The sequence below is a fragment of the Engystomops pustulosus genome, chromosome 2 (assembly GCF_040894005.1).
Source record: "Engystomops pustulosus chromosome 2, aEngPut4.maternal, whole genome shotgun sequence".
Lineage (NCBI taxonomy): Eukaryota > Metazoa > Chordata > Amphibia > Anura > Leptodactylidae > Engystomops > Engystomops pustulosus.
Window position 1 is genome coordinate 183,092,077 of NC_092412.1, and position 71,908 is coordinate 183,163,984.

The 71,908-nt window shown below is 41.9% G+C and overlaps 3 protein-coding genes across 6 annotated transcripts in view; all 3 read left to right on the forward strand.

Moving 5' to 3' along the window:
* The first annotated feature begins 2,008 nt into the window (after positions 1–2,008).
* PM20D1 (peptidase M20 domain containing 1) lies at positions 2,009–33,971 on the forward strand. Its single transcript, XM_072137486.1, has 13 exons — positions 2,009–2,309; positions 3,462–3,548; positions 5,214–5,446; positions 7,869–7,955; positions 8,258–8,391; positions 9,840–9,959; positions 12,459–12,534; positions 13,454–13,515; positions 16,836–16,914; positions 23,557–23,628; positions 25,671–25,836; positions 26,062–26,161; positions 33,471–33,971. The coding sequence occupies exons 1-13, from the start codon at positions 2,111–2,113 to the stop codon at positions 33,598–33,600; spliced, it is 1,545 nt and encodes a 514-aa protein (XP_071993587.1). The 5' UTR covers positions 2,009–2,110; the 3' UTR covers positions 33,601–33,971.
* Positions 20,320–23,413, forward strand: LOC140118973 (uncharacterized). Of its 3 annotated transcripts, XM_072137485.1 has the most exons (3): positions 20,320–22,348; positions 22,615–22,730; positions 22,809–22,949. In XM_072137485.1, exons 1-2 carry the CDS (start codon positions 20,325–20,327, stop codon positions 22,700–22,702), a joined length of 2,112 nt encoding a protein of 703 aa, XP_071993586.1. In that variant the 5' UTR covers positions 20,320–20,324; the 3' UTR covers positions 22,703–22,730; positions 22,809–22,949. The 3 variants fall into 3 exon arrangements, with proteins under 3 accessions (XP_071993586.1, XP_071993584.1, XP_071993585.1); XM_072137483.1 differs by having other exon boundaries at positions 20,320–22,730; positions 22,809–23,413; XM_072137484.1 differs by having other exon boundaries at positions 22,615–22,821.
* A 19,538-nt stretch (positions 33,972–53,509) lies between the features above and the next one.
* SLC41A1 (solute carrier family 41 member 1) overlaps positions 53,510–71,908 on the forward strand; it is a 24,729-nt gene continuing 6,330 nt past the window's right edge. Inside the window, exons 1-8 of one of the 2 annotated variants that reach the window (XM_072137487.1) lie at positions 53,510–53,600; positions 56,808–57,594; positions 65,637–65,744; positions 68,133–68,204; positions 70,234–70,378; positions 70,548–70,694; positions 71,221–71,368; positions 71,630–71,709. In XM_072137487.1, the coding sequence (XP_071993588.1) occupies positions 57,232–57,594; positions 65,637–65,744; positions 68,133–68,204; positions 70,234–70,378; positions 70,548–70,694; positions 71,221–71,368; positions 71,630–71,709 (1,063 nt within the window). In that variant the 5' untranslated portion in view covers positions 53,510–53,600; positions 56,808–57,231. Of the gene's footprint in view, positions 53,639–56,807; positions 57,595–65,636; positions 65,745–68,132; positions 68,205–70,233; positions 70,379–70,547; positions 70,695–71,220; positions 71,369–71,629; positions 71,710–71,908 lie in introns of both variants that reach the window. The other variant, XM_072137488.1, reaches the window with a different exon arrangement.

The window sequence follows — 71,908 nt, forward strand, 5'->3', positions numbered from 1 at the left end:
TTCTAGCCAAGTATGAAAGCACACTGCTATGCAAGATGAGATGACGCTGAGTTATGAAAAAATAAACGTAAAATAAAAAGTAAATGGCAGACTGTGCCTAATTGAAATCAAAACCCTAATAAATTTTCCCACTTTGGTGTTTGAGGTGGATATGTGTGTCACTAAGAGCTAAACACAACGGTAGCAAGTCCCCCTGCTAATTCCTCACAATATGGTACTAGCTGCAAATAAAAAAAAAAAAAGTATAATGTTATTGTAGCCCTAAGAAGGGCTTTTGGGTTCTTGTTGAATCACTCCTGCCTAACAGTAAGCTAATAGAACACCCTAACGCTTTCCCTGACCAGCAGCAGCTCTCTCCCTAGCGGCATCCAGACAGAGAATGATCCGAGCAGCGCGGGCAGCGGCTAGTCTATCCCAGGGTCACCTGATCTGGCCAGCCAACCACTGCTATCGACGTGTAAGGGTACCATGTCATGCTGGGTGGAGTGCAGAGTCTCCTAGCTTGTGATTGGCTCTGTTTCTGGCCACCAAAAAGCAAAACGGCGGGAGCTGCCATTTTCTCGAGCGGGCGAAGTATTCGTCCGAGCAACGAGCAGTTTCGAGTACGCTAATGCTCGAACGAGCATCAAGCTCGGACGAGTATGTTCGCTCATCTCTAGTGGTAGCACCTCTCCAATCACACTCCAGTTTACAACACAGCCACATAATTGGAAAACATCTTACACCCACTTAACTATTGCCTGTTCAGGCAGAATCTACAGCTGTGATCTCCCTGCATTATCCCCTGGGTGAGTTGATCAGACTCACTAGATGGATCCTGACAGGTTGTGGGCCTTATTATTCACAACCACTCCCTTTCCTACACGTTGGCAGGGGTGTTGCATAGACTGGCAGATGGAGGCATATTTGTTGTGTTCGTCTGACCAATATACATTGCATCCAGCGAAAAAGGCAGGCTACGTCTTTCCATCCCTCCTGCTGTGTGACGTATAGGGGCCTATTGTGAACCTAATGTGAACCCTGCCTAAATTGTCTCAATGAAAATGACAGCTCATCCTGCAAAACTGGACCCTTACATAGCTCCATATTCAGAAGCATCAAAAGTTTGAATTTGGCAATGCAAACAAATGTCTGTGGTTGTCCTGAGACTAGTAAGTAGAAGCTGATGGCCCCCAGTGCAAAGTCTGTGCCAGGCTCCATAATGTATGGTTTATAGCAGTGATGGCGAACCTTTTAGCGGCCAAGTGCCCAAACTGCAACCCAAAACCCCCATATTTATTGTGAGGTGCCGACCAAAAATTAAAGCAGTAACTTATTGTTCCCTGTTCTTCAACTTTCAATCATATTGGCCTCCTGAGGACAAGATGGATTTGCATTATTTTAGCTTCTTTCCAGTGTCCCTCTGTAGATCTGTAGGGGCCAGCAGAAGGTCCTCCAAAGATAATTAGATCCTGTCTACACCTTCTCCCTCTTCCTACAGTCCCAAGTAGTGAAATACTGTAAGTATCACTTTAATATATGACTGAAAGCAGAATCTTTTAAGTTGCTTGGAACCGCAGGAAGAATTTTTGAGTCCTGTCTGGTGTGCTGGGCCGATGGCCGGGTGCCCACAGAAAGGGCTCCGAGTGCCGCCTCTGGCACCCGTGCCATAGGTTCGCCACCACTGGTTTATAGTAATAGGGCCCAGGTGCGATCGCAACCTCTGCACCCCCTCCAGTTATGCCCCTGCCTGAGACAAAGAATGAAAGGCATATTATTGTCCAGCTTTCCGTAGAATACTAAAAAGCGTCACTTTAAAATTCTGCCTCAGATAATAAGAATGAAAAATAGTAAGGCTAAAAAAGTGTCTGATCCTTAAAGGGTTAAGACTGAACAAGATTATTTGATACAACCAATCAGATCCCAGCTGTTATCTCCCACAACACAGGACTGTTCAGCGCTGATTTCTCATTGGCTTTGATTGAGCCCCCTGTGGAAGCTTCCATCTACACGTCTAGCCATTTATGTCATGATTGTGCACAGGCAGCACACCCGTCACGTGCTGCGCAGGTCTCCCTCTCCCCGGCATGCTTTGCAGTCAGTGTGCAGTGAAGCTGGCTGACTGCTCGGGATGTCCAGAGCCCGCTGCTGGAGAGGGGCAGGGGGAGCCTTCCTCGGGCTGCTGCTCTGCGGAGTGGGCATACTAGTGGCGGCCCTTCTGCTGAGGACATTCACACTGCCCAGCAACCGAGTCATATGGCAGGGGCCGGCGGTGGCAGAGGTCGTGTTTACATCTGAGGAGAGGCAGCTGCTGAAAAGAGCATTAGTGGGTGAGTGCCCGGGCTACACCACACATAGTGTCCTGTGCACCCCACATGTGTGGTATGTGTGCAGGGCGCGTGAGAAGGCCAGGTGATAGCACTGCACCCCAGAGTGGTGCTCCTGTCCCTGTAGCTCACTGCCCCCCCCCCCTCCCCCTCTTCTTCCACACTGAGGGGCAGGGCAGCCCGGGGTCAGGCAGATAGGAGGCTGCAGCACCTGTGCACCAGGTCAGGTACCATGTGTAGCAGTGTCTGACAGCAGCTATAGTATCATCGCTGGGATTGATAGATTAACCCTTGACCTGCTGTTAATAAGTATTTTGCGACTTTTGATACCACTATCACAAACAACCCCCATGGTATAAGTTACTGCCTACAGATAGGACAAAATCAACACTATAAAGAATCTGATGGCAGCAGAACTCCAAAGACAGACATAGACCTGTCACAAGGAGCCGCCTAATGATAAACTCCCCCATAGACTATCGTGAAAAATATAAACCAAACTCTGTGGCGGTTTAAATAAACCATAGACCCTGGGCTGTTCAACAAACTTGGGCTCCCCCATGCCACCCTGGCACACAACCTATCTATAGACAATGTCACCTTTCTGTATCAGCAGGTTTACTTCTAGATAACTTAAAGGAAACCTACCACTTGAAGTGGAAGGTTTCCGATGGCAATACCGAGCACCAGCTCAGGGTGAGCTGGTGCCGGAGCTTATTTTCGTTAGTGTTTTAAACCGCGGTATCGCGGTTTAAAACACTTTTTAAACTTTATAGCCGGCGCAGGCAGGTACGCGCTCGGCGCATACCATGCGCGCGACCACATAGGAAGTGAAGGAGAGCCGCCCGCATGGTAAGCGCCGGGCGCGTACCTGCATGCGCCGGCTATAATAATATTGATGACCTGTCCAGGAGCTTCATGTAGTCAATGTTGCAAATCATGACTCCTCAGACGTGTCCCCACTGTGTCACGTGAGCATGACTCCCTCCTGAACTGCAACAAATTGTGTGATTTGCCATAATGTCTGTATTCCCCTGGCAGGTTCTCTTAAATGTGGTCTGTGCCATTCATTATAAGGCCTGTAGTAAGATATCATATGTGCTTAAATAGATACGTGTGCCAACTTATGTATCTAATCTGCTTATTTCATATCAGGTGCCGTTCGCATTCCAACTGTTTCCGTCTCTGAAGAGGAGCAGAATTATACAGCTCTGGCTGAGTTTGGAGAATACATTAGAAAAGGTATATGTCTGCCATCCGGAGTTCCCACTTTATTAAAGAGGACCTGTCACCCAATTTATCGGCACTAGGAGCTGCTTACTAAAGTAAGCAGCTCCTAGTACTCGATCAAACGCCCCAGTGTTAGAGTGATAGCGTTACCAGAAACCTCCGGTAACGCTATCAAACACTGCGGCGGGGTAGGATGTAATTGTCGGACAGCTCGCAAAGCTGTCTGACATATTCATGAGTGGGCGGGGTTGGGCGTGGCTAGGGGCGGTCCAGGGAAGAGGCAGCGCCTCGGACCGCCCCCTCATGATTACACTGTACCCCGCCACAGTTTTAGATAGCGTTACCGAAGGTTTCCGGTAACGCTATCACTATAACACTGCGGCGTTTGATCAAGCACTAGGAGCTGCTTACTTTAGTAAGCAGCTCCCAGTGCTGAAAATTTAGGTGACAGGTCCTCTTTAAATATTTTGTGGAATGTGGAATTGAAACGTAAAGAATATTAGAAAATGCTTGAGCTTTATGTGTACAATATTCACTAAAGTGTCCACTGGGACCAACAGGTTGGTGAAAATGGTGATCAACAAGTTGTCCTAGGGCAGTGATGGCGAACCTTTTAGAGACTGAGTGCCCAAACTTCAACAAAGACCCGCTTATTTATCGCAAAGTGCCAACACAGAAATTTAATTTGTGATTTATACTCCCTTCTCTGTCACAGTTTTCATTGATACCAGCCCCTGAACACCCAATAAAGCAGAAAATAGTCCCAGGTAGAGCTGTCACTTTAAAATAGCTCTGTGCACAGCAAGTCCTGGGCTGTCTGGGACTGCAGGAAGATACCTGGAGTCCTCTCTGGTGATGGCCTGAGTGCCCACAGAAAGGGCTCCGAGTGCCACCTCTGGCACCAGTGCCATAGGTTAGCCATCACTGTCCTAGGGGATTGGAGTGCAGTGTATTGGTAGACAACAGGCGAGGTTAGTAGGTGTATGTGACCCTTGTTCTCATGGTCTGGATACCGGTGTTCTGGATAATTGTCTTTGATGGAACGTGTATACTTGCAAATTCCAATAAATCTGCATTTTTTTAGGGTTCTTTTCTAACTTCGAAAGTGGTGGCTATTTTTATCTGTTTATGTGGTCAGTCCTCTGTGACCCTACCAAACCATAATGTGGAGCAAAATGCTTCAGCACCTTTTAATATTAACTTACACAAAGTGGATACAGTGGAAACACCATAGTAAAATCTTACAAGTAGCTCCATCTCTATGGCAAAACCACCCCTGGTTAAGTATTACATTGTGGCTCTGGGGCACGTTATCATCAACTGTGGGCTACTTTATGTGCAGATATATTACAATAAACATAGATTGGGCAGATTTGTAGTCCATAGTATATACATGAGGGGGTTATAATATATTTCTGAAAATTATGTGACTTGTATTCTTCAGTATTGGCAGTTTCTATGCAGGCTCTCATTTCTCCATGAGCTATGGGGTGGAGGCTTAGCTGTGGTGACTCAGCTCTTGCTCACTCCACTCTTGTCCTGAAAGTTTGTGTGTAAGGTATGGGAGCCAAGTAAGCACTTTTCTCTGTTGAATAAATTTAAGTTACTTTGTATACAAATAAATACATTTTATGTAAAAATTTTGTGACCATTTTAACTTTTTCTTTTCTAAATTAGTTTTCCCCAGAGTGTTCTCCTCGAGCATTATTAAACATGAAGTGGTGGCAGAATTCAGCCACCTTTTCACAGTCCAAGGCGCAGACCAAAGTTTAAAGCCCTACATGATCCTTGCGCACCTGGATGTTGTACCAGCCCCTCCTGAAGGTTGGGACGTCCCACCTTTCTCTGGAGAAGAACGTGATGGTTATATATATGGAAGAGGAACCCTAGATGACAAAAGTTGTGTGATTGTGAGTCTCAAAACACTTTCAAATGGTTTGTACTTCTTCTCTAATGACACTTAAAATATGGTCCTTCCTCAGAATGAAAACATCCATCTTGACCTTGTCTCAAATTTGCAGAATCTTGGAATAATTACTGACTTTGTTTATCCAGAGACAGTAATGCCACTATAGAGAATATATTCTTCTTCATCATGTTATCTGTCATATAAGTTAGCACAGTAATCATGATATCTTCAAGAATATTTCAAAGGTCACTTTTAATCATCAGAACAAAAAATGTTATAGCATCGACCTATAACCTCAGGATATAACTAATTAACAGAAGGTGTTCTGTCAGCGTGTTTGTAGACACTGACAAACTGTATTCAAAAATGATTCCGACCCTTTCTCCCTCTTAAACCAATAACATGAGGGATAGGGTACTGAACCACCACCTTCAAAAATCTATATCTTTTTACATGCACAGAGCTGTAACAAATTGTACTTCTTGGTGTAAATATTTAATGTTGCATTGGAAAAAATTCCAAATGCAGTAAAATTGATGAATAAAAGCATGTGCCCCATTTTCTTGTGGGCTCTGTTTTTATGGCTTTCACTATACCTTTATTCTTTGGGTCACAATTGCAGGGATACCAAATTTATACAGTTTTGATTTTCTTACAATACATTTGTACAAAAAAAAAAAAAAAACCCATCGTGTTCTAACACCAATACAAGCGGTCTCCTACTTAAAGGAAACCTACCATTTCAAATGGTAGGTTTAAGCTGTAAACACCGAGCACCAGCTCAGGGTGAGCTGGTGCCGGTGCTTAGTTTCGTTAGTGTTAAAACCGCGGTATCGCGGTTTTAACACTTTTTAAACTTTATAGCATAAACTGCTTCGGCGCTGCGTGCACACGATCGTGCGCGCGCCTACATAGGAAATGCCGCAGGTGATGCGCGCGCACGGTCGCGCGCAGCGCCAAAGCGGCTTCTGTTATAAAGTTTAAAAAGTGTTAAAACCGCGATACCGCGGTTTTAACACTAACGAAAGTAAGCACCGGCACCAGCTCACCCTGAGCTGGTGCTCGGTGTTTACAGCTTACACCTACCATTTGAAATGGTAGGTTTCCTTTAAGGACACCCAACTTACAGACGGACCTCTCTGCCCACTATGACCTCTGCTGATGTTCTCTGGTTGCTTTACTTTTAGTCCAAGGCTGCATTGATAAGCTGTAAGGTGTCTGTAATGAAGTTTTATTGTTAATCCTTCCCGTTAAATTGAAAAATTGAAAATCCAATTGACAATGGGACAAAAAAAATTGTCTGGAGCTACAATTATAAAATACACAGTTCCTATTTACATACAAATTCAACTTAAGAACGAACCTATCTTGTACGTAACCTGGGGACTTTCTGTAACAGTAATTTTTTGCAGGATGTGCTGATGTTTTCATTGCTACCATTTTGGGGATTGTATGACCTTGTGTGATCAATTTTTATAAATGGCAAAAAAGTTTGGGGATTCACCACCGGGAGTAATCATCATTTTTATATTTTGGAAGCAGTGATAGCTAACATGGTTATGAATCTTTTTGTATGAGTTTTAGCAGAGGGGGAGTGATTTTATAGGTTTTTATTTATATATTTTTTTTTTTTACTTTTTCGCCCTCCATAAGTACTTGTACCATAGCCAATCTGGTAGCTTCTACAATATACTGCATAACTACTGTATTGCAGTACAGGCGGTCCCCTACTTAAGAACACTCGACTTACATACGACCCATAGTTACAAACGGACCTCTGGATATTGGTAATTTATTTTACTTTAGTCCTAAGCTACAATAAACAGCTATAACAGTTATCACAGGTGTCTGTAATGAAGCTTTAGTGTTAATCCTGGTTCTTATGACAACCCAACATTTTTAAAATCCAATTGTCACAGAGACCAAAAAAGTTCTGGCTGGGATTACAATGATAAAATATACAGTTCCGACTTACATACAAACTCAACTTAAGAACAAACCTACAGACCCTATCTTGTATGTAACCCAGGGACTGCCTGTATATGGGGATTTGCTACTCATCTCTGTCTGGCGATTAAAGATGGTTAGAGATCAGGCTGAATTACAAGTCTTGGAGTTTAGGTGAATACAAGATGGCAGCTTTGCTGGCTGCATTTAAATGGTTAACACCTCCTGATCACATGCGTTTACTCCTAAACACAAATGATCAGGTAAAAGCACTACATGCTTTGCATGTGGACAATGCAAAACACTTGGTGCTCATTCCTGATCACTTGGCTACAGGTTTAAAGGGTCTGTGAATGGGAATTTCTCCTATGTGTTGCATGTTAATTGTGTTTCAGAACTAAATTCAAATTAACTAATGTTAACTACGTGTTTAGAAAACACGAATTCTTAGCTTGTATCTCTGTTCTCTTCTCCAGGGAGTTCTGCAAGCCCTTGAATTAATGCTAAAAAGAGGCTACAAACCCAAACGATCTTTCTATATTGGACTAGGACATGATGAAGAGGTAAATGGCAGAAAACTTTTGGCAGAATCTATTTTGAAAGTATTTTACAGAAAATGTATGGGACTCTTACCACCCTGTTCAAATGATTTGTAATATTTTCCCTATGGCTGTGTATGACATATTCTTTAAGGCTTATGGAAATGTATGGTCACCTGCTAAAATGGGGACTTCATTTTCCTATTTCATTCATTGATTGATGGGTTCATTATGCCACTAATATTAGACCCTCTGGGGATTTTATGGGATAAGAAACATTTGATTTTTTTTTTTTTTTCTCCTTTTGACATTTTTATGGTTTTTAGGTGTCCGGACACAATGGAGCCATGAAAATTGTGGAGAGGCTGCAGTCTCGTGGAGTGAAGTTGTTGTTTGTGTTAGATGAAGGGTTGGCAGTCCTAGATGGGGTAATTCAAGGAGTAAAGAGGCCCGTGGCACTGTAAGTTATTACACAAATCCACAATCCTTTTCTTTTCTAACGCTTGTTCACACGCTGTCATTTGATGTGGATTGTGACTAACATGTCCTATATGTTCAGTTGAATCTACATGTTACTTTATATTTACCCTCAAGGGGACAAATTGAAGTAAATGCAGGTGGATTTTGGCACACTATGACCTCTGCTCTGTGGATGCTGTTAACTTACAGTACTTTAGCTCAGGCTGCAATGATACATAGGCCCCAGCTCAATGTCACTGTGTAGTGTGACTGAGAGTGTCAGGTCCCACAGCATTGCAGCAATTTGGGCAAAATTGCATACAGTAGCCACCTGCTGAGCACTTCACTGGTATGCCTGTTCCCTAAAATATTCCCTTGCTTATTAGCCCAAACAGCCCGCATATGGTTATTTTATATAAGCCCCCCACACACCCAATGGGTTTATTAGATACAGGCTCTTTCATCCCCATGGATTCCTTATGTACAGACTTATATGGGCCCCTTCAGAGGCTATGAGTCCTGCCCAGGTATGCCCAGTGCTGGCGCTGGTCCTCCATGGAATATGTTCCAACTGTAGGAACAAACCTACCGGACCTATCTGCTTTGAAACCCATGGACTGCCTGTATTTGCACACACATAATGTTTACTGTTCAGGACTTTGACATAAAATTTATAAAAGCTCGAAGAAGTCCAAACTTGTAGCCCATTACCTAGCAAACGGTGGATAATAATGTAGCTCTTTACAATGTAGTTTGAACTGCAACATGTGAATGCTCCCTATGCATTTTAAACTGTATCTCCACTGCATGTAAAGGCTCTTTCACATTGGTGTATTTTTCATATCTGTGATTTTTCACTGAAGCCTTTCTGTCAGGCTTTGCATATTCTTTTTCGTGCAAACTGTTTGCACATGTATTTAAGAAATGGCTTCCCTATTGCTGAGGTTACAAATTTCTGCACTGAAAGGAGCGTTCCGGTGCACAGTCCGCAGTATTTTATGCCACATGCAAAGTCAGACATATGTGTGTCCTATGTTAAAGGTGGATCAAAAAATGTTGATGCACTTTGTGCAGGGGGTGTCAGATTCGTGAAGGGTCGCCACAAATCATGAACCTGGCGCACCCTGCAGACTTCATAGGCAAACTGCACCAAGAGCAGTTTTGCACTACTATTGATAAATGTGGGCCATACAGATTTGTTTTCTCTTCCTGGCTTCAGTGATTTTGTTTTTTTTAACTTAACCAACCTTTGCAGTATGCCTTTTCACACAAAAGTTTTTGTCCACTGATCCAATGTTGTTCCTGTTTTCCTCTGGTTTATTGGCATCATTGATTAGATTGCACCAATGGGTAACATATACAATATGATGAACTTTCTCTGGAAGCAGGGAAATGGATATCCTTTAATGGCTTGAGAAAGGTGGATAAAGAGGAGTCCTTTTTTTACAGGATTGGAACCACGGAGAAAGGATCTATTACTTTGAACTTGACTGTAAACCAACCTCCTGGGCATTCATCAATGCCTCCTGAAGAGACTAGCATAGGAATCCTGTCAGCAGCTGTGTCCAGGTAATGACCAATTCAGCTACATGGTTGCAGTGTTTGCATGGCTGTAATCACCGATCCTGTCCTATTTTTAGTTTTTTTTGTGTCTAGTGCCTTCCTATTGAAGTCTATGGGTCTTAAGTTTTTGCGGAATGCATTCAGGTTTACACATTTTTGCAGACTGTTTTTGTGTTATTAAAATCCTCATATGGCCAAGTTAAAGGAAACCTACCATTTGATTTGATGCATTATGTAGCAAACATGGGATTGCTGTAGCTACACTGATGCAGGATCATATCTTGGTTAATCCCTGAGCTGAGTGGTTTTGCTGAAAAAACTATTATAACATTCAGGACCTTGGGAAAGCTGGGTCAGGCTGGCTGCCTAGATAGACGCATTAGACACGGAGCTTGTAATTACAAATTGAGGTTAGTCTAGACATGACTAATCAACCTGAGCTGGATCACTCAAACACAGCAGCTGGGGGATGGTGCAGCAATTGATTATTCTGCATTCAGGCACAACCCAGGGATTACATCACCCTCTCCTGCGGTGAATAACTGACATGCTAGGACAAGCGCTGAACCATCCACAGTAGCTAGACAGCTTTATTATCATAATGTTATATATGTTTTATCAGCAAAACCTCTCGGCACAGGGATTAACCAAGCTATGATCCTGCAACAGTGTAGCTACAGCATTCTCAAGGTATGTTTGCTTCATAATGCATCAAATCAAATGGTAGGTATATCCGCCGCAGAGCTATGAAGGTTCTATGAAGAGGGCTCACGCATATTGCAGCAAAGACCCATCGCTAACACCCGCAGTCGCTGCTTGCACCGATCGCGGGTGTTAACCTCTTCTTTGACACCGTATTGCGGTATATGTTAGGAACGATCTGACCATCCTTTTTTTTTTTCACAATTTCTTAGACCATCTAGGGTACATTAATACCCTAGATCAGTGATGGCGAACCTTTTAGAGCCTCAGTGCCCAAACAGCAATGTAAGCAGTAATGTATTTCTCCTTGTTCATTGACAATTTTCAATCTTTCAGCCTCCCAAGGACACCAATGCAGTTGAAAGGAGGAGGGCAAATTCATCCATCATTGAAGGAAGATTCTGCAGGCAGATTCTTTGAGTTCTGTCTGGTGAACTTCTTTCTGGGGTGATGGCCTGGGTGCCCACAGAAAGGGCTCAGAGTGCCGCCAATGGCACCAGTGCCATAGGTTCGAAATTGTGAAAACAAAAAAAAAAAAGTTTAAAAAATGTCAAAAAATTTATAAAATATTAAAATTCAAATCACCCCCCTTTCCCTAGAATTGATATAAAATATAATAAACAGTTAAAATCACAAACACATTAGGTATCGCCGCGTCCCGAAATGCGTATAAAAATATAAAACCGGCGGTGACCTCCGAGACGGGAAATGGTGTCCAAATGTCCAAAATGCGACTTTTACACCTTTTTACATGACTTAAAAAATGTAATGAAAATTGATTAAAATGTTGCATAGTCCTCAAAATGGTAGCAATGAAAACGTCGGCTCATTTTGCAAAAAATGACCCCTCACACAGCTCCGTATTGTTTGAAGTATGAAAAAGTTATTAGCGTCAGCAGATGGCAAAAATGTTTTCCCTTTTTCATACACATTCATTTAATTTTTAAAAATGAATTAAAACGCAATAAAACCTGTATAAATTTGGCATCACCGCGATCGCACCAAACCAAAGAATAAAGTAGAGGTTTTATTTGGAGCGCAGAGTGAAAAGTCGTAAAAAAACTGAGCCCACAAGAATGTATTTTTCAATTTTCCCACATTTGGAATTTTTTTCCTGCTTCCAAGTACACGGCATGTTATAATACATAACGTAACGGGAAAGTAAAATTTGTTACACACAAAATAAGCCCTCACACAGAAAAATTAAAAAGTTATGGATTTTTGAAGGTGCAGAGCAAGAAATGAGCGGAAAAAAAAACTGCTTCCTTAAGGGGTTAAATTATATCATTGGCTTCTTGCCTTTATTTAAGTCAACATCCCATTTTTGTGGATCCAGGAAAACCGATGACATAGACTGTTTTTGTGAACGAGGAAGGAGCAAACAAGCTAAAAATGTGTGGAAAACACCATGTAAAAATGGACCTACAACAGTGTTTGCAGACAAAGGAAAAAAAGAGGCTCCCATTGTCCTGAGCCAGTGGAGCTGCTTCCCTTCTGTGCGCTCCTGTGTGCCAATTCTGTTGTTTACAGCCATATTCAGGAGAAATTGCCAAATTGAGCATTGAATTTTCGTTTTTAAGCCATTGTGAATGGGAAATTTTTAGGACTAAGTTAATGCATTATTTTTATAAATGACGTTTTTTCCATCTGGATGCCTGGGAGACCTTTTCCCCCAATAGAGGCTACCGTCGGTTTTGTTTTACCTCTTTGGATCAATGCTGTAGTATTATATGTTGGACTTGATGGAGCTAATCTAATCTACTATACTAATGTAACTGATAATGTTGTTATGTTGTTGAATAGGTTGGAGAGAAATCCTTTGCCAAATATGTTTGGTGTAGGTCCTGAGGCTTCAATGTTTGAGCAGCTGGCAGGGGAGGTAAGAATTATGATTACCTTATGGTACCTAAAAAGGGTCTCGCTCATGTCACTGCTGGAAAAAACACCTTGGCTTGGAGGTGGACTCTAGGCCATAAAAATGTAGTCTGCTATGGACTCTAGGCCATAAAAATGTAGTCTGCTATACCCCTCCTGCAGTGCTAATCAGTTTTAGCTTATTGTCTGAAGGCTTTGCTGGACTTTCTTGATTGTATTTTCTTCCATTTAGATGGCAAAACAGAGACATCTGGGGAGTGGTGTAGTAGGGCTGTAGTTACGCCTTCCATAACTGGATGATATCTTGTCGAAGGCTATATCTCTAATTCAGAACAAGGCCAGCATTTGTATTGTCAAATCCAGAAGTACCACTCCATGTCCTGCATTTGCCTCTTAAACCTAGTGTCCTTCATAGGATGGCATCTAACATGGGTTCTGGCTTTCTCAGGAGAGGCTCCCGTATCTCCCTCCTTTGGAGGACTCTTGATCTCTGGAAGAAGCAGTGCTCCCAATCAGCATTCACTTGTGTCTTGCATTTTGGACTTCCTTCATGGGAGGTTGTCTGATCACTATTCTGTCACACAATGTGACCCCAGTTGTTCACTCTCCAGTCCAGTCCATAGTTTTAATTTTAGATGTGAAAAAGGTTAGTGAACAGCTGAGACCATGTAGAACCAGGAGAGGGATCCCTTTTTCCAGAGTTGTTTGAGCTAGTAACAGGTTGCCCCATAAATTGCTTGAGTGCACATGTCTCATGCTTGTGTGATCAGATATGAGGGTCCTTTCTTGTAGTTTGGGGTTTTCCACCTCCTCTCCATGCTACCAAGTAACACCGAAGTTCTTAAATAGACCCTTCTCTATGTGACTGATGTGTGTACACTGTTTTATAGTCATTCTGCCATTAATGTCATTCTGTTTTATAGTTTGCTTTCCCTCTTAATGTCATGATGGCAAACCTGTGGCTCTTCTCTCCAATCATCAGTAGGTAAGAAACCTCATTCATTTCTTTTCTTCTTTTTTTTTTTTTAAATGCATGTATCATAAAACTTTTTTTTTTTAATCGGATAATTATTATTAACCGCCAAACCATTTTCAATTTTCATAACAGTAAATGATAACACACATCTCATTAAACGTGGCTGAATGAAGCATCATTCACAAATGCAGTGTACAAACCTTACAAAAAAGACAGAACAAGATACAACCCGGGGTAAGGGAAGCATTCGTGCGGCAAGAATTGACCTCTGACCACTTGACCAAATGATGGAGTACATTCAGCCTAAAACATTTTACATTACCTTATACATTGCATCCTGAATAAAGCCCCAGACGGGAGACCTGTCATCCAGCTTCTTCCTGAGTACCCCCTTTATTTGTATACCACCTGCACCAATCTTTTATAGTTGTTCAATCTGCTATGCAGTTCTCTGATGGTGTGGACATTAGGATGAATCCCCCCTGTGATGCAATGAGTTTGCGTGCTTGATATAAAATGTGTGCAACAGTGAGCGTCATTGGACCTTCCCATAGAGCCCTAGCTTAACACGTACCCAAAATATATGTATTAAGTCAAAGTCATCTACCCTGCAGGGCAATTCCCTGTATCCCACGCACCTATTGTTTTCAGGATGGGGGATTTGTAATATTGATAGATAATCTCAGCTATGTACCCTAAATGGGATAGCCAACTAGACATTTTAACTAATATGAGCCCCCCAGAATATCCAAGTAGCCCCAATAATAAAAAGGTCCAGTTCATTTATTATAGTTACACACCTTTAGCTCACCACCCTGGGCTGTATACTTTTGTTTTCTTTCACTTGTCACTTCACAGCTCACTGCTGTGCATCACTCCAAGATGGCTGACCCCATTCTACTAAAATATTTTATCTCCCACAATCCCCCGGGTCAGCACAGCTTCTTCAGAGGAAGGTGCAGCCACAACCCTACAGCAGGGAACAAGGAGCTGGCTGCACATGGACTGGAGAGCAGAGAAAGTATACAGGTCATTTCTTTGGAAACTGTAAGGCTGCATTCACACTACCGCAAGGGGGATGTATATACGGCAATATACGTCCCCCATAGACGGCAATGGGCGCGCGGCACCCTACGGGAGCGTGTGGCACCGTACCGCTCCATACCCCATGAAAAAATAGGACATGTCCTATTTTTTCATGGCATACGGCGCCGTGCGCCATGTATCCCTATGGAGAGGGGCGGGGTGAGCAGCGCTCTCCCCCTCCTCTTCTCCCCGCACGCTGCCGTGTGCCCGCCGTGTTACGGTACGGCGGGCACCGGTCGTGTGAATCCAGCCTAAGTGTAGCAGGAGCTGCCAGTGCACAGGGATGACTTTTATTTTATGAAAAGGGGGCAGAAGATTTAATAACACTGAATGAGGGAAGTGATAAGTGTGGAGAGATAAGTGAGGTCAATCTTTGTCACCGGAGAACCCCTTTAGTATCATCTTTAAATTGTGTAAAGCAAGCGTGCCGTAATTGAAGATCTTGATGAATGGAGCGGCTGCTGCAACTGTTCTGGTCTACGTTTAGAACCCCTTCTGCTATCTGTACGCCTGCTTCTCCATGCTTTTTAAGTTCAGGAAAAGTAGTGTTCTACCTCAGTGGTGTGTATTTAGTCCATCCCGAAAAAAACGCCCTCTGAAAGCTGAAGGTTCAGAAAAAGCCTTCAAAGATTTATTGAGTTAGATCTCTCTGCATAAACCCAGTTTGGAACATCCAATGGAAGGAGGGAAATAAGTCGGTATGGTTTAGCTGGATCCTTTCTAGGTTTTGGAATCACAGCTATACCCGCCTCTAATATGGAGTTGAGAAGTCGCCCGGAGTCGTGAGCTGTCTGAGAAGTAGAATATCACACTGCATAGTGGCCAAATGAAGATAACAACTATGCCTCCATTACTATTTTTCTATATATATGCTATGTGTATACGTCGGGTGCTTTTCTGCTGTATACACTTGGTGTATATGCAACACCCTCGCCGATGCAATGGCGAGTGGGTGCTTGCGAATAAGCCCCATAACAATGTCACCACATCACAAAGGGAAATTGCAGTGGTTAATCCTGCCTGGCAAGGCAGAAGTTAAATCTGTATATGATGTAAAAGTCCAGTATCCAATGATATGTGTTACCTCCTGTCTCTGTGAACTGAGAGGTAATTGGAGGAGCAGCCACCACCTGACCAAAGGGAGGTAATAAAACCCCCTGGCCAGGAATGTTCTAGGGCTCTTAGAGAGAAGTCTCTCTCAGGAGAGAGAGGAGAGCGGTCTCTCCCAGAAGGGAGAAGAGACCGGTCCTAGTCAGGCCCTCTGGGTCTGCAGGACGCAAGCAGAGAGTAGTTAGCTGAGCAGTAGCTCAGAGTCTCTAGCATACCAGACCAGTGCAGGAAGAGCCTAGCCCCTGCCTGAAGTGGAAGATAAGACTAGAGTTAGTGTAGTGAGGAAAGGGGTGTCATCCTACCTTCAAGGGTGATACCTGAAGAGATCCAGGACTGAGCTGAAGCATCCTCTAGGACACAGCTGCCTCCCAGCCTGCCCTATACATCCAGGCTGGTGAAATACATCCTGTGGCTCCCTCCAAATACCTCTCCAGTACTCCACCATCTTGTTAAAGGCACGTTTGCTGCGGTTCCTGCGGTTCAAATAAAGAACTGTAAGTTGTTTTCTTCAACTTCTGTCTCCGTCTGGTCCCTGCTAATACGGCTGCCTTCATCACCGGCACCCTGTCCAGCACTCCAGAGACTCACACTCGGGACATTAAGGGGTTGCCCCAGGGAGATCCGCTATAGCAGCCTCTCCCTCATCATTTCTTGCCAACACCACCCTGCTGGAGACCTGCCAGGCTGTAGGACAGCCCTCCGGTTACCCCGTACCAAGCACCGTGACAATAGCGTGCTTAGGCCGCAACCGCCAGCCACTCCGGTACCGCGGGCCCCGGCTGTCTCCAGGCCTCACCTCAAAGGCTAGGCCCCGGTGGGGGATGTTGCATATACAAAACAAAAAAAAAACGTGAACCCAGCCTTAGGAAGGAGACCATAGACGAGAAGATTACCAGTCGTGGATCAATGAGTACATGTCCTCGGTTTATCTGTGGTAGATTTCCTTTAAGTATAAATTCCAGGTCTATAAAGTCTCACAAAGGCTATAGGTAAGGAGACCTGGGCACTTTTTTGAAAGTAGGGACTTCACGTGTATCATATAATTCCTCAAAAGAAGATCCTTTTCTGTAAATGTATGCATCATATACTGTATTTGTATTAATGTAGTATATACAATTTGGCATATTTTCTAGAGTGCTGGAGCGAACCCCATCAAGCAATGCTATAGTGCGGACAACAACTGCAATAACCATCTTTAATGCTGGAGTAAAGGTAGTGCGCTGTGTAATGTTCCTAACACATATGCATACAGACTGTTTTATCAGAAATGCAATTAGATTCTGTTAATAGGAAAACTTGTGTCACTTAGTTGTTGTAAGCTCATTCATGTTATAGTGACCTCTGTTGTGGCAGGTAGTGCTTGGGCAACAGGGATATTGTTAGGAAGCAGAAATGTTAATTTTACGGTCCCTATTTTTATTACTGTATATACTCTAGTATAAGCCGACCCAAGTATAAGCCGAGGCCCCTAATTTTACCACAAAAACCTGGTAAAACCTATATTTTTTTTAATCAAGTATAAGCCGAGTTTAGGTTTTCAGCACATTTTTTTTTGGTGCTGAAAAACTAGGATTATACTCGAGTCCATATGCCAGAATTATGGATGAACTGTATAAACCCACATGATTTGGTGCACAGAAAATTCGGCATAAATTTTCAGCTTTTATTTTAATATTCTACAAAATACAAGATGTTTCAGGGATGTTTCAGAAATGTTTTGCAAAATATGTTTTGTAGTGAAGGGCATTAAAATAAAGTCCTTTTTTCAGAAGATTCTGTGTACTAAATGTTTCTATTATTCTAATTTCTCAGGCACAACTCTTTCTACACAATTCTCCAAACTCAGTAGCCTCACTATTGATCATAGCATAATTATTTCCCAACATCTAAAGGACATCTACCACTAGGCGGTGTCCCCTCTGGCAGGCTCTGCTCTTCTTTTAGCTTCTTATGCCCTGGTTTTCTGGTTTGTACAAAAAACAATGTAAATTATGCAAATGAGCATGTAGGGCTCCAGGGTCCATATGTGTTATTAGTCTGGAGCCCCTCGGGCTAATTTGCATAATTTGGAAAGCCTTTTTTAATTAAAAACAAGGGCATAGGAAGCTTAAAGAAGAGTGGATCCTGCCAGAGGGGGCACACAGCAGACTCTGGGGGCTCCCTGCTTTTTCTGGGGGGGGAGGAGGGGAGGGAAATCAGATTGTTGTTATGGCTTCCCAGAGGTCTGGACTGCCCAACGTCACTACCAGTTAACCTCACAGTTGTCAGCACATGCGCCACCTAAATATGTTAAGGCATTAAATAAAACTGTCAGACTTTGAGGGGGGAAATGTATCGGGAAGGCGCTTATTAACCAAGTTGTTAAACTGGATGAATAAATGATAGGCATACAACTGGTGTCACTCTTTTTTTTTTGCTCCTTGTACAGCAGTTTTGAAAACATTTTATTTCATAGGACACATTCTCTAATCTTTTGTTTCCAATACGTCCCCCATGACGGCCCACTTGGAGGATGCCCCTTGACCTCTGTAGGGACAGGAAGCAGAGAGGTTAAAAGCCTCCCACCCGCATCCTCCCGCCAGTGTCTTCCTGTCCCTACAGGGGATAGGTCAGAGAGGCTCCTCTCCTCCTAAGGGGGGGGGGGGACGCATGTTCTCTTTTTAGAGAAAAAACTTACCGGGGTTACGCCGGCCTATTGCAGGTCGTAGTTCCCCTCCGGATCGGGTCCGCGGCCGGGTCTTCCCTCCCTGGTCCCTCGATGATCCGGACAGCGGCCTCTCCAGCAGCCGAATGGGGCCTACGCGAGGCCGCGCGGAAAGCTCCGTTCCCAAGAGTTCTTTGCGGCCGATGACGACTTCCGGCCGCGACCGGAAGTGACGTCAGACGCGCCTCGGAGCGAACGAGCGCAGCAGAGCCACCAGCTAGGGGGATGGGCTCCCCGTTAAGGTATAAAAATGGAGCTCTATCAGAGAAATGGTGTCTGTTTGGAGCATATAGCGTTTGGTGGCCTGGCCGTCCCAGACATCTTTTTGACATGGCTGATGAGGCAGACTTGGGCCTACTCCACCCTCCTGGTTACGTAAGTGGTGCTGTATGGCATGTTCTAGTAGTGTATCATATTAGAACTCCAAGTTAGTTACTCCTTACCTTTCTCCCTTAGGATAAGGATCAAGGGACTAAGGGGAAAGGAAAAGAGGACAGATCTGAAAAATCTGAAAAAGCTAGCAAACCTGCTAAGAGCAGAAGTACTGCTAAGAAATGCAATATGTGTTTTCGCACTATGCCCGAGGCTTACCAGAAGCCCATTTGTAAAACCTGTATAGAAGAGTTTATGCGAGAGGAAAAAACTTCATTTATGGATGAACTAAAATCGTTTATTGAGGAGAAAGTAGTGGCTTCAGTGGCTTCGGCAACACAGAAGGAACCCCCTCCAAAAAAACCAAGATTAGCGGACATCTCCTCCTCTGAGGAGGAAAATTATGATTCTGAAGTCCCTTCCTACTCCTTGGGGGACACAGAAGAAATCGATTCCCAGGATGTAGGTCAAAAGACTGACCCACGTCATCTCTTTCAGTTGGATGAGTTAGATAATCTACTGAAGGCCATTCGCGAAACTCTAGACATCGAAGAGGAAGTCCCCTGCACATCTAGAGAGGACGAATTGTTTGGAGGACTGAGAGCCAAAAAACAACGCGTTTTCCCAGTTAACGATACCCTTTTGGGGTTAATTACAGAAGAATGGAAGGACCCAGAGAAGAAGATCACAACTTCCAAGGGGTTTAGACGACGTCTAGTCTTTGATCAGGAAGTCTCCAAAGTTTGGGACTCTGTTCCTAAAATGGATGTGCAGGTGACAAAGGTTGTCAAGAAAACAGACTTGCCGTTTGAAGACTCGGCGCAACTCAAAGACCCTATGGACCGAAAGGCAGATGCCCTTCTTAAAAAGGCCTGGGAAACATCCATGACAAGCCTAAAGTCAAATCTATCGGCTACCTCAGTTGCCAGAACCCTCTTCTTCTGGTTAAACCAATTGGAATCCCACATCAAAGAAGGCACCCCTAGAGCTTCTCTGTTAGGAAGTATTCCTCTTCTTAAATCTGCCACTGCCTTTCTAGCTGATGCTTCAGCTGAAGGCGTCCGTTTTGCGGCCAAAGAAGGGGCTCTAACAAATGCCACAAGGAGAGCCTTGTGGTTAAAACAATGGGGCGGTGACATTCGTTCTAAAACGAAGCTATGCAGCATCCCGTTTACTGGAGATTTCGTCTTCGGTCCAGAGTTGGACGCCATATTAGAAAGAGCCTCTGATAAGAAGAAGGGGTTTCCGGAGAACAAAGCACCTTCCAAGAAACCTTCATTTCGTCCCTTCAGGAACACCAAGGAGACCTTTCGGGGCAAAGGTAAACAGGGTCGCTGGAGTTACCCTAAAGGCGGCAGAGGTCGGGGGTTTCTATTCTCAAATTCCCCTGACAACTCCGGAGGGAAGAGACAATGACGCCAGAGTGGGGGGGCGTCTTCTAGGGTTTGTCAACCAATGGTCTTGTATTACCTCAAACCCTTGGGTCCTGAATATTATCAACTCGGGATACAGGATAGAATTCACTACCCCCCCACCATCAAGATTTATGCCTCCCTTATTATCTACCTCTTCCTCTACCCATTCTCTCATCTGGCAGGAAGTCTCATCTCTCATTCTCGCAGGAGTGATCTCCCGGGTCCCTCAAGATCAAGAAAAGACGGGCTTCTATTCTCCCCTCTTCCTGGTCAAAAAACCAAACGGGTCAAACCGGATGATAATAAACTTAAAGGCCTTGAACAAGTTCATCACTTACAGACGTTTCCACATGGAATCGGTAAGATCTGCGACCCAAATCATTTACACAGGTTACTGCATGTGCACAATAGATCTGCAAGACGCCTATTATCACGTCCCAATTCACCCATCATCTCAAAAATTCTTAAGATTTTCTGTCCTCTCTCCAGAGGGTTCTGTCCTACACTTTCAGTTTCGGGCTCTCCCCTTTTGGGATTTCATCAGCTCCAAGAGTGTTTACAAAGATCATGGTGGAGGTGGTTGCTTTTCTGAGACTTCAGCGAGTATCTATCGTCCCTTATTTAGACGACCTGCTGATTGTGGGAAAAGACAGTCCAGATCTCATTATAGCAAGAGATCTTACGATACACAAGCTTTCAGAGTTGGGATGGTTAATAAACACCCCAAAGTCAGATCTTTCTCCCTCCACCCTCAAGAAATTCCTTGGTGTAATGTTAGATTCCACTCATCTGATGTCCTTTCTTCCTCAGGGAAAAGCGGAAGATCTGAGACAACACGTTCGCTCCTTCAGAATGAAGATTTCTATATCAATCCGAGGAGCCATGAAGATCTTGGGACTCCTTACAGCCTGTCTCCCATCAGTGGCCTGGAGTCAAAATCATTCTCGCATCCTACAGAATTGGATTCTGAGCAGTTGGGATCGAAGACCCTCAGGTTTGGACAAGAAGGTCATCATCCCATCCTCAGTAAAAAGAAGTTTACAGTGGTGGTTACAGAGGAAGAACCTGGAGAACGGGGTCCACTGGCATTGTCTTCTGCGTCTCACAATTGCAACCGACGCAAGCAGTGTGGGCTGGGGAGCGGTCTTCCCTTCCCATTACGCCCAAGGTCTATGGACGCCTTCCCAATCCCGGAAGCCATCAAACTATCGAGAGCTACGGGCCATCTGGGAAGCCCTAAGGCAAAATACACCTCTCCTGAAAAACAACCATGTACACATTTTATCAGACAACACCACAGCGGTGTCTTACTTAAGAAGACAGGGGGGGACAAGATCGACGACTCTTTCCACCTTAACACATACGATCTTCTCCTGGGCAGAGGAGAACGTGCTCTCCCTCTCCGCAACTCACCTGAGAGGAGTTCTAAACAAAGAGGCAGACTACCTCAGCAGGGAACAGATTTCTCCCAACGAATGGAGCATCAATCCAGAGGTCTTCATCCATTTGACAAGTCTGTGGGGAATTCCTCAAATCGATCTCTTCGCCACAAAGAAGAATACGGTATGCCATCGATACTACACTCTGGAGGCAGGAGCACCGAAGGATCGACTGGATGCTTTCAGCCACCGATGGGTCGAACCTCTTTCCTATGCCTTTCCCCCTATTCCCTTAGTGGCAAGGGTCCTCAGAAAAATCCTTACGGACCAGGCAAGGGTGATACTGATCTGTCCAAATTGGCCAAAGAAGAACTGGTATCCTCTGTTGACATCCCTGACCCAGCAGCAACCAGTGATACTACCCTCACGGAGAGACCTGTTACACCAGGGACCGATTCTACATCCCGACCCGGGACGGCTTCAGCTAACAGCTTGGATCCTGAGTCCGAATTCCTGACATCGCGGGGACTTTCAATGGCTGTAGTAACAACTCTTAAGGCAAGTAGGAAGAAGGTTACGTTCGCAATTTATCATAAAATTTGGAAAAAATTTGTAACATTTTGTGGAGATAATCCTCCATCTCAATCTAACCCCAATATCTTACAGATTTTGGACTTTCTACAGAAAGGCCTGGAACAGGGCCTTTCTACTAGCACCTTAAAGGTCCAGGTCTCGGCCCTTGGCGCCTTCTGCGATCGTCCACTGGCGGAGCACAGGTGGGTCAAAAGGTTTATCCTAGCCTCCTCCAGAATCAGACCCCAGATTCTCAGGAGAGTTCCTACATGGGACCTAAAACTGGTTCTAGACGCACTTTCCAGACCACCATTTGAACCTCTGGATAGCGCCAACATAAAGAACTTAACGTTAAAAACTACCCTTCTTGTTGCTGTCACTACAGCTAGAAGATTGGGTGAAATTCAGGCTATTTCAATCAAAGAGCCTTATATGCGAGTTCTGTCTGATCGTATAATTCTTACTTTAGATCCAGGCTTCATTCCCAAGGTGACATCCAGATTTCACAGAGCTCAAGAAATCACACTACCATCTTTTTGCGAAAATCCCTCCACTAGTAGGGAAGCTTCGTGGCACCTTCTAGACGTAAGAAGAATTGTACTAGCTTATATAAAAGCTACGGAGTCCTGGCGTTTAGACAATAACTTGTTTATTCAATTCCAGGGAAAAAACAAAGGGAGAAAGGCCTCAAAGACATCAATAGCAAGATGGCTAAAGTTAGCTATCTCCACCTGTTATACGCAACAAGGGAAGGAGACCCCAACGGACCTAAAAGCCCATTCCACCAGGGCTATGTCCACTTCCTGGGCTGAAAAAAGAGGTGCATCATTAGAGCAGATTTGCAAGGCCGCTACCTGGGCCTCATCATCCACCTTCATAAAACACTACAGACTGGATTTGCCTTGTTCTCAAGATCTTTCCTTTGGCAGGAAAGTTCTACAAGCTGTCATCCCACCCTAAAAATTTCTACTTATCTGGTAGATCTCCAAGTGGGCCGTCATGGGGGACGTATTGGAAATATAGAATTAGACTCACCGGTAATTCACTTTCCATCTAGTCCTCCATGACGGCCTATATATATTCCCTCCCTGACTTATTCTGTATGTATGTGAATGTTTAACATACAAAATAAAATTTTGTTGTACCTTCCACCGGTGTAGTTATTTGGTAGACACTGGCGGGAGGATGCGGGTGGGAGGCTTTTAACCTCTCTGCTTCCTGTCCCTACAGAGGTCAAGGGGCATCCTCCAAGTGGGCCGTCATGGAGGACTAGATGGAAAGTGAATTACCGGTGAGTCTAATTCTATATTTTTTGGGGTTTTATTTTTATTGATTTGTAAGTCTCTTATTTATGGAACCCACATATATGTTTCATCCAATTAATAGCCCATGTATATGTGTATTTATTCAGTCCAATGTGATCCCTCGCATGGCAAGAGCTACGGTCAACTTCCGTATTCACCCAGGTCAAACCGTTACTGAGGTAAGAAACTTCTCCGTTTTCTGTATACGTGAATATAGAGGAATGTCCATTCACACAGCAACATAGTAAATAAGGTTGAAAAGGAGTCCATCCTATAATACTAACATTTTTGATTTTGAGAAAACAAAAAAAAAAAACACTTGCATGAAGAAGAAACCAATTGCCTCAAATTTCTTTTCAAAATCACATATGGCAGTATGAGTAAATCTCTGGATCAATACCTCATCTTTAATCTAGAACTTACATTTTTGCTGCATATTTTGGTGAATATGCACATGTGAGATATGTATGAACCCCTCAGATCCTGTTTTAAGAAAGTACATTTATGTATATAAGTAGTCTGGATTTTTACATATTTTTAAGTAATTTTTTCATTTTATTACTGTTGCTGTAAAGTTTCAGGAAGGTTTTTTTTATTTTTTTTATTACATAAACAGTTATTTTTGCATTGTAGGCTGTGCTTTCTGAAAAAAAATTACTTTGACAGAAAAGGAGCTTTTGACTTTGTGAATTGTATATTTTTGAATACATTTGTGGCTTGCAGCTTTTGTTTTAGGATCTTTGGAAATGTAAATACCAATGTTTTAATATGGTCTTTTTCAAGAAGGATGTCATAGAATTATCCTGGAAAGTAAAGACAAATTTTCTTGTTTCTTTTCTAAGATGCTTAGATAATATTCATACAGTCCTGTATAAATGCTTTCTTGTGTGCATCTTCCTATCTCAACTCCCTTGTACCTGTACTTGTGGCAGGGGCGTAGCGCCTTATATATGCAGCTCTGCCATAACTGCCCAAAATAGAAATACCATTTTAACATAACAATATAAATGAGAGTAATCTTGGACAAAGCTTAAAGAGGTATTTCCACTAAGGCAATATTCTTTAAATATGCTCAGGATAACTTGCTGTTGTTAACAAAAATACAGAATTTCACAGATAATTCCAACCTGTCTCTATCTGTACTGGTGTGTACAATTTTGGTTGCCTGCGGATCCGACCCTAAATCGGAAGTCTAGGGTTTGGAAGGACATACTATTCTCCTGTCTGACACTGTAACGAGGTCCTCTCTGTCTCCAGCCCCCATACTTGCATTCCAAGACATGCTCACACATACACAGACTTCCTGCCAGCAAGCAGCGTGAGGAGAGTACATGTGCTGTGAGAGCTACAGGCAGATAAGGTCTTTATGCGGGGGGGGGGGGGGAGGGGGTAGCTCTTATAGCAGAGCCGACAGTGTATGTTATAGCAGAGCTGAGAATGTCATGTGTTACATGCATCTCATGGATCTCATCATCTCTCATCTGTCTCATCTCTTTTTCTGTGTCAGATACTAGTGAATGTTCAGAAGCTAAATGAAAGTGTAGATAAACCTGTACCCTAATAATATAAGCACATTGGCAACACACAGCATCTCGCAGCACTAAAGGGATCATTATGAGTCCCTGTCCACACTTTTACACTGACCAGCATAGGAAGTGATAGCAGCTAAAACAGTAAAAAAAAACTCACTAGGGAATGGAAATTTGAGAATTTTCTTTCATGGGCAAACCCCTTCCAGTGTGATGATATTGTGATAAGAAAACTGTAAAGTATAAAATCTTGCTTAACTTTGCTCTTAATAAAAATAAGCAATTCTCTAATTGCTGATAGCAGGGGTTTTACCCTGTCCCTCCTAGGTTACACTCCATTTGTCATGCTTTCTGGTAACCATGGTAAACCACACAGGACGGCTGGAAAAGAGAGGAAACTTATCACATACTTCAGGTCAGCCAATTACAAAAATGCTGGCCTCAGTGCCCTTAACTAATGTCCCAACCAGAAATTGCCGCCCACTTCAGGAGAAGCTGAATATGATTTTATAAGAAGGGATGATGGATATAGAAGGCTATATTTCAGGATAGGAAGAAACCAGGAGCATGATACAGGTATCGTTAGAATTGTTATCAAAATCTCTGTCCAGCTATGCCAAAACAATTTGTTTTGTAACTTTAAAGTTGCGCTTTAAGTTTGGTAATCCATCAGCCATTTTTTAATTTTTCAGGTGTTGGACATAGTGCGGAACACCATAAGTGATGAAAGAGTGGAAATTTCAGTTCTCAACTCATTTGATCCTCTCCCTATAAGCCCCTTTGATGAATCCAACTTTGGTTACCAGACTCTACAGCGAACAATTCATTCTGTCTTCTCCGCAGCCCCTGTTGCCCCAGGTATAAATGTGTTTGTAATATATTATGCAGAAATGTCCTGAAAAAGTCTCAGCCTATCAAAAAAAGGTTTAATAAAGAATAAAAATAGAACAGTTATCGAATATACTGCAGAAAAAAAAAGTTGTGACGTGACCAAAAAATTCAAATATTTGACTAGAATACAATGTGTCATGCATTGTACTCAAAATGGTGCAGAACAAATCTTTACCTAATTTATTTTATTAGGGGTCTGCATTGGAAATACTGACAGCCGTCATTTTGTCAACCTGACTGACAGCATCTACCGTTTTAGTCCTTTCAAAATGAAATCTGAAGATCTGAGCAGGTAGGAAATAATTGTAATTGTTCTATAATATGTTCACTTTGCAAGCTGAATACTTAACATTTGTAATCGTATCACACATATAAACAAAATGATGCAGGGGTTGTTTAACCCCTTATCACCGACACTAGTTTTCAGCTCAATGACCAGACTCGATTTTTCAAATCTGACATGTCTCACGATAATTGGTTATAACTTCGGAGCGCTTTAAAATATCCTGGTGATTTTGAGAATGTTTTCTCGTGACACATTGTACTTCATGTTAGTTATAAAATTTAAGTGATAAGTTTTGCGTTTCGTTCTGAAAAAAAGTGAAAATTTGGCAAAAGTTTGTAAAAATTCTTCATTTTCCAAGTTTGAAATGTTCTGGTTTACAGACAGGAAGTAAAACTACCCAAAAAGTTTGATAATTAACATTTACAGAATATCTGCTTTATGTTGGGATGATATTTTATGCTTCCGGTCACTTTTCTAGGATGTTATGAGTTGCAGAACTTTAGGTGCCATTTTTCTTATTTTCATGAAAATTGCCAAAACTCACATTTTGAGGGAAAACTCAGCTTCCAAGTGACTTTGAGAGGCCTAAATAATAGTAAAACCCCATAAATTACCCCACTATAGAAACTTCACCCCTCAACGTATGTAAAACAACTTCTATTAAGTCCATTAACCCTTTAAGTGTTTCACATGGGTTAAAAAATATGGACCTGCGATTTAGAAACTAGAATTTTTTTGGAAATACATTCATTTAGGCCAAAACTGACATTTTCAGAATAAATTAAATGATGAAAGGCGCCATTCACAGCAGATTTGTATTGTCACATTGTACGACCTATAAATTTTTTTTTTTTTTGGTAATGCGATCATATGAGGGCTTATTTTTTATGGGACGAGATACAATGTATAAATAATTTATTTTGGGAGTCTAAAGCTAATTCATGAGATTTTATTAACTATTTCAAGGGGGACACAAACAAAATCATCAATTTTTATCTTGGCTTGTTAGCATTTTTTTTCCCCCCGCTCACTGTAACGTAAAAATAATATTTTATCTTTATTCTCTGGTTCACTACGATTGCGGTGTTACCTCATTTATATAGTTTTTCTTATTTTTGCTCAATTTTCCTGAGCAAAACCAATATTGGAGAAAATCGCATTGTTTTTACTATTGACAACTTTTCAGGGCCATAACTTCTGTATTTTTCTGTTGTCAGATCTGGTTGAGGGCTTATTTTTTGCGAAAACAGTTGTTCTTTTCAGTCCTATCATATTAGGTAACGTAACTTTTTTTGAACATTTTTTGTGATGGTGTTTGATGAAAAATTGTATATTATGGGAAGTTTTTCGAGTTTTTTTTTTTACGTAGTTCACCGAGCGGGTTCAATATTGATTTAGATTTATTGTACAGATTTAATACGGACGCGGTGATACCAAATATGTATGTTTTTGTGTTTTATTTACTTTATTTGCATTTTATGTGTTACAGGGGAGATTATGGGACTTTTATTTTATTTATTTAATTATATTATAAAAAGATTTAATTTTTTTTTTTTTTTTTTACTTTTTTACATTTTCTACTTCTTGGCTTGAATAAGCGATCATCCGATCGCTTATTCAAGCCTTTACACTGCAATACACTTGTATTGCAGTGTATAGTGAAAGTAACTGAGCATGCTGCGCATGCTCAGTTACTTACAGCCGGGTCCTGCCAGGAAGGCAGGACCCGGTGAGAAGAGGAGCCGACAGCCCCGGGTCACTCGTCGGAACCCGGGGCAGCGGCAGGAGGGATCGGATCCCCCGGTAAGCACACCGGGGGGGTCCGATCCACGGGGGACACACTTGCACGCCGCGGTCATGCTTGACCGCGGCGTGCAAGGGGTTAAACACCCGGGATCAGAGTTTTTCCGATCCCAGGTGTTAGTGCCGGGTCTGGGCTGTGATATCACAGCCCGACACCGGCACCAGCGAGACCCGGTGTCCCGAAAACTACTTCTGATGCGCCGCCGTAGAAAGGCGTCGCATCAGAAGAAGTACCCTTAATGACCGCCGTAAAAACCCGATAGGGCGGTCATTAAGGGGTTAAGCATTGGAGATATCTAAAAGCCATGGACACTTTTAACACGGTAAATAATAATTATACAAACATAATTTACAAAAATAAACATACAAACCTTGCCATAAAATCGTTTTATGCGTTTTCCTTTCTACTAGTGTTCCCAAACCTTTTTGTATTTGGGGATGGGCTGCCAATTTTTTTTTTTTTTTTTTAATACCATGAACCGGCCTGGGTAACCCTCTTACTATGGTCCCTGGAAAATAAAATTGTGTGCCCCATAAATAGTCAGTATTTAATCCCAAAACACATTATGTGCCATTTACTGCAGCCCCAGCATTAAAATACCACTTTTCTTGCAGCTGCCCTTTTTTATGTATTCCCCTTTTTTATATTTAAATAAGAAGACTGCTACAGAAAAGAGGATATTTTAATACCCCTTTTAAAATACCTATAATGTCCCCTTGTCTTTGGGCTTTTCATCATAAAAAAATATATAGTTATCATATCATATCATATATACGCAAGTATAAGCTGCCCTAAGTGTAAACAGAGGTACCGTATATACTCGTGTATAAGCTGAGTATTTGAGCACAAAAAATGCTTATACACGAGTCAATTTTTTTTAAAAATAAACGTAATACTCACCCTCCGGTGTCCCCGATGTTCGTCGCGGCTCCCCATGTCTCCTCTTCTATCTTCTCTATCCGGCAGAGTCGCGTCCATGCGACCTGCCGGCCGTCGCACACCATGATGCAACGCTGTCGCCGCAGATAGTGGCGACAGTGTCGCATGGTAGTGTGCGGCGGCCGGCAGATCGCATGGACGCGGCTCTGCTGGCTAGAGAAGATAGAAGGAGCTGCGACGGGGATCGGGAGCCGTTTATTTATTTTTTTCTGTTTGGCAAACTGCGGGGGGCTGGCTGGCTGTATACCACTTGGGGGCGGGCTGGCTGTATACTACATTCTCGGCTTATGCTTGAGTCAATAGGTTTTCTCAGTTTTCTGTGGTAAAATTAGGGGTCTCGGCTTATACTCGGGCCGGCTTATACTTGAATATATACGATACCTAATTTTACCACAAAACTGGGAAAACTTGGCCTGGAGTATAGGCACAAGTTATGAAATGCAGATGCTACCTTTTAATAGTGACCACCCTTCACTAATAACATGTCCACGCAGCGGGGGCCCCCCCCCCCTCACTAATAACATGTCCACGCAGCGGGGCCCTCCCCCCCCTCACTAATAACATGTCCACGCAGCGGGGCCCTCCCCCCCTCACTAATAACATGTCCACGCAGCGGGGCCCTCCACCCCCCAACACTAATAACATGTCCACGCAGCGGGGTCCTCCCCCCCTCAACACTAATAACATGTCCACGCAGCGGGGCCCTCCCCCCCTCAACACTAATAACATGTCCACGCAGCGGGGCCCTCCCCCCCTCAACACTAATAACATGTCCACGCAGCGGGGCCCTCCCCCCCCTCAACACTAATAACATGTCCACGCAGCGGGGCCCTCCCCCCCCTCAACACTAATAACATGTCCACGCAGCGGGGCCCTCCCCCCCCTCAACACTAATAACATGTCCACGCAGCGGGGCCCTCCCCCCCTCAACACTAATAACATGTCCACGCAGCGGGGCCCTCCCCCCCCTCAACACTAATAACATGTCCACGCAGCGGGGCCCTCCCCCCCCTCAACACTAATAACATGTCCACGCAGCGGGGCCCTCCCCCCCCTCAACACTAATAACATGTCCACGCAGCGGGGCCCTCCCCCCCTCAACACTAATAACATGTCCACGCAGAGGGGCCCTCCCCCCCTCAACACTAATAACATGTCCACGCAGAGGGGCCCTCCCCCCCTCAACACTAATAACATGTCCACGCAGCGGGGCCCTCCCCCCCTCAACACTAATAACATGTCCACGCAGCGGGGCCCTCCCCCCCTCAACACTAATAACATGTCCACGCAGCGGGGCCCTCCCCCCCTCAACACTAATAACATGTCCACGCAGCGGGGCCCTCCCCCCCTCAATAACAGGGGACGTGCCCCCCTCCACCCCCACAAAAAAAAAGCAACAAAAGAATTCACTCACCACCAGCTCTTCATCCCGCGGCTCCGACTTAATCTCTCTTTAGATTCACGGAAGTGTGGGCAGAGGCACGTCTATGCTCTATGTCCGCATAGATCTGCCTCTGCTCGCTCTGTCTGGATTCTGCGATGAAAAGAAGCAGGAGCCGTGGATGAAGAGGCGTGCCGGAGGCGAGTATCCGGTTTTGGAATACCACTGCTTTATACAATACCAAATTTGCAAGCTTCTTCTAGTTTGAGATTTTCCTCATGCCTTTATCCACTTACCTCCACTACTCTGCCTAATCTCCTGATTACCAGGAACAGTCTGTATTAGGCTTCATGCACACAATTGTGTGTTCAGTGTGGGCGCAAACAGCGGAAAGTGATAACCGTGGCCATGTCCAATGGTAATAAGCAACCACGCCACAGACCAGGTCAGAAATAGGACTTACTCACAGTGTGGTGAGACACCGTGCATTCACCATGCCTCACTGCACAGTGACACTATATGCATTTTTGCATTGGGACTTCTGGATGTGGATATAAAACAAAGACAAACTGCTCTGTTTATAACCCCTTAACGACGCAGCCATTTTACAGCTTAAGGCTCAGCCCCATTTTTTTGTATTCTGACATATCATAAACATCTTTTAGGAAGATTGTTAACCCCTTGATCTTCATAGTAATTAAATCAAAATGGAGGTGAAATTTACAATGGTCAAATTTTGTCAATTATACGTTCATTTAGCCCTAAAATTTACACATTTCCAAAAGATAAAAAGAGAAAACTCATCTTGCATTTTGTTATGCAATTTCTCCCGAGTACAGAGACCCCCCACATGTGGACGTTACTTGTTTTATGGGCACACAGCGGGGTGCAGAAGGGAAGGACAGCCCTGCAGCTGCCAGGATTTCAGTTTCCTCATTGGCCCCTTTTGTAGGCTATAAAATTTTTGCTTTTTCGTTATTGGGGCCAAGTGATTTTTTTTTTTTTGCAGAATGAGATGCTTTTTCCAGTGTTACCATTTTTGGGTTGGTATCCCCTATTGTTGAAAATTTATGAACTTTTTTTTTGAGGGCAGGAATAGAAAAGCATCAATTCTGTACTGGATTTTTATTTTTTTTGGTGTTCACCGTACAGCCTAATAATCATATTATCTTTATTCTGTGGGTCGATACGATTACGGGGATACCATACTTGAATATTTTTTCTTAAGTTTTACTAAATTTGTCAAATATAAGCCTAATGTGGGTAAAATCTATTAATTTTGCATTGCAGTCTTCCAAGTGGCATAACATTTTTTTACATTTTTTGGCTATGGTCACATCATTCTGGAGTACAAATGTTTTTTTGATCACTTTTTATTGCATTTTTTTTTGTGGGATTGAATAGGTAAAAAACATAATTTTTTAAGTGTTTTTTTACTTTATAATGTTGAATTCAACACATTTAATTTGAAAAATATTAATGCTTAATTATAACTTTACAGTATGCAATATATGGACTTGATGACATTTCAATGTGTGAAGTACAGATGAACATTGAAGAATTTTGAACAAACTTGTATAATCTAAAGTTGGATCATAGTGTTTATCTGTTTTGGAGCAAAGAGGGGAAAGGAGAAACAGGTTAAAACTGTGTGAATGAGAAAGGAATGTGGGGGAGTAGAAAGAGTTTAGGTTAGTTTTGAAGGGAGAGAAGTTTTCTCATTCTTGTATAGTGCAGTAGGAGGGAGAGCGCATAAAGTCCAACCAAGGGCCCCATGTTACAGTGTGGCTTTCCTTTGTGCGGTGAGATGATCGTGACTACAAATGTTCAGCCTTCGCAGATGACGTTCTTGTATACCTTACAAATCCAGGCACATCTCTACCCCCGCTCATGACAGTTCTAGAAACATTTGATCACTTCAGCAACCACAAAGTAAATGTATCCAAAAGTGTGGTGATGAGCCTGGGCCATCGAGACGCAGAGATACGTGACTTGCGTTTGCTATACCCCTTCTCCTGGCAGCAGAAGGCTATTACTTACTTAGGGATCCAAATCCCTTCTGACCTTAAATCCACATATGCCCTGAATCTTGACACATTCCTGCAACCCGCAAAAGAGACTTAACGAACTGGTCATCTAAACAAATTTCCTGGGTAGGTAGTTAATTGTATCAAAATGACTCTACTACCAGGTTGTTATACCTGTTTCAAACGATCCCCCTGGCCCTTCCCAAAATGTTCTTCCAGAAACTATCGAGCCTCCTAAACAAATTTATCTGGTCCTCCACTCCCCCCAGGATATCTAAACCAACACTGATTTTGAGAAAGTTGCAAGGGGGTCTGGGACTCGCAGAGTGTAAAAAAACATAATTTTTGGCAGGCTTTTAAGAAGAGTTCTTTTTTTTTTTTTTTTTTTTTTTTGGAACGGTGTTCATCTTGCGGGTTCAATAATTGTTTACTTTTATTTTACGGTTTTTAAGGACATGGTGATACTATATATATGGGGTTTGTGTAATGATTTAGACATTATGGGCATTTTCATTGGTTTATTATTTTATTTTTTATTAACTTTTTTTTTTTTTTTTACTTTTTTGCTATTTCCGCCATGGGATATGAACAAGCAATCATCTGATTTCTTGTTCATAATAATACTCTGCAATACTGATGTATTGCAGGGCATTACAGTGTCAGCCTATGCACATGCATAGGCTGACACTGTGCCTTTAAGATAACGTCACAGGGGTTAAACACCCGCGATCGGAGCCCACTCTGACCGCAGGTGTTACACTGAGTTGTCGGCCATTAGTTACAGCCGGCACCCCATGTATCCGAATACCGATTCGGCTCCGATCTTGAGCTGAACCCGCATCAGCTCTGCGTCCAATATATCGGATGCTGAGCGCTAAGTCCCTGCGCTCAGCGTCTGATATATCGGACGCAGAGCGGGAAGGGGTTAATGGATCTGCTATGGACACTCCTGTGGGAATAAGCTCTAAGATTTTAGACCTAATGGCCAAAGTGGAAATCAAAAGATCTATACATTCCTTTAAAAAAATATATGATTTTAAAAAAATTTATACAGTACTTGAAATGAAAAGTACTAAACTTTTGGTGACTCTCTCAAGTGTAAGTGAATGTAACTAATTCTTTAGTGTGCATTAGTATAACTATGACTTGCTATTTGTCTTTCAGGATCCATGGGCTAAATGAGCGTATTTCTTTGGAGGGCTTAGAACGTCTTACCCAGTTCTACTGTCAATTGCTCCAGAATGCTGACTCTGAGAAAGTTCCTGTTGCACATCGAGCCACCCATGAACTATAATAAAGGGTTTAATGGACATCTACTACCAGGATGGAGGACTGTAAACCAATCACACTGACATATTGATGTGTGTCACCTATGGCAGGACCTGCTCTTCTGTTATTACAAAAAAGGCTTTTACGATTATGCAAGTGAGCTCATTTGCATAATTTTAAAGCCCTTTTTTTTCAAGGACATAGCTTAAAGAAGAGCAGAGGGAGCGCACACCAGTATGTCAGTGTTCTTGGTTTTACATTCCTTCATCCTGGAGGTAGATGTTTTTTTTAAGTTTTATTTGCTTGATTAAATGAATTTTAAAACTTGAATATTTAAAGGGGTTGTCCATTAAAGATGGTAACAAATATAACTTTTGTTCCCAATGCTTCACAGTATGAGCACGTTTTTTCTGATTGCCTAAGAAGCCCTATGTGCACACATTACGGATGAAAAAAACTTTAAATCTGCATCAAATATTTGTTATTTTTGTGTGGATTTGTCTTATTGCATATTTTGCTTCCTTTTTACAGCTCATTTGAGTTCATTTCAAGCAAAAATCTGCTTGAAATCAACATGACGGTGATTTGATGCAGAAGTTCACAAGCCCATAGACTTCAATGCAAACAAACACACACCAAAGCCGCAGAAAAACAATTCCTCACCTAAATTACTTTTTCCAAATCCCATTCACTTTAATGTTGTTGTAAATTGGCACCTAATCTGTAACATGTGCATATAGGCTTAGAAGGTTAGCAACAATTCCAGGCCTGGAATCACAGGCAGGGGTTAAGCATTAACTGCTTTGAGAATATACTGTGTATTTCTTGCTGCCAAAATAAGAAATAATTTATATGAAAATTCATAATCTGTGTTTTTATAATATTTGTGATAAATACCAAGAATTACTTTATTTTAATGTATAAAGGCAGCTACTAAGATTATTTATAATAATACATTACTTCATCTGCATTGTGCTTGTAAGAGGAAGAGAAAAACAGATTTTTCAATAGGTGTATAAATGCATTAGTTGTTATCGATTATTGTGCTTTCAGGAATCTTTTTTTTTTTTTTTTTTTTCGTTTGTATAAAAAACTGAAACCTTATAGACAGCTTTATGCAGTTAACAGACTTATTACATACCTCCCAACTGTGCCAGATCCAGCGGTACAGTCCCAGATTATGGGCTCTTTTCTGGGAGGCTGCAGGTATATCCAGGGACATGAACTTTATAGTTGAATACAGTAATGCATACTGTGTGAAGTGGGGGCTGGCAGGCATGATAATATGAAGTCATCCCGCCTACCACCTTAAGCAGCAACAAGGAGAGGGTGTAAGGGGCCACAATATGATGGGGAGCTGCTGCAGGGCCACAATATGAGGGGGAGCTGCTGCAGGGCCACAATATGAGGGGGAGCTGCTGCAGGGCCACAATATGAGGGGGAGCTGCTGCAGGGCCACAATATGAGGGGGAGCTGCTGCAGGGCCACAATATGAGGGGGAGCTGCTGCAGGGCCACAATATGAGGGGGAGCTGCTGCAGGGCCACAATATGAGGGGGAGCTGCTGCAGGGCCACAATATGAGGGGGAGCTGCTGCAGGGCCACAATATGAGGGGGAGCTGCTGCAGGGCCACAATATGAGGGGGAGCTGCTGCAGGGCCACAATATGAGGGGGAGCTGCTGCAGGGCCACAATATGAGGGGGAGCTGCTGCAGGGCCACAATATGAGGGGCCCCCAATATTGAGGGGCATAATATAAGAGGGAGCTGCTGAGAGAGTACAATATCAGTGGGCCATGGTGTGAGGGGGAGGAGGGGGCAACAGTGTAATACAAAGCTGGTGGGGGCAATGAGAGGGTAAGATGGGCAACACTTAGAGGGAATTATACTGTGAGGGAGTGGAGTGAGGGGCAGAGCAAGTTGTGGTTTTGGGTAAAAAAAAATTCTCCCTCCCTCTTTCTCCAATAAAAAGGTTGAGAGGTATGCTTATATTTTTTTTTTTTTTTTTACTTTTCTCTTCTGATGGCAAAGCATAAATAAAAGCACAAGGCAGATGTGACCTTGGCCTTACCTGGTAAACTATCTTAACATTTATTTGCACTTAAGTTCTGGCCATTTTTAACATTGCATTTGTAATGCAATGCATATGTTTGGTTAAAGCTTTTCAAATGGTTTTGTGAATTTTTTTTTTTTTTTTTTTATATTTTTTTAATCTGAAAGAGAAATCTATTTAATTAAAAAAAACTAATGTCTTTACCTATTGTGTTTTCTTTGTTTCTTTAGTAATTGGCCTGTTTTTGTACAAGCACTTTTTGTTATTTTTACAGCTTCAACTTTTAAAAATTTTCAGTCATCCTTCCTTCCCTTTCCTCCTGCCCCTGCTTTTACCTTACCCTACCACAGGATTCTGTTTTATATTGTAAAATTCTAATAAATATAGCATGCCCGTCCAGCAGGGTACCAGCCTGATTAGCAGCCGGAGACCGGCTGTAACACACAGCCTGGCCCTGCAGTGCATTTTGACCTCTTAACTCTTGCAATCAAGCACAATGGTGGCAGGTAAGCGGCCAGACAGCGGGAAGAGCCTTCCCTTTTTTTTGCATGCAGCAGGGTGTTGAGGTTTGCCATGGCAATTGGAAGCCTGAACAAGACCTTTGTGACTGCCATGTACAGTGGCCTATTAGGCCCAGCCGAATGATGGGTCTAATAGATAAACTGTCAGTGAAACACTAACCAAGTCCGTAGCAAAAAAGATATTACATTACTCTTCCAGTACAGTTCATTGCATTAAAAAAGAAAAAAAAAACATTTAAAATTGCAATTTAAGTGCTTCTTTATCTATCAAAAAAACGGATTCAATCCCGCAATAAAAAAAACTCTTGTAATGCTTTTAACCTTTATAAAGCTTTTATATATATATATATGGTGATATATATCAAATAATAAGTTTTCATCAAAAAGGTTTTTTTTTTTGTTTTTTTTTTTTGTCAATTCACACACAAATTTTAAGAGAAAGTGATTTGAAGGTCATACAGTCCCAAAAAGTTAACATTTTTTAAAATCTTTCAAAACCTATATAAATTTGGTATCCTCAAATCACACAACAAAATTGTGCGAATGTATTTATTTGCCAATTTTAAAACACTTGGTATTTTTTCCAGTGCACAGCACTAAATGCTGTCGCCTAGGAAATATAATTTGTTACACAGAAAATAAGCGCTCATACAGCTCTGTACAGAGAAAAAGAAAAAAGTTAGGAATTTTTAAAGATTGAGTGAAAAACAGAAATGTCACTGTTTTTATGATAAAAAGTTATACAATTTTCCAATATACTTTCTGTATCAATACCTAATGGTTTTCTAGATCTCTGCTTGCTGTCCTGCACCAGAAAGCTTCTATGTTTACTAACCATGTACAGGAATCTGACCATGGTCACACAGGTGCACCTGTGTGACCATGGTCACATTTCTATCCACAGGAAGTAAACAAAGCGGCTTTCTACAGAATGACAGCAAACACATCTCTAGAAAACTGTGAGGAGTTGATAGTATATTAGAAAATTGTATAACATTTCATCATAAAAACAATAGACTTTTTCCATTTAAAATTAATTTGAAAATTAATGTTATCAGTAGAAAGAGGTTAACATCTTCCCGCCACAGCCCATTTTAGTTTTTGCGTTTTCATTTTTCACTCCCCACATTCAAAAACCTATAACTTTTTTTTTTATTATTTTTCCATGTACAGAGGTGTGTGATGGCTTGTTTTCTGCATAACAAATTGCACTTCATTACATTAATATTCCATGCCGTGTACTGGAAAGCGGGAAAAAAATCCAAATGCAGTGAAATTGGTGAAAGAACACATTAGCGCTGTTTTCTTGTGGGGTCGCATTTTACAGATTTCGGTGTACTCCCCAAATGACATGTCTATATTCTTTGGGTCGCTACGATTGCAGGGATACCAAATTTGTATAGGTTTTATAATATTTTCATACATTTGCAAAAATTAAAACCTCCAGTTTTTTTTATCCATTTTCTGCCGCTAATAACTTTTTTGAACTGGTGTACAGAGCTGTGCGTGCTGTCATTCTTTGATTACGTTTTGAATGCTATAATTTTTAGGACTGTACAACCTTTTGATCACTTTTTATAGAATATTTTATAATGGCAAAAAAGTGCCATTTTCAACGTACCGAGGAGTTATGTCACGAGCAACCCCAAATCCGTCCACGACGTCTACCTTGCTTTGCTCCTGCTTTCCAAAGGCCGCTCCAGCTTTTGGCCGTACCATCTGCAGATAAGCCTATGCAGGTGGACCGAGCTCAGCTGTCTTCCCAGGAATGATCTAGGCGACTTCAGGAGAACCTCTCCCTATTGTGCCAGCATGGAGACTTCCTTCAGACCTGTCCACCCCGCCCTCAGCGTCCTGGAAATGCACGCACCTAGGGTTCTTGGGAGAAGCATCCCTAGGTGAAAACAAAGCTTCTCCACTTCTGTACATACCGGTCTTACTCAGCTCCGGTAAGGTTGACCCTTTTTCTGCCTCTGCCTTCCTGGATTCCGTCTCAGGAGGAAACTTTGTAGATGTTGCCTTGGTCTCTCAGTACCATCATCTCGTCAGTCAGTGGGCAGATTCTCAAGAAACCGATCTGGTACCGCACTGAACTCCTATGCCTACAAGGAGAGACTTTCCTTTTGTGTTAACTTGCTGCACAACTAAGGCCTTCTGGGTATTCCGTGGTTGCAGCGCCACGCACAGGTGCTCCACTGGCAGACGGATGAAGTTCTCCGTTGGGGACTGGAGTGTCACTGGCGTTGTTTGGATCCACCTTGTCCCATCTCAGCCATTTCACTTCCGGGTTCCTCCAAGTCTGCTTTGCAGATGTTTTTTCGGGAAAAGTAAGCAGAGACCAATCCTATGACTGTCCCGTAGACTGGGTGCATCTCCTCCACGGGGTCGAGTGTACCCCCTGTCTTCCTGAAACCGCGGCCACCATCGGCTTACATAAAGGAGAACCTGCAGAAGGGCTTTATACGCAAGTCTTCGTCTCCTGCAGGATTTTTCTTTGTGTCCAAGAAGGATAGGTTTCTCCATCTTGGACACATCGATTACCGCAGCCTCAATAAAGTCACAGTGAAAAATCGCTACCCATTTCCCCTGATCACTGAACTCTTTGTCTACGTGGTGCCAAGGTTTTCACCGAGTGGAAGGACTTGCGAGAGGCATATAACCTCATTCGCATACGAGAAGGTGTTGAATGGAAGACCGCCTTCAATACTCAAGATGGCAACTTCGAGTACCTTGTTATGCCCTTTGGTCTCTGTAATGCACCGGCAGTGTTCCAGGAATTTGTCAACCACATATTCAGAGACTTACTCTATACGTGTGTCAAGGTCTACCTGGACGACATACTGGTGTTCTCTGCAGACATTGAATCCCATCAGCCCCATGTACGGCAGGTTCTCAGGCGCCTAAGGGCCAATCGCCTATATGCCAAGCTCGAGAAGTGCCAATTCCATCAGAAGAGTCTCCTGTTCCTTGGATACATTATTTCAGACAAGGGACAGATGGATCCTGCCAAGGTGTCTGCAGTACTTCACTGGCCGCGTCCAGTGGGACTACGAGCTATCCAGAGATTCCTGGGATCCGCTAATTACTACCGGCAGTTTATTCTAACATTTTTCCTCCCAGGTATCTCACATTGTGGGGCTGACCAAGAAGAACGCCAACCCTAGGCACTGGCCTCCGGCGGCCGAAGACGCTTTCACGAAGCTAAAATCTGCCTTTTCATCTGCTCCCGTTCTCACCCGGCCTGACCGAGAAACTGTTCCTGCTAGATGTTGACGCCTCTAATTCTCTAATTTCTCTACTGTTATTCTCTGCACCTCTGCCCCCCATTGTGCTGAGCCTGTATCAAAGAAGATCTGTAATATTCACTATTAACCCTTAAAGGAAATCTACCATTTGATTTCACGCATTATGAACCAAACATACGTTCAGAATGCTGTAGCTACACTGTTGCAGCAGCATATCTTGTTTAATCCCTGAGATGAGTGGTTTTGCTAAAAAAACAATTGACTTTCAAGACCTTGGGAAAGCTGGATTGCATGCTTCTTGCAGTACATAAACACATTACAGGCGTTGTCTGCATTGGTCCAGGCAGGACTAATCAACCTGAGCGGGATCACTAATACTCAGCAGCTGGGGGATGGTGCAGCAATTGATTACTTCTGCCTGTCAGCGATTTACATCATTCTCCTAAACAGTGTTAGAGGAAAAATACTGAGCTGGGCAAAGGAGCATCAGAGACTCATTATCCAGAATTTTTATAATTGTTTTTTCAGCAAAACCACTCAGCTCAGGGATTAAGCAAGATATGATTCCGATTCAGCGTAGCTACAGCATACTCAAGGAATGTTTTGGTTCATGATGCATGAAATCAAATGGTAGATTTACTTTAACTGGTGTTAGGCCTTTGTAGGACAATTGTTTTAAGCATTGCATATGTGTGTGTGTGTGTGTGTGTGTGTGTGTGTGTGTGTGTGTGTGTGTGTGTGTGCGCATATGTAAGATATGATGACTATGTAGCTGAAGAGGGCACTGTATTGGGGGGGCACAAAGTCACAATGTATCATTAGCCAAAATGAAAACTATCTGTATCAATGATAACTATGAAGATGGTGATCAGCACTGGATATCAAGTACTTGCAATGTGGGTATGATGTATAATGGTCCAAAAGGAAATAGAAACTACTGTATAGAGCTTAGGAGGAAGGACTGATTAGGGAAATTATGTATGTGGAGAGAAGCCCCTACCAATATGTCAGACACAGTAAAAAACTGGCAGCTCACGGCTCACTGTGAAATGCAAGGGAGTTTATATCTGCAGGATGAAGTCGGTATGACACGGACTGTGTGAAGAGACAGGTTATGTTGATAAGGACTATGTAGTCTGTACTTCCTACGAGTGTGTAGGAATGTATGAATATATTAAGGAGCAATACAAAACATAATATTAGTGGGAAAAGGTGTAAAATTAAGGAAAGGTTAAAACAAAAATTAAAATACATGGAGAGAAAAAAAGAGGAGGAACAGACGGAGGACGAGAAAACAGGATGAAGAATTTAGAATACCCATTAAGGAGTATACAGTGCCTACAAGTAGTATTCAACCCCCTGCAGATTTAGCAGGTTTGATAAGAAGCAAATAAGTTAGAGCCTTCAAACTTCAAACAAGAGCAGGATTTATTAACAGATGCATAAATCTTACAAACCAAAAAGTTATGTTGCTCATTTAAATTTTAATACATTTTAAACATAAAAGTATGGGTCAATTATTATTCAACCCCTCAAACCACCAGAATTCTGTTTGGTTCCCCTAAAGTATTAAGAAGTAGTTCAGGCACAATGAACAATGAGCTTCACATGTTTTGGATTAATTATCTGTTGTTCCAGCCTTTTTTGACTATTTAAGACCCTCCCCAAACTTGTGAACAGCACTCATACATAGTCAACATGGGAAAGACAAAGGAACATTCCAAGGCCATTAGAGACAGGATCGTGGAGGGTCACAAGGCTGGCAAGGGGTACAAAACCCTTTCCAAGGAGTTGGGCCTACCTGTCTCCACTGTTGGGAGCATCATCCGGAAGTGGAAGGCTTATGGAACTACTGTTAGCCTTCCAAGGCCTGGACAGCCTTTGAAAGTTTCCTCCCGTGCCGAGGCCAGGCTTGTCCGAAGAGTCAAGGCTAACCCAAGGACAACAAGGAAGGAGTTCCGGGAAGATCTCATGGCAGTGGTTTCAGTCAATACCATAAGTAACGTACTCCACCGCAATGGTCTCCGTTCCAGACAAGCACGTAAGGTACCTTTACTTTCAATGCGTCATGTCAAGGCTTGTTTACAGTTTGCTCATGATCACTTGGAGGACTCTGAGACAGACTGGTTCAAGGTTCTTTGGTCTGATGAGACCAAGATTGAGATCTTTGGTGCCAACCACACACGTGACGTTTGGAGACTGGATGGCACTGCATACGACCCCAAGAATACCATCCCTACAATCCAATATGGTGGTGGCAGCATCATGCTGTGGGGCTGCTTCTCATCCAAGGGGCCTGGCCATCATCAAGACAACGACCCAAAGCACACAGCCAAGAAAACCAAGGCCTGGTTCAAGAGGGAAAAAATCAAGGTGTTGCAGTGGCCTAGTCAGTCTCTTGACCTTAACCCAATTGAAAACTTGTGGAAGGAGCTCAAGATTAAAGTCCACATGAGACACCCAAAGAACCTAGATAACTTGGAGAGGATCTGCATGGAGGAGTGGGCCAAGATAACTCCAGAGACCTGTGACGGCCTGATCAGGTCTTATAAAATACGATTATTAGCTGTAATTGCAAACAAGGGTTATTCCACAAAATATTAAACCTAGGGATTGAATAATAATTGACCCCTCACTTTTATGTTTAAAATTTATAAAATATAACTAAGCAACATAACTTTCTGGTTTGTAAGATTTATGCATCTGTTAATAAATCCTGCTCTTGTTTGAAGTTTGAAGGCTCTAACTTATTTGCTTCTTATCAAACCTGCTAAATCTGCAGGGGGTGGAATACTACTTGTAGGCACTGTATATAAATGAAGACCAATATTATATGCATTCTTGTATGGCAGTATAATTAAGTGTTCCCTTCGAAAATAACTTACTATAGGCAAAAAATGCATTTTTAATTTTAAATTGTCATTTTCAATTGCTATGAAACACTGTTTCAGAAAGCCTTTATTGGTGTTTAAATGTGGTTTGTTAATATTCTGTCTTACTGTTTGTTTTATCTTACAATTTACTGTAGTTAACAGCTGCTTTCTATAAGGTGATTATAGAGGTATGGCCATGTTGGATGCAGCATGTAGCGGGTACGGAAAGTATTCAGACCCTTCACTCTTTTATAGATCTTACCAATTGACTGCAATGAAACAAAGTTCTTTATTTCTCATTAATGTAAACCCTTCTCCCCATCTGGCCAAATACTGAAATGTAGATATTTTTGCTAATTAAACAAGAAAAACTGAAATGTGACCTGGTCATAAGTATTCACACCCTTTGCTCAGTATTGAGAAGAAGCACCTTTCAAGCTGGTACAGCCATGAGTCTTCTTGGGAATAATGCAACAAGTTTTTCACACCTGGACCAGTCAAGAATGGTTGCAGACTTTTTCTGAAGCCACTGCTTTGTTATTTTAGCTGTGTGCTTAGGATCATTGTCTTGTTGGAAGGTGAACCTTTGGCCCACTCTGAAGTCCAGAGCACTCTAGAAGAGGTTTTCATCCAGGATATCTCTTCTACTTGTACATCTTTCCTTCAATTGCAACCAGTTGTCCTGTCCCTGCAGCTGAAAAATACCCCCATAGCATGATGCTGCCACCACCATGTGTCACTGTTGGGAATGTATTTGGCAGGTGATGAGCAGTGCCTGGTTTTATACACACATACCACTTAGAATTAACACCAAAACGTTCAATCTTCGTCTAAGACCAGAAAATCTTATTTCTGATATTTTTCATAAAGGCTTCCGTCGGCACACTCTGCCATAAAGACCTGACAGGTGGAGGGCTGCAGTGATAGGTGACATTTTGGAACTTTCTCCCATCTCCCTAAAGCATCTTTGAAGCTCAGCCACAGTGATTTTGGGGTTCTTTTTTTACCTCTCTCACCAAGGCTCTTCTCCCACGACTGCTTCGTTTGGCTGGATGGCCATGTCGAGGAAAAGTTGTGGTCGTCTCAAACTTCTTCCATTTAAGGATTATGGAGGCTACTGTGCTCTTGGGAACCTTGAGTGCTGCAGAAATTCATTTGTAACCTAGGCTAGATCTGTGCCAGGCCTCAATTCTGTCTCCTTTTTGGGCAGTACCTTAGACCTTTTGATTCTCATGTGCTCATTGACATACACAATGAGCTATAAGGTATTATATCGATAGGTCCAATTAATTAAACACAGCTGGACTCCAGTGAAGGAGTAGAGCCATCTGAATGAGGATCAGAAGAAAATGGACAGACAGTGAGTTAAATATGACAAAGGGTGTGAATACTTATGACTTATGTTATATTTCAGTTTTTCTTGTTTAATAAATTAGCAAAATTATCTATATTTCGTTTTTTTTTCTATGAAGATGGGGAGCAGAAAAAAACAATTGGCTGCAATGAAACAATGAGTGAAAAATTTAAAGGGGTCTGCATACTTTACATACCCACTGTGGATAGCATCTGGATTTTTTGGAATCCACATTTATAGATGTCTGGAGGTATTATATAGTAGTATAGTATTATGAGGGGGGGGCAAGAAAGTGTCTGTATGTCACCCTAAAATGCCTGATAAGCGTAATGCTTAAAACTAATGAACGTAGAAGTGCCCTTTACTGGTTCAAACATTGAATGAAAATTTTCAAAGAAATTCTTTTTTTTTTTTTTTTTTTTTTAATCACAATCAGTTTCATAACTTAAGAGAATCTGTCAGGTGAAATAAATCTACTATCAGCACTTAGCAAACCCACTAGTTGGCAACTCCCTATTCCTTCTCCAGTTATAGCAGTGTAAAATCGCTAGCTTTATTGGAACATACCGATAAGCTAGGAAACACTGCAATTCATAGCGGACTGGACGTTGGACCAAGCTTACCGCGATCCGGTGTATTCTTGAGGAGGCAGTGATGGGGCCAGGCAGTTACCCCCAGCATTAGGTGTGGGAGTATTGGTCCGAGGCAGAATCTGAGGCACCCCGAACTACCCCCTCATGAATATCGGACCGCTGCTATAACTGGTGTAGGGCTAACTTTAGTTAGAGCTACTAGAGGATTTATTTTGTCTGACAGGGTCTCTTTAAGCCCTTTTGATATCTATATTTATGTGACAAGGGATAGTCAGTATACTGTATTCTAACAAAGAGTAAACAAATTGTCTAATATCTATTGTATTGTCAGGTTTAATATTTTATTATAGTAAGAATAGAATTGAACACAACATGAACTGAATATAATGTAATATCACACTAGAGGGTGCTAAAATGCAACAATGAACTAAATAACAATAGCCATAATAATACCCTAGTAATATCCTTTTAGATACCTTAAGTGGAACCTGTAAGCAGAAATCGAACCAAGACCCGGTACATATAACTGACCTATAACAATTAGACAGTGAAACACTTAAAGGACACCTGTCATCAGGTCTGTGTGACTTGTCCTGTCACTACTACCTTTTGGAGCAGGTCACAAGGATCCCATCCCAGCCTTTATCTAGTTATTTCATGCATTAATCATTATAAAATCATCTATTCTTTATTATGTAAATGAGGCTGGTCACATGGTTAGAGGCAGTGATGTCACCCCTGTTACCCCTCCCCTCTCCTCCCTCTGCTCATGTCTGTGTGTAATGTATAGTATAGCATTGCTAGTGTGTGTGCTGCACCTGCCGACATGCTGCATCCTCCTATACATACGTATGTGACATCAGACATCAGCTACACAAGTACCTGACATGTTCTGCTATACATATGTGAGAAACACAGACATCAGCTACACAAGTACCTGACCTGCTATAACATGGCTGCATCCTGGAGCTGTTGTATCTTTCACATACACATACACACACACACATGCACACAGAGGCTGCAGGAGGCGTAGCCACCAGCCAGCACAAGGAGCAGCTGTCAGTCAAGCACTGGGGGTGTGGCTGTGCCTCCCACTCATGAATAAGCTGGACAGCTTGAATATGCTAATGACTCTAATGCTAATGATTCGACTTTTAGCCGAATCTGCTTCCGTGCGCGCGCCTACATAGGAAGGAGAGCCGCGCGCTTGGTGCGCCGAAACAGCTTCGGCTATAAAGATTAAAAAGTGTTTTAAACCGCAATACAGCGGTTTAGGACACTAACAAAAATAAGCTCCGGCACCCGCTCACCCTGAACTGGTGCTCTGTATTTCCATCTTACACCTACCATATCATGTGGTAGGCTTCCTTTAAATACATTTTACTAGGGTTGCCATGTTCCTGATTGACAAGTCTCACTGCTAAGACATGCAGCTGTATGGAACTAGTACATTGGGACTGTCTATATTCAACTATAGAGATATACAGCTCCGTTTACTTATCATTAGGGATAGGAAATTCTGTGTCAAATGTGGGGATCGGGCAGGGACGGGTAAGTAAATGTGCCCCAGTGCCTTGCTGGAAAGTTGAGAGAGATTTCTGTTACATCATTCATGTCATGTGACCTTATTAACTAAATACCACTCTCTTCCCTTATGTCCCCCATGAAGGCTCCACCTGGAGGAGGACCGTTGATCCTCCTACCTCCCTTTCGGCCTCAAAGATGGAATCCAGATACCTCTTCTCTTCTGAGGATCTGGATCAGTTACTTAAAACGGTACGTGATACCTTAAAAAATTGAGGAGGTAGAGGAATCTAAGTCTATTCAGGATGAACTGTTCAGTATTCTTAGAGCCCAGAAGAAAAGAGTGTTCCCTATTAATGACACAATTAAACAACTTATTCGGGAAGAATGGAGGGATAGTGAAAAAGAATTTCGGTATCTAAAGAATTTAGAAATCATCTATTGTTTATTAAAGCGAAACTAGATTCTGGAATTCCTAGCCAAAAGTGGATATCCAAGTTACTAAACTGACCAAGCCATGGACCTGCCTTTTGAGGGCGCTATCCTACTTATAGATCCTATGGATAAAAAGGCAGATAGTTTGCTCAAAAAGGTTTGGGAGACCACCGTGCTAAACCTAAAGGCTAATGTAGCCACAACCCCGATAGCTCATACAATGCACTTCTGTCTTTCGGAATTAGAGAACCATATTAGGAACAGACCCCCTAGAGAACTTCTCCTGGAGACATTACCAACTTTAAAATCTGCAACCGCTTTCATTGCTGACGCTTCAGGTGAATCAGTCAGATTCTCTGCAAAGGAAAGTGCTTTATCTATTGTCACCAGACGTTCTTTATGGTTAAGACAATGGGGAGGCGATGTCAGATCAAAATCCAAATTATGCAACATTCCCTTTGATGGCGAGTTCGTTTTTGGCCCTGAACCAAATTGCATCTTAGAGAAAGTGACAGATAAAAAGAAGGGTTTTCCTGAAGTTAAAAATGTGCTAAAAAAACAACCTATAAAGATAGGAAGAATGCCTACAGAGGGAAGGGTAAGCAAGGCCGCTGGAGTTATCCAAAAGGAGGAAGAGGTAGAGGTTTCCTCCTCAGTCCCAGTAACACTGTACCTTTTTAGAAAGCAATGACACCAGAGTGGGAGGAAGGTTGCTACGGTTTTATGCCCAGTGGACCAGCATAACATCCAAGTCTTGGATCCTGGAAATAATAAGACAAGGCTACAAACTAGAACTTGCCTCACTTCCTTTCAAATTCAATCTTACCAAGCTACCTTCCCAGAAATTTTCTGGCCTAATTTTTCAGGAAGTTCAAAAACTTCTCCAGATGGACGTAATCTCTCTGGTTCCCAAGGGGAAATGGGAAAATGGTCATTTTTCTCTTCTATTTCTCATCCAGAAAGCCAATGGGACTAACAGGATGATCTGCAATCTCAAAGAACTAAACCTTCATCTTCTGTACCGAAAGTTCAAGATGGAGTCAGAAAAATCAGCAGCAACCTTAATCCATCAAGGAGCATATATGTGCTCAATAGACCTAAAGGATGCGTACTTCCACGTGCCAATTTACCTGCCATCACAAAAATTCCTGATATTTGCAATACTTTCTCCAGAAGGGGAACACCTTTGTTTCCAGTACAAGGCTCTACCTTTGGGGATTTCATCAGGGGATTTTCCAAGATAATTATAGAAGTTATAGCCTTCCTGAGAACCCCGAGTGTTCTAGTAATTCTTTATCTGGATGATTTGCTTATAGTAGCCAAAACCCCGGAAGAACAAATATGAAAAGCAGCTACTTTGTTTCACCTCTCACCTTTGTGAAGCACTATAGACTGGACAATTCAAATCAATTGGTTCTTTCCTTCGGGAGGAAAATATTACAGGCTGTAATCCCTCCCTAAGAAAATACTCATCTGGTATATCTCCAGGTGGGGCCATCATGCGGGACTTAAGAGAAAAAGTGAATTAGTTTTACCAGTAATTCCATTTCCTTTAGCCCACCATGATGGCCCATATATTTTCTCCCTCCCCTAAGTATTGTATTACTAGTTCTAATAATTTAATTTTATTACATTTTTTGTGAAAAATAACAGGCAATAAATCTGGTTGCATCCAAGCCGGTGTAGTAATTTGGTAGACACTGGAGTACGGATGCCGGGGTGGTGCATTTTAACTTCTCTGCTTCATGTCCCAACAGAGGTGAAGGGTCATCCTCCAGGTGGGGCCGTCATGGTGGACTAAAGGAAATACCGGTAAGACTAATTCACTTTTTTTAACTAAAAATTGTTTCCCTCATATTAACATAAAATCAACATTGTTATCTTATCTGGCATCTAGGTGGTGTGACCTGCTCGGCTGGCCCCTCTCATCTACTCTTTCCCATGCCATATGCCTCCTTTGCATTCAGCACTTTATGTCCTGTGACCAGGGTGATGCCATCTAAGATTCTTTACCCAACATTTTCAAAATCTACCCCATTTATGTATTTGATCACATGAAATCATATCATCTCTCCATGGAGGCATAGGGAGGAGTATAATACAAACATCGGGTAGACGTTACAAATTTTACTGGGTAAAGGACCTAAGATTACATCACCCTGGTAACATGAAGTTAAATGCTGGCCAGCGAAGCAGGACATACTATCTCTGATGCCAGATAAGATAACAAAGTAAATTTTATGTGGATATGCGGGAAACAATTTTTAGCTAAAAGAAGAGTAGCATTTAGTTAATAGGGCTCTATGGGAACCTATCACTGTTTGCATTTGTGAAAAATGTGTTGACAGGTTCCCCTTAAGTCCAAGGTGTCCATTACACTCTCCATTTTAGGAGAACACAATTCACCTTCCACTCCCCATAGACTTCAGTAGACCTTCCATTACCCTCTGTTATTTAAAGTGAAAAAAGTTGATGACTGCTGTGATATAACAGGTCTAACAGATGTGAACTTAAAGGGGTATTCCGGGAATATAAATGTCTGATACAAAAACCCATGATGCTATAAATAAATGAATGTAACATAACTCAATGTCATCTTTCACAAAATCAAGCTTAAATCGTTTGATTTTATGATTCACAAAATTTTATAGCCTCTCTAAAGTAGGAGTTATCATCAAGATGGAAACTACAAGTTCCATGATCCTTTAGTACTCAGTAACTCCTCCTCCCTCTTATGCTCTGCTCCCAGTTATGATCTAACAGGTTTTCTTGCTCTGTTACCATAGTTATGATGTGTAACTGCCATCACCACAACACTGGCCACACTGGATGCACTGCAACCAACTGTCTAACTTAGTGGTGCTCACATGACCTGCCCAGGCAGGTGCAGGACATGTGAGGTGGACATGTGACCAGCGGCCATCTTCTGTCCTGTGTCTCCTCCACGTGGAGGAAATTAATGGACTGATTAAAGGGCCAGTAGCATTTTAATTCTTCATTGGAGTGTATGTCAGCAGCATTTTTCTGCAAAGGGGAGCAAACTTTTAAATAACAACTCTAACCCATAGAGTTCAATTTTGACCTCATCAGACTTGAATATACTGTATTCTCCCAGTGTTTCACAGACTTGCTCAAATGTTGTTTAAATAAGTCTGAATGATGGTTTTTATTCAGCAATGGAGTCTTGCTTGGTAAGTGTTCATAAAGACCATGGGTGCATTACTTACTGTCCCTGCTGATATTGTATCATAGTTTATACGTTTGAAAAAAGACACAGGTCCATCAAGTTCTACCAAGGAAGGGAAGCTTTCCCTAGGGTGTCTATGGCTCTTGGACAACTTTTCTCAGTAAGTTTAATCATTACATTTGTTAAAGCATCAACAATCTGCTAAATACATAGAACAACCTGACATTGGCCTCCAATCAATTTGTTTAGCTGACTTGCAATGTTAGTGATAGGTAAGCACTGAAAAGTGTCAAAATTACTTTAGCAAATCTGCCACAGGTTTGCCTATGTGGAATTGCATTATAGCCCTAGGTAAGTGGATAAGATGCAGCAAAATCTCAGGCCAATATAGGGGCTGTTTCACATGGGCTTTGTTTGTTTTTCATGTCCGTGGTTTGGTGATTACCTTACAAAGCCATTGGGGCACATCTACTAAAAACAGTGCAGTCTGTACTATCTGCGGTTTGCCTGTGTATAGTGCAGAGGGCACCAGATTCATGAATTGTGCCACCCGTTTTTCATGAATCTAGTGCTCCCTGGGCTGCCTCTACAGAGTGCTTCAACTTTTTTTCTTGGTGCATCTTTAACATGGGTTGTGCGACACAATTCTGTCGGACTTTGCATGGTAAATGTGGCGCATGGTCCAAATGTGCACCGGAACGCGGTGAAAAATAGTGCAGCCGTGACACAAAAGGGATGCATGCAACGCATTTGTGACGCGGACACTTCTTAAATACCTGTGCATGCAGTTTGCACATGAAAGAACCTGCAAAGTCTGACAGAAAACTAGCGCACGGACATTAGTATATGTGCCCCATTGTTTTAAATGGGTGTTTTCACATTGGCTTGTATTTTCACTGATCCGTTTTCTGTGATGTTTTCAAAGCAATGTTAAACCTTCAGGGTTTTTTTGTACATACGGAGACAAAAATCTGTAAAATTGTTGTAACTGTTTATTGCAAAAGTATAATTTGGTATAATATGTGAAGTAAAAGATTAAAGGGGTTGTCCGAGGGTATAAAAAAAAAAACCCCTAGGATGGCTGGGATGCGCCGGGTTTAACAAAATAAACATGTACTTACTTCAGTGGTCCTTCCCGGTGTCCAAAGCTGCAATCTCTCTGGTCCGTGCCCCATGTAAATAAGAAGGGGAATGGAAGCCATGCTGCGTTCAGCTTCCAGCTGGCCACACCCACCCGTCCCTATTCCCAGCATTATATCATGCAGGATGGGTGTATGTGGGATCCCTTCCAGTTGAGCCATATATTTGGTTTACACCCTATGTGCTAGTCACTTTCCTTTCTTTATATATGAATTTTAGATTGTAATTTTAGAATTTACTAATAAAGATTGAATTTTATTCAACATATGTCTTTGTTGTTATTAATGTATTTCCCCAGATTTTATGGTTTGGCTTATTATTATATTGGGAGTTAACTGTTTTGTCTGTTTATGTGCAATTGGTGCACTATATACATCTACACAAGTTGTATTTGAACTGTGTCCTGCCGGCACCCAGCGTCCACTCTATGACCCAGGTGTTGTCGCCTAAGCAACAAAGGTGGCGGGGGCGCCTGGATCATAGAGCAGGAGTGACATGGACTCGGCTGCAGGGAGTGCAGGTAGGTGAGTATTTTTTTTTTTTTTTGCTATAACTAACTATCTGCTGAGGCTACATATCTGCTAGGGGTAAATGCTGGGGCTACTTATCTATCAAGATACCTATTGTGTGCATGCAAAACACCAGGCGCTGTTTACTGACCGGATGTGGTTCACTGGAAACGATTTTGCCAAGATGTCCCTGGACATTTGTATTACGTTCGTAGGCGCAATCCAAATGCCACTCGTGAACCACCCTTAACATTTCATCATTTTTAAACCATGCTACTCCCAAATTAAATATATTTTATTAATATTTTATGTGTATCACAAGGTACCAAGTATTTGTGGAGTGCAGTAGGTCCATGATACTTGGAGAAGTTTAAAGCCGGATTTGAATACAAAAAGATTTCACAAACTTTAATTGTAATCATTGTGATCATATTGTAATGGAAGGAGTATTAGACCACTGCAAATCTACCAAGACCCGGCTGTTCCTCTAAACTTTCATCTCGGACAAGGAGAAGACTGATCAGAGATGCAGCCAAGAGGCCATGATCACTCTGGATGAACTGCAGAGATCAACCGCTGAGGTGAGAGAGTCTGTCCATAGGACAACAATCAGTTGTACACTGCACAGATCTGGCCTTTATGGAAGAGTGGCAAGAAGAAAGCTATTTTTCAAAGATATCCATAAAAAGTCTTGTTTACAGTTTGCCACAAGCCACCTGGGAGACACCAAACATGTGGAAGAAGGTGCTCTGGTCAGATGAAACCAAAATTGAACTTTTTGGTCACAATGCAAAAGGATATGTTTGGCGTGAAAGCAACACAGCTCATCAGCCTGAACACACCATCCCCATTGTTAAACATGGTAGTGGCATCATCAAGGTTTGGGCTTTTCTTCAGCAGGGACAGGGAAAATGGTTAACATTAATGGGAAAGTGGATGGAGCCAAATACAGGACCAATCTGGAAGAAAACCTGTTAGAGTCTGCAAAAGACCTGAGACTGGGATGGAGATTTATCTTCCAACAAGACAATGATCCCAAACATAAAGCAAAATCTACAATGGAATGGTTCACAAATAAACGTATCCAGGTGTTAGAATGGCCAAGTACAATCCAGACCTGAATCCAATTGAGAATCTGTGGAAAGAGCTGACAACTGCTGTTCACAAACGCTCTCCATCCAACCTCACTGAGGTCGAAATGTTTTCCAAGGCAAGAATTTCAGAGTGCAAAACTGCGACTTGCAGCTATAATCGCAGTAAAGGTGGAGCTACGAAGAATTAACTTAAAGGTGGATTCTCATCTGGGCTTTCACATTCAGTTTCAGTAATCTGCTATATATATATATATATATTTCTTCAATTAGATATTAATTTTTTTTAGTTGTGTGAAGATAATTTCTCATAAATGTAGTGATATGGTCCCTTAGAAACAAGACTGTGTCCTTGGATACAGCCACCTCTGCTGGGGTGGTTGCACAAAGAAACAAGAGGATTTTGTGTATGAAATGTCCAGGAGTTAGTTACTGCAGGTCCTACAGGAACATTTTTTATTAACATCCAAATTAAGAAATGTTTACATATGGCAAATGAATTAAAGGAAATCTACCACTTCAGAAGGTAGGTATGAGATGTAAACAGCGGGCATTAGCTCAGGGTGAGCTGGTGCCAGAGCTTACCTTAGCTATATCGCGGTTTACACATTTTGCCCCAAGGTAGCTTCGGCGCTGCACGCGGCCCTCCATAGGAAGTGCCGGAGGCGTCAGGCGCGCACGGCCGTGCGCAGCTCCAAAGCTACCTCGGGGCTGTAAATCAAAATGTGTTTAAACCGCGATATAGCTAAGGTAAGCTCCGGCACCAGCTCACCCTGAGCTGGTGCCCGGTGTTTACATCTCATACCTACCTTCAGAAGTGGTAGGTTTCCTTTAAATTAAATGTGAATGCCCAGAATGCCCATTAAGCGGGCCGAATAATATTGCACGCCCCACTTCTCAGTTTATAATTTTTTTTTACAAAAGTTTAAAATATCCAATAAATCTAATTTCAAAATTGTATTTTTTTTCCAAATTTTTTTTATGTCCCTTTTTAATCCCTGGTGAAAAGCTGGGTCCACAAGAATGAAAAAAATCGTCCATTAACAGAAAAAGATAAATGGAAAAAAATATATGGTGACGAAGCTTTAGTACAGTTTGGATGAGGGCTCGCACAATGAAGTAGTGTCTGAGGAGGAAGCAGCACGCCCCTCTGTGTGCTCTGACTGACGACGTATACGATGTGAGGGATAAGACCGCGCTGTCTACCCGCGGCCTCACTATAAAGTTCCACAAACGTCAGACGCCTCATGAAAAGGCTCCGCAGCCAATCAAGACACGAGTCTCCTGTGCCGAAATCTGATTGCCTCAGGCTGGTGTCAATCTCACGCCCTGAAGTCTCCGCCTACATGCCCTGACTTCAGCCAATCACCCATGAGCTTTCCACACAATTCCAAAGCCCATTGGCTGGGGCGGCAGCAGGGGTGTGACGTCACGGGGAAGTTAAAGTGCTGCTGATAAAGTGAAGTGTTGCAGTAGCGGAGCTGCGGACTGCTGGGAGGGAGGTGAGTGCTCCGGGCTGGCGGTGTGTAGCGCAGCAAGGGTAGGTTACAAGCTGTGATGTCATACACGTACACTGGTGATGTGCACCGTTAGCAGCGTTTGGGCAGCGCTCAGTGTGTACAGGACCGGGCTGCCTGCGGTTCGCATCCCGTGCGGTTATGTGGATGGTGGTACCGGGTGACGGGCAGTCATTTGCCGGGAGCAGTGCCCGGGCCTCCTGCAGCGGGGATCGCCGCTTCTCGCTTGTGTCTGTGAGATGTATCCGAGAATGTGAATGCCCTGACATCCTGGGTAATGAAGATGCCCAGACGAAGGTGTCTGATGTGGGCAGCGGCGCCCTGCGCTTCTGGCATCACCACCTCTTACTACTACTGCAGCGTCTATCCTGCAGCCATGTGAACAACTCCCAAAACCTACTGGTGCCATGTCTGCAGGATGGTAACATGGGCTGGTAGTCATGTGGTACAGAGCCGCATTGGTTTCATCTGGATCCATGGGAATTTATCACTTCTATTCCATCTGTTTTGGACATTCCAGGAACACCCCCTGGAGACTGCGCGTCCCCTCTTCCTTCCCCCAGTGGCTTAGTAAAAACATATTGACAAGCACCGTAATAATACTACATGTATATAGGCAAGTGCTGGAGGAAATCTACTAACTTCTAATCTGCCAAAAATGTATATCTGAAAAGTGCATCTCGGTTGTGATTTATCTGACCTGTAGGGCTACCTGGAATTGCCCTTTGACATCCATCTGCAGTTTGTAAAGGGTCATATTTTATGATGGATCACTAATGTTATAAGTATACTCTCCCATTGGGGCGGTCAGAGTTTGTCACCATGTTGCACAGTATGTGATCGATTTGGTGGATCTTAGAAGTTGAAGGGGTTGTCTAGGACTTTCCTTTTGAGGACTTGGGCTATGAATGGGTCCATCTCCTGACACACGCTGTTTTACATACGACCTAGCACAGCTCCTAAATCTTTGTAGTGGCCGTCATAGGCGCTGTAAGCTCAGATACTGCAAGTTTGTGCTTGTTCTGTTACACTACAACTCCCGTAAATTGTCGCTTGCAGGGGGTGAAGTTGTTTGTTTTAAGAGGTGTGTGGTTTTTTTTTTTTTTTTTTTTATTAGGTACTTTATACAAAGTCAGCTTGTTTACCCCAGGGGGGGTGGGTGCAAGGGGAGTAAAGAAAGGGGGTTGGACCGCCAATGCATAAGCATGACAATTTTCTGTTATGTAGACTTCTGCAGTTCACGGAGAACCACAATTCTGGGATATCAAGTAATATAGCTTTTGGAGATCTCGGGATAACCATGGAGCAGATTTTCCCTGTCCCTACGTCCAATAAATCTTCTAGGACCGGACATGTCCACCAAATATGGTGTATGTCCCCCTGATCTCCTCCACATCTCCAACATGTTTTGGTAATCTCTTTATTTTATTCAACCAGACCAAAGTCTTATACCATCTAGTCACTATATCATAGTGATTAACTTTGACCCTGGTGCATCTCGAAAACCCATTAGTTTTTCAGGAGTACCTCTAATTCCCCTTCTGTGAATCTGGTCTGGAGCACCTTCTCCCATAGTTACATAATGAGGTTCGTCCTGCTTCTCTAGATTCAAAATGGCATCATAACAAGCCAACAGGAGTTGTTAGTGTAGAGGTTTCCTATTCGTCAGTGATAACAACCAATTGGGTGCTTTAAGTTGAATGATATTCGTGTTTCATGATACAGATGACTTGCAATAAAGAACGGTCGTCAAATGGTAACCTTCTGAAGAGTACCTTTAACTTATTGACTTTAGACTGGCTTAAACAAATGTTGTGCTTGATAAACTAGCACATATTGTTCATAGATTTGGGTTATTTATAAAAAATACCCAGCCCTACCAGTGGCTACCACATATTTATAGTGGCTTCCGAAGTGTACCAACCATTCGTGCAATCTCGGTAAGAAGGGGGTCTCTTCACTTCCCATGACAAACATTGCTGTACATAATCCCTTTGGTAGTGCATAAAGAGTTCTGCTGGACCATTGTCAATGCAGTTAAACCTTCTGATATCAATAGAGTAATTTAAAAATGTCTCCCTTTGAAGGAGTGGAGGCTCAAGCTTGAAAGAATCCCACACACCACCTTATTGTGTCTACTCCAGACAACAGGAGATGGTTACTCCAGATATGTTAGACTGTGTGGCTAGATTGTTTTGCATTGTGCATTGTTTCCACTTTAGTAGTAAAGTTTAGTTATCAGCAGGGTTCTATCTCATCAAATTGTCTACAATTATAGGTATCAGTAACTGCTTATGAAGCGGCTGCCAGCATACAGTAGTGTGGGGCAGGGCTTGATACCGTAATGTTCTTGTTTCTTAAGCTAAACTCTTGCCATTTCACACCAGCAGTAACAACTGCAATCCCGGCAATGTACAGTATTGACTGTTGTTGACCCTGCATTTCTACCACCAGAAGGGAAGTTGTTATAATGCAAGAAGTCCCATCCTGTTCATGGTGTGCAGTCCGTGGGATCAGGCTGATGTGAAGCTTTATAGTGATTAAAAACCGGGAGGTGTTGGACACACAAGCGCAAATGTTTCTATTATACCTCCTCTGTGTATTCTGCAAACCTGTTTTGGTTTACAATAAGCACACAAGTGTCTGTCTCTCACAGCCTGCAAAAAAAACATCTGTGGCACATGTGTTGGAAGTGTCCAAGCCTTGATAAAGTCACATTTTCTGGCACACAGGAATAAATTGCAACTATATTTTCTCCATACTAAGTGGATACAACAGCTCAAACCAATGCTTGGTGGACCTGCTTAACTTGCAGCAGGGTCATTTGTTACTACAGGCCCAAGCTGCTTAATGTTCTATTATTTATATTTTTATTTTATTTTTTTTCTCACCAATTCTGTTTATGGTCTCTTAAATATGGTAATATTAGAAATTTAGGAAGGCAATTATTTGTATCCACTGATTTACCAGTGTCTAGAAACTTCAAGGGTCATTTGAAAGTTCTTGTATATGTCAATAATGAAGTCTTGTTTAAAGGTGTTATCAATATTTAAGAATATTATGACATACATTATGACATAATTACAATATCTCTTCAGAAACTATGTCACACCTTTTACATGAGCTGTGTACAAACTCTTTAAGATGGTTTTGTTACTCTGTGTATAATGGTGTTTTTCTTTCTTTTCTCAGAATGAAGAAGCCATGGTGGAATAAGAGATGAGTTCTGTGTGACGTCTGCATTCTTGTCCTGGGCTAACCAGTTACCCATCCCTGCTCATTTTGACAACACCCACATTTTTTTCTTTTTTGTACCCGGTTTCTGCAACAAATTGTAAGCTTCTTCCTCTGAAATCACTACTTGGGTTGTCATTTTGACAAGCTAGTAGAACTAACTCTGTGCTTTGGCCTTTTTGGGTTGTATGCTAGGGAGTCGCCTTTTTTCCTTTCACCTTATTATACCTAAGTGATTAATGGGGAGCGACTGTATCTCTTCAGCTTTGAAAGCCGTAGCGGGCGAAGACTATTTTAAAGGGCTCTCCCCAGAGTGTGGGCGAGTGTCACCCTTGGGATATACGGATTGTCTGGACTATATACAACATTAGAAGTCACAAAAATGCCACCTGTTCCTGAACACCAAGATGATGGGCCTGCCACTAACATTGTCCATCCTGCTCTGGAGAACCAACAAATCCTAGACATTGATAACAATCCGCTCATGGTGAGCCCACTTTTTTTGGAAACAGAAGTTGAAGTCCTAGGTTCTCGTGCCAATACCAAAGGGGTACAAGAGGAGGATGCCTTACTAGAGAATGGTAGCCAGAGTACCGAGAGTGAAGAACCAAATATAGAGCCTTTGTGTGAGGCTGTGGTACCATTAAAAGAAACCTCTTTTTCTATTGGACTCCAAGTTCTGTTTCCTTTCTTGTTGGCTGGATTTGGTACTGTTGCTGCAGGGATGGTTCTTGACATTGTGCAGGTGAGCTATGTGCAGTAAGCTTAAAGATCAACTGTAAGGTTCTTTCTAACACTGAAAACAAACATTTTTTTCCAAAATACTTCCTATACCTTATTGTAGCTGTTTCAGCTCTCTCCCATTGGCTTGGCATTCTGCTTGCTAAGGGAAGAGAAGGGAACAGAAAATGCCTTGTATGGATTAAGGGGTCACAGAAGGGTGAGGGCTGGGGTGATAGTTCTGATCTCTACTCAGTTAATAAAGGAAGCAGCAGCAGCAGCTCCCTCATTTCACTTGTGTGCTATGTCTCCTCCGTTCTCTGCAATTCCCATCCCCACCGGCCTGGAAAGGGGGTATAGTGATTGAATCTGCTGAACAGCATGTCGGACACATCGATTATAGCAGGTAGTGTGTGTATAGTAGTCACAAGGCTGTATTAGATTATAGGGCTATCTGTGTAACTGTACGTAGATGTGTGTGAGATGTGACGTTGTGTGTGTTTATGGGATTGTTGGCAAAGGCTCTCTCCAACTATTCTAAAACTATTTTGGACAGGTAACTTGGAGTTATGCTTTAATATAAAGCTAATATAATGAGGTATGTGTTGTTTTTTTTCTTGTCAACATCCTTTTTATTTTTATTTGGTGTTACCGGATGAACATTAACTAAATATGTTCTCTAGAAGGATTCTGCCCACGGTGTGATGTATGGCTGGATGTTTAATAGTTGGACCATACATGCGCATTACAAATAATTTTTAGCCATTCAGGTCTCCTTATTATTTGAACTTTTTAGTGATTATCTTAATCCGTGCGGTTATGTGGGACTTTGCAGTCCCAACAGGTGCATTCTGTTCCTGTACCTACAGGATTCTATATGGGCTCCCAGCCGCTGTCAAGGCTTTGATTGACAGGCTTAAAACTAAATTAAGTCATTTTGAGCTGTGGGTTTTCGTTGCAGCATGTGGATAAGATTTGTAAAATCTCCCCTGTTGTGCTGGCTTTGTAAACATAAAATATGGTTAGTGGCAATATTAGACTAACTTTTATCAAAAGTAGTCATCCAGGATTAGAATGGTATACCTGATATACCTACATTCTTCAAAAAACATTCTGTTCATGGGTTGTGGCTGGTGATTTACCTCAACATTAAAGTGTACCTGTCACCTGGAATGTCATTTCTAGCTGTGACAGGGACTGTATTCTGTGACCGGGGCCCCTTTTTACCACAAACCATTGTGGTTTAAAGGTGGAGTGGATGGTTGGCTGGCTGCTTTCTCTATGTAATTGCATAGGGAGCCGTTCAGGTACCCGAAGAGCTAGCTCTTTGTGGTGAGCAGAACAAAATAATCATGTACACACAGGCTGCAGCTCCCCATTCCCGGGACTCTTCACACACGGCTCTCAGGGAGCCAGGTAATCGGAATTAAACTTGTATAAAGTACTGAAATGATTCAGAGTGCTGACAAAGGTGCTTTTGAACAACGCAAGTGTGAAAGGGGCTTTAGGGTGCTGTCAAATGGTGTGTTCTTGGTGCGTTTTTTTTTCATGTTTACCATGTGTTTGGCTTGTTTGAATCCTGTATAACATTTTCACAGCTGCCTCCACAAATGAAGAAAAACAGATTCAAAGAGGCCAAACCCTGGTAAACTAGCAAAACGCATGCGTTTTCAGTGCTTTTAAAAAAGAAAACACCATGTGACCGCACCTTTTAGGGTGCTTTTCGTTAGAAATGCAACGGTAGGGTATTAGGGTGGGCTTTGGCCCTGTGGAAATGCATGAGATCTTCAACCATAACCCGGTGTCTTGCATTAAAAAAAAAAAAGTAAGACACCGTGTTCTGGTTGCCGATCACAAGTGTTTCCATAGAATGTGAAATGTGTGAAACCGCATGACTAAAAATTGGTTCAAAACACCACGTGTGACACCACCCTTGGGGTATAGCCACATTGTGCGTTCTTGGTGCATTTTTTAAACACAACTCATGCGCTTTTGCCTGTTTATCATGCATTTGGATGGTTTATGCTGCTGTGAAAATGTTAATTTCTGGAAGAGTAAGCAGCAGTATTAAGAAAAACAGATTCAACCAGCCAAACGAATGGTAACTTGCAAAAATGCATGCATTTTTGTTGCAGTGAGAACCTACCTGCTTATTGAGGGTGCGAAGTCTACCTGCCGGCCTTGCTTTCTGTTGGCGATTGCAATCGCCAACCCAGTATCGGTAACCCAGTACATTTTACATTCTTTGGCCTTCACACGCATTCACACTATGTGTTGCATAGCCTGGATCGCATGCTCAGGTAACTTTGAGTTTCCATTTGGATTTGCTAAAACACAATGTTACTGCAGCATGTGATCAAGGTTGAAGCCTTTGGAATGCGTTAAACGCAATAAAAAATGCAACAGATCATGTGAACGCGCCCCCGGATAGCAGAAGATTAAAATTTCTATGCTGTCTTTCTGTATAGAGCTGTACATTTTTAGAGGTAGTTATGTATACAAACCATCTTCGCTCTTATTCTGCACCAAGAAAACGATGTATGGAGAAAATTGTGAACTTTTAAAGTGTGGATGTCAGTACTTTGCACCATTTTTCTAGTTTCTGTCAATCTGATGGTTAACTGGAAATTTAAACTATGATACTATAGAAATACTAGTTCTGAACGCATCTTTCTATGAATGCTCCGCTGTGTATCTTACTTGTTAAGCCAGGCTAAGCTTTATTGGCAACAGCTTTGCACTTAAATCCTAGGATGAGATGATTGAGATCTGTGCCTTCCTGGAGCTCCCCTCCACCCTTGGGTGAAATAAGACCCATGCTGCTACGTTACATGACAGGGACAGTTGGCTCTGTGTCCTTTCAGAAACATGTGCTGCCTATACATGGAGGGGAATAATTTCTTCTCTGGACCTCCCCCCTTGAAAATCAAGCTTGTTTTGAACAGCTTCTCTAAGGATCAGGCTGTGTAAAGGTTGTTTTCATTTTATTTTTATGGTTCAATAACATTTAGGTGTTGTACATTGACAAAGAATAGACGCGTGGGGGGGGGGGGCGGGGGGCTTTTGGCTGGCTAGGAGATCACCGAGAAGAAGCGGGTGATGAGGGCATTGACTAGCAATTTTGTATACTCCAGACTGAGGAAGGATTCGATGTGAGATGTTCTTGAGATGGAAGCGGCAGGTTGTAGTAAGGGACTAGGTGCCAAGCTTAAAGAAAACCTGTTATCAGAAATTTGCCTAATAAACCACTACCGGTATGTTATCCAGAAACTGCTCAGCTGCTTGACGAGGCTTCTTTCATGACCTGGTGTGGTGGCATCATCCAGAAAATCAACTTTTTGGAGTGAGATGTAAATTTGTTTTATAAAGTCAAGGAGGGGGAAAGTTTAACACTGAAGTTAAACTTTCCCTGCCCTATAAACGCTCACTTCAATGATTTCCCTGGATGCCGGACCATCAATTACAGTGATCTGATCTCTGGTGCATGAGGAGATGCGTCAAGGTATGGGGAGCTTGACTTCAGTGTTTAAATCTGCGCCTCTTGACTCTCTACATCTAACTTGCATCTCCCTTCAAAGTTGTGCCATCACACTGAGGCATGAGAGAAACTTGATCTAGAAGCTGTTCAACTGCTTGATTATATACTGGTAGTGGTTTAGTAGGCCAATTTCTGATGACAAGTTCCCTTTTAAAGGATATTCCCAGGAAGACAATTTTCTTAAATGTCAGCATAACAAAATAACACATTCTCTAATTTAATGTTAACAAATATGCAGCATTTCACATATATAATTCCCCTCTGTTTGTATCAGTCCTGGTATACACAATTTGAGGTGTCCCTGAACCTGGATTTTCTGAGTTTGGGGTTGGCAGACATCTTGCTCTTCTGTGTGATGCTGAGCTGTTCTCTCCCTCTAGCCCTTACCCTTGCATTCAAAGACAAGGACACACGCACACTGAGTTCCGGTTCTGTGTGCAGAAAGTAAAGCTACAGACATATAAGATCTTTATCCAGGGGAGGGGGAAGGACAGCAGATCTGACGGTATGTGTTATAGGTGAGATATAGCAGTCCTTTGTATGTAATAGTAGAGTCCTGTGTTATCTGGATCTCATCGTGTTTTTTGGGAGGGATTGTTGGTTCTGCTTGTCCAAGACATCTGGACCAGAAATATAGATCTGCATGTCATCAGAACAAGTGTCACAAATGGTGTGTGTGTGACACCCCTTTTCATTTGGGCAGTGCGCACACAATTTTATTACAATGGGTTATCTGCTGTAAATTTGCTAGTGGTAACCTGTGGCATCTTGGTGTATCCCTTCCATGTTCCATATGAAGTATCTGCAGAGCCAAGTGACAATTTTTGTTGCCGATTATTATTGTAGATATCAAACTTTTGCAATGCATGGGCTGAAATCCACTTCAAGGAGGTTAAAATATAAAATGCATGGAAACTATTTACTATATATACTCAAGTATAAGCCGAGGCACCGAAGGCCCAGCCTATTCAAAAAGAAAATTGTGTACTTTCCTTTCCGACACGCCTTGCTCGTCCCCTTCTGTCTTCTGAAGCTCCGGCTCAGTCTTCAGGTTCCTGTGCACTGCCGTTGCATATATCATGAATTCAGCTGTTTGCTGACATCCTAGTATGTGCCAATGGCGGCATACACACTGATGTGGGGGGTATATATGGTATACTGCGGGGGAGTTGTGCCAGTGTAAAATGTAAATGCTACACACACTATGCATTTTGAAAAGTAGCTTTGAAATGGTCTTTGATCAGGCAAACAAGCCTCAGCAGATGTATGAGCTGTATGTGAGGACTATATAAAAAAAGGGGGTATTAAGTGGTACAAAAACAGCTATACACCTATCACAAACCATTGAACATATGCAATTGTTCTTCAAGCAGACATCATATCGTTGTCCTCCTTTTTATAGTAGCTGCTTGTAGCCATGTTTAAACATTCATGGTATAACATTACCACCTCTTGGCAGGCCAGTTAGGACTAGCTGTCCATGTGATGCCCCAATGTGACCTATTCCATGACATGCGAGTACATTTTTGTGTTTCCCTTCCACGTCTTATAGGAATTCTTATTAAAGATGACTACTAAACTTTGACATTCTTTTCCTGTTAATGGGGTGTTTAAGAAAAAAAAAAAAAATTAGATGTGTAGCACTGGGAATTAAAGGTCCATCTGTAATGCAGGCTGGATAAAATAAAATATTCTGTGCTTTTTAGCAAACCTGTAGTAATTTAAAGGGTGTGTGTCTGTGTGGTGCTTTTTGTGTGTGGTGTATAAATGTTGAAGTGTTTTCAGTGTAGCAGGCTTAACTTCAAGTGTGTGGTGTATAAATAAAATGCAATTGTTTAGGTGTGAATGGAGCTTCTAGCGCTATGATGAAGGAAATCCTTTATAACACTTTTACCATAAACAGACTGTTAAGCGCTGTGTGTTTTCAGATTCTTATTCAGTGTTGTCCTGTATCCCCAAATGTAGGCAGTACAGCCTTCCAATATTTTCCAAGCCTGACAACTTTCTTATAGGTCAGTGATGGCAAACCTTTTACACACTGAGTGCCCAAACTACAACCAAAACCCACAAGTTGCCAATGCAAGAATTTAAGCAGTAACTTATTACTCCCTGCTCTTTCATAGGTTTAAATTGTATAGGCACCTGAGGACAACAATACAGTAGAAAGAAGTAGAAGTTTGGATTATCATTGTAGCTTCCTTCTAGGGTCCTGGGCTGCCTGGGACTGCAAGAGGTCTTGAGTCCTGTCTGGTGAACCCTGCCCTGGGGTGATGGCTCTGAGTGCCACCTCTGGCACCCGTGCCATAGGTTCGCCACCACTGTTATAGGTAATCCAGACTCTTGTGATCTAATGGTGTGGATTTGTTGTGACACATTTTTGGGCAATTTACTGTGAGCTTTGCATATACACTGGAAATCAAAATTGCAGTATTTTAAGCTTATTTCATAATTGTATAAATTTTAAAGTGCACAATTAAGTTAAGCTTGGAAAAAAAAGAAAGCTGACTCACCACACCTGTCACTCTGGGGTCCTGCATCACCATATCGCTGGTCCGTGCCTGGGTTTGGTCTTTCCCACGGTTGTCAAGGGTGGTGGAGGAAATGTCATCATGGTTTGGGTACTGTTTATGCAGTAGGAATTGGACCTTGCATTCATATATCAGAACCACCTTCAATAAAATGTGGTTTCTTCCTTGTGTTCTTCACTCACTCAGCAATTCTAGTAGCATGGTGTACCCCTTACAAAACGCCTTTTGAATGTTCACCAATGTAGATCACTTGATTATTTCTGAAACAAAAAAAATGTAATCCTACATTTTTCTACTTTTTTGTTTAAATAATAGCCTGTCTTGAGATGCTTATTTACAGAACTGTCAAGTAAAGATATGAAGCGTACTTTTTTCTATGTAGACAACGTAAGCTCATATTGAATGTTTTGCAGTAATCTGTATGGTTGAGCCTTGCTTTGGCCTGCAACTCTTCAGTGTTTGAGGATGAGGGTGTTTTCAGGATCTATGTCTGTGCCAAATCCAAAAATAGGCATAATTAAGGCTTCAAAATGTTTTGACGAGACTATCGTCAGAATGGAATTTATATTTGCTCTGCACAATGTTCCTTAATGATCTGACCTTTTCTACAAAAGATTCTGACAAACGTGCCAATGTGAACGCTCCCTCAAAGTAGAAAATCTTGTCAATAGATCTCCTTCCTTCTACGTGTTGTCCCCAACTTGCATATGACTTGTAGTTAGACGGACCTCTGGCCACTGAGACCGCTCTCGATGCTCTCTAGTTGCTGGTAATTTACTGAACTTTAGTCAAAGGCTGCAATTATAATTTGTACAGTGTCTGCAAGGAAGCGTTAATCTTTTTCCAGTCACAACACAATTTTGAAAATCCAATGGTCACAGTGATGTGTGTGGTGTGTGTGTTTTTGTTCCCAATTTTCTGGAGTTACAACCTACAGAATACAGGCAGTCCCTGGGTTATGTACAAGATGAGTGCTGTAGGTTTGTTTTTATGTTCAGTTTGCATGTAAGTTGGAACTGTATTTTGTTAGAATTGTAACCCCAGCCAAAAAAGTCTCTCTGACATTTGGATTTTAAAACTTTTTTTGGGTTGTCATACAAGCCAGGATAAACAATAAATCTTAAAGCAGACCTGTCGCCCAGAAAAAATCTCTCTAGGAGTAAAGTAAATGGCTCCCTTGCTCTTCCGCAATAATAGCAGTATTAAATTGTTAGCTTATTGGAACATACTGATAAAGCTAGCAAAAACTGCAGTACATAGCCCTCCGAATGCTGGACCAACCTTAAAGCAGTGCGGCATATTTTTGAGGGGGTGGTCCGAGGAGGAGGTAACTGCAGTTTGAAGCCTGGCAGTCACGGCTGGCGTGTGGTGTGGGAGTGTGGCTCCGGGGAAAAAGCTAAGGAGAGGGATGAATACCCTGGATTGCTTTAAGCTTGGTCCAGCATTTGGAGGGCTATGTTGTACAGTGTTCGCTATCTTAACGGTATGTTCTGCTGAATGTAGCGATTTAAAACTGCTATGACTGGGGTGGGGCTAGGGAGCTGTTAACTTTAATAAGTCGCTCCTTATTATTCCGATGACAGGTCCTCTTTAATTGCAGAAACCTTTTGATAACTCTTAAAGCTGATCATTGTAGCCTAGGGCTGAAGTACAGTAAACTACACACCTCCACAGGGGCGTTTTAACTAGGGGTTGTCTGTAAGTCTGGGTTCTGACCTGCATACAAATTCAACTTTAAAGAAGACCTGTCAGGTTGAGGTGGTGTGTTGCACTTTGTTGCAAACCTTTATCAAACTGCAATTTGCTGATCAGATGCACCAGACTCCGATACTTTTTGCTATATTAAAAGATAATGGTTCTCTCAGATGTCCCACATTTACACTTCTTTTTTTTTTTTTTTTCTCATACACAATTACATTCATATCTCTTTTTATATTAAAATGTTTTTGTTTGTTTTTTGTTTTATCTCCCTATTCCACACCTACATTCCTGTATTTTTAGCACTGGGATGTCTTCACCAACGTTACAGAAGTCTTCATCTTGGTGCCTGCTCTCCTTGGCCTTAAAGGAAATCTGGAAATGACTTTGGCATCTCGCCTCTCAACTGCGGTGAGTATCCTGTAGCTTCCTGAAAGCATATAAATAGCCAATGATTTTTATTCTGGCAGAGTATCTCAAAAATTATATGCACCTTTCTGTAAATTTTTGCTAAAGTGCTTCTGCTTTTACTTCACTCAGTCATGTGTCACTGGTACATTGTCTATGACCTCGCAATGGTAAAATGCCAACCATGTGGTATAGGGGCTGCAGCAATCGGTAGTTTGGTGCCTGTACATGAAAGGGGTATTCTGGGAATATGAACGTCTGATACAAAAAACCTATAAAGCTATAAATAAATGAATGTAACAAAACTTAATGTCATTAGTCACAAAATGGAGCTTAAATAGTTTTAGACTTTGATTCACAAAATTTTATGGCCTCTACAAAGTTATATCCAAGATGGCTGCCACTTGAAACTACAAGCCCCAAGATCCCTTAGTTCTCAGTAACTTCTCCTACCTCTTATGCTCTGCTCCCAGTGATGATGTAACAGGTTTTCTTGCTCTGCTACCATAGTTATGATGTGCAACTGCCATCACCAAAACACTGCAACAGACTACAGCCAAACATAGTGCAGGAGCAGGACATGTGATGTGGACATGTGACCAGCAGCCATCTTCTATCCTGTCGATGCTCTGCAATGGACCGCACGGAGGAAATTAACGGACTGATTAAAGGGCCAGTAGCATTTTAATTCTTCATAAGTCTATTTCGCCAGCATTTTTCTGCTAATGGGAGCAAAATTTTAAATAACTAATTACATATAAGCTTATATTTTAAGGACCCATTTGTATATGAATTATGCTGATTGCTGGAATACCCCTTGAAGAATAATAGTGTTTCTGTTCATTATGTAACTTATTGTCTTCAAGATCTGTCATCAGATTAAAGAATTTTATTGTATCCATCATAACAGAAGTTATAATTGGCTTAATTTATAAATGGAATGGCCAATATGAACATAGTCTAATTTCGTGATCACACCGGGCAGCAGATCTCGCCAAAATTAGATTGCATCGACCACTTTGTACCAACACAAGGAATGTCCTGTATATGTAACGGTAACCACTAAATACAGTTTTGTGATTTTACAAGGAGACTGAAGAATTTGCTTCAGAAAAGGTCATTGGTCACCTCCAGCTGTTTTCTAATGCAGACTCCTGGTCAGTAATAATGAGTGATTTGCCTTTTGGACATTTCCTCAATCTGATGTTTACCACTTGGCAGGGTACTAGACATGGCTTAATGGTACAAACAGTGACCAGGTCACCATGTCCTTTTAAAAGTACAGTGTAACCTGAAGGCATTTAGGAGGTCAAATGGTTACAGCACAGCAGGAGAAATTATAATTTTATAATCCTCCACTATTAGTTTTAATTAAGGGTTTTTCCACTAAACAGTTTTGTACTACTCTGAACTCTGTGGTGAGCCCACCATTTGAGATTAGCCTGGCCAGAGTCTTCATAATGCTTGCCAAGGAAACTGTAGACCTACCATACATTTCTTGTCTCCTTTACTGATGAAAGCTGTAAATGTTTGGCCTATAGTGCTTTATACCAGGTTTCAACAAAGTTCTGGTAAAGAAATTCTGCAATCCTTTTTTTTTTTTTTTTTTTTTTTTTTTTTTTTGTTAGATGAGATGGGTCGTAAAGACCCAGAGGTGAGAGTCCCACCTCTTTAAGGAGCAGGCTTTTCTCCTTCATTCAAGAGGCAAGTACAGTCAAATCAGTGGGAGCACTGAAACTAGGAAATCCCTTAAAGGAAATCTACCACCAGGATGAAGTATCCAAGTACTCTTACATACTGGTGTGTGCCCCCACTGGCAAGGTCTGCTCTTCTTTTAGCTTATAATGTCCTGATTTAAAAAAAAAAAAAAAAGAATCTTTGTGCAAGTGGCTCCAGGCTCCATTAGTCTTTACAGAGCCTGGAGCCCCTCCGGCTCATTGCATAATTTTTAACTCCTTAACACTCACTGATGGATACATTAGTTGGGGGAGCTGTTAAGGATGTATGAAAACGGCTCATGGGATACAGGCATGTGGTTTGCTGCATATTGCTGAATGCATCGATAGCGGGTGTTAACACCTTGATTGCCGCTGGAGCATGGACGTCACCATGACAACTGCGGGTCTTTGTATGGCTTCTGCAGCTCCTATTTATACACCATGTAGTATATGGTAGGAATTGTAAGACCATCTGGGGTTAATGTTGCCGAGAGAGTCTAAAAAATGATCTATCATTGTGATGCTTTCCATAAAAAAAAAAAAAAAAAAAAAAAAAGTGGTCATCTGGAAAACTAATAAGAAATTATATGGAAAGCGTATTGGAAAGTTGTATAGGTCATAGCTATACTGTAAATTCTGATTACATTTTTTTTTTATTTTTTTTTGTATGTAGGCCAACATTGGACAAATGGAAACTTCCAAAGAGAAGTGGACGATGATTGTTGGTAATATGGCACTAATACAGGTGAGCTTTGGTATACTATTTTAATGTTTGCTTATATTGGTAATTTTCTGGATAAAGACTTCCAATAATAAACCGGAGAAGAGGTGACAGATGTTACTTCCTCTTGATACCTTCCATTTTTCTGCAGGAATACTGATTTTTGGACTGGATTTGGGCCACTCCTATACAAGTCTTCGCTAATTTTTGTGTAATGGAGAGGCTTCATGCTCACAAATAAGTTTACTATGTGGGCCGCAAACCAGGGAGAGTGATCCAGCAAAAGCAGTGGGTTTCATCATGGCATTGTGGATGCACCGACTTTGGGCATGAGCCCATATACAGTAAAGGGGCCGTGTACTAACTTCTGAAAGACTGCTAGCTCTTGGCCCTAATATATGTTTGTGTACAGAGACCTGGGGGAGCACTAACACATGCATTTCAAAATGCAGTGTAAAAGCTGAAGAGAGATTTGCCTAATTAATTTTAACATTGTGTTAACTGTTTCATTTTTTTTAAACACAATTGTGAACATAGTGGGGCTTATTTACCAAGGGTCCAGCAGCCGCACTTTTGTTAGATTTTTAGAAATCTTAGGCATTTGCGCCACTGTGACAGATATTTAACTGGGAAATCGGGGGGCGGGCCGTCGGACGTTCCAACGGATTCGGACTGAGCGTGGGATTTAAGATTAAAATTGTTTCGCAACCAATGCACTTACATGCAGCGGGAAGAAGATGGTGAACTCCGTCAGACCTGAGCGGGGAAGCGACACACGCAGGAAATCGGGCGCACGATCTTTGTGAACCGGTCCAGAGTGCATGATTGTCGGATGCTCTGTATTTTGGGAACTCGGTCGGCCGGGTAAGTAAATGTGCCCCAATGTTTAATTGTGCAGATCTCTCTTCAGCTGTTGTATTGCATTATGAAACGCATGCATTAAATATCACGTGTGAATCCATCCTAACACTGGGTTAAGAGGAGCAGGAAAAATGGATGCTGACAGTTTATTTAAAAATGTTTGTTTTTCATTGTGGTATAAAGTGTGTAGAGGATGTAACTGCTAGTATTCTATTAGACCACAAACCTTTATGCATGTATTCTAATTTATAATTATTGTAGCCTTTTGGGGGCTTTTAGGATTTGAAACGGGAATATAATTTCTATAAAACGGACAGCTCCAGATAGTTGTATGATGCATCGAAACTTTGTCACTTTTCAATACTGGAAAATTTGGAATGCTTCAGTAGAGGGGTCCTTTACAAAAAATACAGTAGCAATGTAGTGTGGGAGATATGTCCACATTGTACACATTGCAGTAAAAAAAATCGGGGGAATATCCTTATCACATTCATGTCATGTTGCTAATACCTGCGGATGTTTGTGCAGAAATCAACCTTCGCAACACACAATGTTTAGATATTACATTGATATTTTGTATTGAGTATGACAATACCCAAAAAGTTTTACTTTTTTACTTTTTCCTGCGCAACCCTAGTTCAAGTGACTATAAGACATTTTGTAATCTATTCTCTTTCTATTGATCCTGTTTGACATATGGACATGCAGTCAGGAGTAGGCTAATAAGAGAAAGAAATGGAGGGTTTTGTTCTTGTGTGGTTTTTTTTTTTTTTAAGAGATTACAATTGTATAAAAAAAACTTGCTCTGTAAGGACTGTAGACCTTGTCTTATAGAGCCACATGCACAGTTATACTTAATTTGGCTGCCTGAAACCCATCCTAAAGAAGATTATCATCTCTATATTCTATTAGCTATATTATTAGATTTATTATATCTATAATAAATGTGTATGGACATCAATTGATTTAAAGTTTATTAAAATGTGATTTGTTAGAAATCTACTGTAGTCCATTTTTCAATTGGTTCAAAAATGGGTTTGAACCAAATGGATTAGGGTTAGACCCAGACTAAAGCTGTCTAGAGTCTCTTGTGTCATGATCGGCCTCTACAATGTGAAATGTTACCCATCTAGTCTATTTCATTCCAGACATTAATGCTGGATTATAATGTGTTATGTTTTCCTCATCCTAGGTGCAAGCAACAGTTGTGGGTTTCCTGGCTTCTATTGCTGCTGTTATTTTTGGCTGGATCCCAGATGGCCATTTCCTTATGGAACATGCTGTGCTGTTATGTGCAAGCAGTGTCTCTACTGCATTCATTGCTTCTCTGATTCTGGGTGAGCACACTTAAGTTTCTTTTGAGGGTATGTCCACACATAGCATCTCCCAGTGTACCTCTGGAGAATAATTTCTAAAACAATAACTGAATAATTCCATCGCAAACATTGGCCTACAGAAACTACAGACTTGATTTTTACAGTACTGATGCATTTTTCTTTTTGGTAGGTTTGGTTATGATTGGGGTAATCCTGGGTTCTAAAAAGCTTGGTATTAATCCGGACAATGTGGCTACACCTATTGCTGCCAGCCTTGGAGACCTGGTTACTTTGGCATTGCTATCTGGTATTAGCTGGGGCCTCTACAAAGAAATGAGTAAGTGATGAGTATTTTGACCCGCGCTTCATTAATGATAGGTTTAGAGTGCATCTACCACCAGGATGAAGGACTGTATGCAAATGAGTCTGAGGGGCTCCATAGGTGTTAGTGGAGCCTGGAACCCCCCAGGCTCATTTGCATACAAACACCTATGGAGCCTGGAGCCCCTCAGGATCATTTACAAACAGTCTTTCATCCCGGTGGTAGATGTCCTTTAAGCTCTGTTTTCATTCCGGTTTAATAGATAAGGTTTTTTTTTTGTTTGTTTTTTTTTTTATATCTACATTACAGGCTACACAAGTCATAAGCCTGGCATATACATTGGTTAGAAAATATTTTGTTAAAGCTATCAATATGTCCGCTTTAATAACCTTGTACAATAAATATGACATTTTACCCTTTTATATTTTTGCCCTTTGCCACTTGGAACAAAGAATATTGGTGTGCACAATTATTGCTAATAGTGTGGTTTTTCTTTTTTTTTTTTTTTTTTTTATTCTTTCTCTTATTCTTCCCCATGCAGAAATCAATGCGTTTGTCAACCTTATTGTGTGCCTGCTGTTTATAGCTCTGCTCCCTGTATGGTTTATAATCGCAAGGAAAAATCCAACAACAAGGCAGGTGCTGGCAACTGGATGGGAGCCTGTCATCATTGCTATGGCCATCAGCAGGTGGGATATCAATCTTCTGGTATTTAGTATTAGATTACTGCTGACAGTCAGGTTATTACTGGTTATTAAAGGATTTTATAAAGGGTTTCTATAAGTACTATAGCAACAAAGAATATCTGAGTAGGGTAAGTATTTTTATTCTGACCCTGACCTTCTGGGAGTTTTCCATATTCAGCATAGTTTTGATCAGTCTTTGAATGTGCCAGATGTGTGTGATGTGCTCACTGATTTTTATTTTGCTATTTTTTTCTTTTCTTTTAGTATTGGGGGATTGATTTTGGATAAAACTGTGTCTGATCCAAACTTTGCTGGAATAGCAGTTTTCACACCTGTCATAAATGGTAAGCATGTAACCTTAAACTCTTCGGTCCTTTTTTAAATCACGTGTCGAATAGTGAAGCCACAAACTTCAAAGTGTGAATCCAATAAGGCGCTTTAATAAACGGAACAATAAAAAGAAAGTTTTAAAGTTATTTTTGAGCAGCCTGTTTTTCTCGAGGGGGGGGGTTTACGGGGACTAGTTCTATAAGTGCTATTCAA

What these genes read in the sequence shown, in the direction of transcription:
- PM20D1 (XM_072137486.1), top strand. Translation starts at nt 2,111, where the DNA reads ATGTCCAGAGCCCGCTGCTGGAGAGGGGCAGGGGGAGCCTTCCTCGGG. An exon ending in GACTAGGACATGATGAAGAG is followed by an intron (nt 7,956 to 8,257) that starts GTAAATGGCAGA and finishes TATGGTTTTTAG; the next exon opens with GTGTCCGGACACAATGGAGC. An exon ending in CGCAGCCCCTGTTGCCCCAG is followed by an intron (nt 25,837 to 26,061) that starts GTATAAATGTGT and finishes TTATTTTATTAG; the next exon opens with GGGTCTGCATTGGAAATACT.
- LOC140118973 (XM_072137483.1), top strand. Translation starts at nt 20,325, where the DNA reads ATGCCTCCCTTATTATCTACCTCTTCCTCTACCCATTCTCTCATCTGG. An exon ending in CTTCGTGGCACCTTCTAGAC is followed by an intron (nt 22,731 to 22,808) that starts GTAAGAAGAATT and finishes ATTCAATTCCAG; the next exon opens with GGAAAAAACAAAGGGAGAAA.